The sequence below is a fragment of the Miscanthus floridulus genome, chromosome 11, assembly GCF_019320115.1.
Source record: "Miscanthus floridulus cultivar M001 chromosome 11, ASM1932011v1, whole genome shotgun sequence".
In the NCBI taxonomy this organism is placed as follows: Eukaryota; Viridiplantae; Streptophyta; class Magnoliopsida; order Poales; family Poaceae; genus Miscanthus; species Miscanthus floridulus.
The window spans coordinates 61,573,735-61,643,224 of NC_089590.1; the positions used below are offsets into that span (position 1 = coordinate 61,573,735).

Below are 69,490 nucleotides of genomic sequence, written 5' to 3' on the forward strand. Positions count from 1 at the left end.
TCTGAATTGACAATGTTCTTCATCCCTTCTGAAACCAGCTGCTCTAGTCAAATAACTGGAAGAGCTTGCCGTAAAAAAATAGCTGGAAAACCTTATATTCTGCTAATTAAATTCATGCAAAGAATCTATTTGAAGATAATCCTGCGGTATGAGTTCCCAACGTCCAGTATCCATTTGACATGTTACATCTGTTATTGAGTCCCCTAAAAAATCTGCTATTGAGGTCTCATATGTACATCAGTACATGAACTACAGGGGAACAAAATCTAAAAGGTTATCCTTGTGCTAATTATTTTGTGCTAGGAATGGGCCTACAGGAAACACTGGATTTGCAATTATATCCAATTATAACTACAGACCAGAGCTTCATGAATCATCTGTAATAGATGTCTCTGCTTTGGCATATGAATAGATGATCCGTAATGTTTTGTTTGTAACCATCCTCTCACAATTTCCAGGAGCCTTTGCCTGCCTGAAGCAGCGAAGCATACAGCAGTTCATTCCACGTATCTGGCACGCCAGGCAAGCACCAGTGACTACAGTCCTGCCTTTTCACCATTGCCATCCGTTCCTCCTCTGTATCATAACGTATCCGGTAGACTGATGGATGGCCATCTTTTCGGTAATCGGTGAGTGCGCTGATGTTGAGGTATATGACGGGAGTTTTCATCTGCCTCAAGACCTGCTCCAAGATTACCATCTTCTCAGGGTACTCAGAAAGATATGTCTGATTGAATATTGGCTCTGTCTCCATGTGGCATCTCCCTCCTGAATTCCACTGCCCTCCTCTGTTGCAAAATTTATCATTGTCAGACGAAGAAAATATGGCGCCAACAATCAACCAGCATAGTGGCGATGTCTTACCTGAAATGTGAGAGTGAATATCCTCTGAATACAACCTGAGTCCTTCTCGGATCGATGTTCTTGTCCACCCATCTAGCCCAGGTGACTAGAGCTCTCTTGTATGCATCCAAAACCTCAAGGCTGGGATACACATGGTTGCCCTCTTGGTAATAGTTCAGCCTGTGGACTAGCAAGTACTTCAGCAATGTTTGAATTATGGAAAGAAATTGATGATACTCAGTCCAGAAAGTACAATGTACCCTCTTGATGTTTTGTAGTGAGTCCACCAGTGACCGGTGTTGAAGACGACGATGTCTGCAGTCCGGTATGCTGGAGTCGTCGCATCTAGCTCATCCAGTTTCAGCTTTGCATCTTCAGTACCGTTTCTGCCCTCGCAAATCATCTGCTTGACGAGGAATATTGATCTTATGAAATCAACCGAGCAATTGTACTCCTGCAATGATTTAACAACACTGAGAAGAACAAAATTGATGAAATTCAAGAGTTCTCATCTCATGTAGTGGGCAAACGTCTGTACCCTGAATTTGAAGGAGTAGTATCCTCTGGTCTTGAACTGGTTCTTCCCCGATGCCTCATACACGTTCCTCTTGTTCCTGACACCACGGCGAAGGATGCAGACCAGCGATTCCCACATGTTCCGGTTCAGCGAGTCACCGACGAATATGATCCTCTGCCCTCTCAGCCTCTCCAGGAACTCAGCCGCGTTCAGCCTGGAGCGACGTGAGCCTCGTCGTAAGATTGTGAGGATATCGCATGAAGTTCAGTTTCAGAAATGTCACAGGAGGGAGTACCTGGGAATGTCACAGCCGTGCGGCTGCCACCGCCACCTGAGGAAGTCACTGTCCGGCCGGCCGTTCTTGTGGCAGTTGAAGTCGTCGTCGATGAGTGCGCACGACTTGGGCGGGTAGAACCCGTAGCTCTCGTCCCTCACCCACCTCCCGCTGAACACGTCGCACTTGGCGAAGGAAACCAGGTCTTGCACGCCGGACGTCCACACGACACGGTTGTTGCCGGCCCCGACCATGCCCGGCCTGGCGTTCACGCCTGCGGCCAGGTCGTTTCCTGGCCCGACGGCGATGCTGGTGTTCACGCCAACCACGTCATTGCCTGGCCCGACGGCGAAGCTGGTTTTGACGCCAGCCATCTCCTCGTGGCTCCGCTCGGCAGCGACAGCGAGAACTTGCGCCGAGAGCATGATCTCCTTCCGTCGCCTCGGGTGCCTGTGCCTCACGGCTCTCCTGCGCCTGTGTCTTTCCACCTTCCGCTCCGGTCGTGATGGCAGAGCCGCTCGCCGTGCCACGTTCTGGACGTAGCCAGCGGCGGCGTTCTTGGCTGTTTCTTCTCTGCTCGATGTCCCTGTGTATCTGGAGTTGCCGGTGGCAACGTCAGCGTTCGTCGTCGCTTGCTGACCGGCAGCACCAGCGACGACGGCGTCGTGGGAAGGACGACCGTCTCCGCCTGTCCTTCCCCACTGCAGCATCGGCGTCGTGGTTTCCACTTGCGGTTCATCTTCTCTGGTGCGGTTACTGTTACTGGTGGGTTCGGCGTCGGAACCCACGGTGGCGTTCCCGGCGTCCTGCAGCGGGAGACCCTGCGCGCTGCCCGTCTGACGGGGCGCCGACGTCGCTTGCCCCAAGCCGACCTCCGAACCCGACGAGTCCCCCACCGCGCCGGTCTGCACGCGACGCGACACCACGGTTGCGTTGCGGTTGCCCGAGTCGGTCGGGTGATCATCAGCGCCGCCCGCAGTGACGGCAGGAGGAGGAACGGGAGGAGGGTGTGTTGGAAGCGATTTCTTCGGCGACGTCGACGACGACGAGTTCCACGACAGCCACGGCAAGAGAAGCGCGGAGGAGGAAGCGGCGGCCGGGGAAGGGAAGGAGCCGTCGTCGGCGGGCCCGCTGGTGACCGAGGCGTAGAAGAAGGCGAGCGCGAGCGCGACGGCGAAGCAGGCCGCCACCGCCTTGCCGCTCACGTGGCCGTTCCCGTACTTACCGCCCCGCTTGTATTTGGCGAGGAAGGACGGGAAGTGGAGGAAGCCCTGCAGGTGCGCCTGCAGTGAGCCGGTGCTGCCGGCGGCGGCGGCCCGGTCCCGCACCGACAGCCACGCCTTTCTCCACCCGGCCATTTGCTAGGTGCGCAGCAGTGCAGCCGCTCACAGCACTGAAGAAGAGATGGATTGCGGCGGAACTATCGAAACGAGCAGTCTGTCCAAGTCCAAGCAACCGCTTGTAACTAACAGAGGAAGCGATCAACTGATCTGAGCCCGGATGGATCGGGTGTCCACTCCAGAGCACGGCGGCGTCCAGTCCAGGTGTCGAGTAGGACTAGGACGCCGGCGGGAGCTTGAAGGGACATGCGAGGTGCAGTTGCGGTCAAGGACGCGCGGATCCGGATCCAGGCCTGTTCGGCGCATGCAGAGGGCGGTTTGCAAGTACGAAATGCCTTGCAAAGTACTAGCGTAGTAGCATGTGTCATGTGTGCCAAAAACAAGTGTCATTCTTTTTTTAAAAGATCTGTGTTCGTTACCAGCGTATATTAATTCGGTGGACGTCCGGACATACGCCCGTTTCCAGATGCAGCTCTCGTCCTGTCCCGTCCCCCGCGTAACAGAAACAGAGCGTGCCCGTTGCGTCTGCGTCACCTGCGGCATCCCGCTGTGTCCCTGCGCGCGCCCGTGTCACCCTGCAACCACCTGTCTCCGCCCACTCTCATCCCCTGCATCACGCTCACGCCTATCCCTCGCCACGCCCCTTCCTCCGCCGCGCTTGGTCTCGCCGCGCCCTTCCCCGTATGCAACATATACAACACACCTATGAAATATGGTTATATAGATATTGCAACATATGCAACATTTAAGATAAACTTTTGCAACATTCAGATAAAACACTTGAAACATATGTATAAAACAGTTTAAACACTTGAAACATATATTTGCAATATACGCTTCTAATGCAGCATCATCTTGATGCTTGGGCGAGTGGAGGCTCGCCGGCATGGCGAGCTCGATGGCGGCGGCGGACAAGTGGAGGCTCGTTAGTGCGGCGGCGCCGCGTGGAGCTCCTCCCCTCGCCTGTTTGCTGAAGCATCTGTCGTGGAGGTCGGCAGCGGCAGCACGCACGTGGAGCTCACTACCGGAAATGTCAAATTTGCTGAGTGTATTCCCTCGGGCACTCGGTGAACAAGTTCTTTGCCGAGTGCTGTGCTAAAAACACTCGGCAAAGAGGAGGTTTGCCGAGTGTCAAAAAAAACACTCGGCAAAGAGGGGGTTTGCCGAGTGTTTTTTTTTTTACACTCGGCAAAGAAATAAAACATTTTTTCTGGGAAAGAAGAAGAAGAAAAAATGAAAAAAAAAACTTTGCCGAGTGCCCAGATCTAGGACACTCGGCAAACAAAAAAAACCTACTTACCTAACCGGATCCGCCCGCACCCTCTCTCCTCCTTCCTCCCGGCGGATCTCCGGCGCCGCCGCGCCCGTGCCCTCTGTCCTCCTCCCTCCCCCCACGCCCTCTCTCTCCTCCTCCCTCCCCAGATCCGCCCGCCCCCTCTCTCTCCTCCTCCCTCCCGGCGGATCTCCGGCGCCGTCGCGCCCGCGCCCTCTCTCCTCCTCCCTCCCCAGATCCGCCCGCACCCTCTCTCTCCTCCTCCCTCCCGGCGGATCTCCGGCGCCGTCGCGCCCGCGCCCTCTCTCCTCCTCCCTCCCCAGATCCGCCCGCACCCTCTCTCTCCTCCTCCCTCCCCAGATCTGCCTGCGCCCTCCCCTCCCCCTTCTTCTTCCCCGGCGGGCGCCCGTCCCCTCCCTTCTTCCCCCGCCGCCGTGGAGGGCCAAGGTGAGCTCCAGGCCAACGGATCCACGGCGGGTGGTCCTCGCGACGACGGCTACCATTGGATCCGGCGAGGAGGGCCAAGGGGAACGCCACGGCGGCGGATCCACGGCGGGTGGGCCTCGCGACGGCGGCATGCGTCGGATCCGGCTGCTGGGGCTCGGATCCGGCGACGATGGGGTTGCGCGCGGCCGGCGTGGGTCCGAGGTAGGCCAGCTCTCCCCATCTCCCTCTCTTTTCCTCTCTTCATCTCCCTCACTCTCTTCCTCACCGGTGATCAGATCCACGGCGGTGGCGGGCGGATTCGGCGGGGAGCAACAACGTGGAGGGGGAGGATCCGGTGGGGAGGTGCCCTCCGATGGCGGATCCGGCAGGGAGGAGCGCGTCGGCGGGCGGCGTGGTGGTGGCCGGCGGCTGTGTGTGGTGGTGGTGGCCGGCGACTCCCCCCCCCCCCCCGAAAAATGTTTGCCGAGTGTTTTTTTTGGGACTCGGCATAGTCTTTGCCGAGTGCTCGACGTTTGACACTCGGCAACACAGCTTTTTGCCAATAAAACATTTGTCAAGTGTCGTTTGCCAAGTGTTTTGGGGCTTTGCCGAGCTCCTGTATCCGGTAGTGGCTCACCGACAATGGTGGGAGCGGAGCTCGCCGGTGCGGCCGTCGCAACATCCGCCCCTCGGGTTCCACATCGAGCTTGTTGCAGATGGGCTACTTCTCTCTGTGTCACGGATGGGCTGTTTCTCTCTGTGTTGCAGAAGATAAGAATTTGTGTCCGGACGCTTGAGGCATATCATTATCGATATTAATAAGAAAATGAGAGTTTTGTGCAAGATGAGCCTACAACCCAATTCTACTAGACCATTAGAGATTATAGGGGGGAAATAATGTATGTACTCCTCAATAGCAACGAGAGCACCAACAATGTCAACTATCTTTGCTCCACCGGACTTCGGCATGAGGGCTTCATCGTGTATTTAAGAGAAGATGTATTTGTCGGCTTCTCTCTTTTCTAAAAAATTCTCTACTTATGCTGCTTCCAAAATCCAGACGGTCCAGATGGTTAGGATAGCGAGAGAATGTGTTGTCTTGCTGTCCTTGCTGACTGTCCAATATCTATTCTTACAGATTTGATGTTTCAGTTCAGTTATCAGGGTGCAGTCTGGGACAGTCACTCCAAACACTGATCCTTCTCCAAATACTTCTTGAGTAGGGGACAGAAGTAGTCATTTGGCCATTCTCAGCTGTCCATAAATGGTTTTGTAAGAGTAGCCAGAGATAGAATTCGCATTTTGCTAGAGCCCAACTGTTCCACACGAGTTTCCAGAGAGCAGAGCGATATTGTTGTGGCATATATTAATAATAAAGAAAAGAGAATTGATCTAGTTTATAACAAAAAAAAAAGGGACCTAAAAACCATACAACCACTAAACTACACTATGCATACCTTATAAAACTTTAGCTCGTCAACGAACTAAGTGTGGCTTCCCTCGTCTATCTACCCTACTAATGCACCATCATATTCATCGCTTGGTCTACCTCGTATAACCTACTCCGCTGAGATAGCACCCCTCCACGCACCCCAAAATATGTACCCAGAAAACCAACTCCATAAAAATCAACCATCCAGATTGATTCTAAATCTTCTCTCTCCTTACTCACTCAAATCTGACGATCAGAATTTCGTGTATGGTCCTCCTCATCCCCTTCCGTCTCCCACGCCCACGCCCACGCCCACGCCCGTGACCCCCCCCCCCCCCCACACACACACACACCAACCACGGTTCGATTCCTGGATCCTCACGTCTTTTTTATTTTTCTATATGATTCTATCTGCTCGAGCAACCGCGGAACTTGAATCCCACACGCCGACTCCTCTCCCCCACGCAGGGCTGGTTCTATGTTTTCAAAGGCCTTAGGGCGAACTTGACAATGGGCCCTTATGGCTACATATATGTTTAATTATATATGTGCTAATATGCAATTGTATATAAAGGTATATATATACATAGGAGTTAATTGACGAGCAATGACAATATCAAGATACTTGGCCCCGTTCGGCTTGCTGAATTTTGGCTGAAACTGGCTGAAAACACTGTTTTGACTGAATTGCTGTGCGAGAAAAACACTGTTCCGGTCGAAAAAAGAAGCCGAACAAGCCGGATATGGGGTAAGCCGAACGGGGCCATTAGACTAGAAGATCAAGAAAATTACACTAATTTGATTACCTCAAAATCCTGAATAAAATCAAACTCCCATTATGAAAAGAGACTTCTTCAGGCTTTTCTTGATGCAAAATTGTTAAGGGCGGTGTCGAGATCAATAATGTATAGGTATATATATACCTGGCCACCTGGGTCTGGGCGCACGCGAGCAGGTGCCATTGAGTCGCCGCCAGATCGGCGGTGAGCAGCGACGTCTCTCTGAGTTCTGTCGTTCCGAGCTCGTCTCGAGGAAGGACACGAGGACTCGAGCAGTGGTGACTCGCGAAGTCACAACGTGAAGCGGCGGCAAGCCGACAACACAGCCACGCTAGTTAACAGGCCAGTATTCCTAAATCCTAATGGGCTGGCATCTTGTGACAAGGCTGTTGTTGGGCTGGACAATGACCCCTAAGTAAGCTGGGCCCTAGGGCGTCGCTCCCGCCGCACCTCCTCTACTACGGCCCTGCCCCCACGACCAGGCCCAGAACTAGGGACAGGGAGTCGCCGCCGCCGGTTGGAGGACCTTGCCGCCGCCGCCGAACCCAACCACCACTCCACCAGCCACGGTTGGATTCCCGGGTCCTCACGTCTTTTTTATTTTTCTATATGATTCTATCTGCTCGAGTCACCCGAATTTTTTGCTTTCTGATCCTTTTTCGAAAGATTTTCAAAAATATGCCTATGATAATATCCTTTTAAAAAATAGACTGACCTCAGTGCCGTGATAATTGGCGTCGAGCTTACACGTTTCGGCGCCAAAGCGACGCCGAGGTCCAGGGTCATTTTCTGCGTGTTGTTAACGTGGCTGCCTGCGTGGCGCAGGCGTGGCATGAGCTCGGCGCCCATTGCTACAGCGCCGAGCTCCGGAAACTGACAAATTTGAATTCGAAACATGACTTGGATATTGAGAAATGTGGCTAACTTAGAGTTTTTACGGTGACTTGTTGTTTGATCACTGAAAACAATCTAGAAATACTTAAGATAAAAAATAATCTAGGGTTTATGTTCATGAACTAGCTTAAAAATGCTTGTAAGTGTTGGATCAATAGTTAACTCTTTTTTCATGACGTTGTTTTGACCAGGGTAAAACTATAGTTTCTTTTCTAGATATGAAGTTTGACCTTCAATAGAATTTGTAGTTTGAGTTGAGTACAACAAACTTTGCTTTTAGACCTAAACTTAAATCAGTCTTTAACATGGTCAAATAGTGACCACAAGTTTTAATACAGTGCTTTTTTTTTGCCCCTCCAAATCTTTCTAAGTCCTTGATCGCCAGCAGTGAATTGATATGTTTGCGATATTTTATACCTTAATACGAGTTTGAATACTCTCTGAGGAGATAACAACGAAACAAGTCTCATCAAGTTTGGACCTTGACTTATCAGCCGTATTTTTTTAGCGAAGGAACAGTGTTTTCTCTCTCATAACAAATCAGCGAACGGTACTTTCAGCCTGGCTTTTCAGCGAAGCGAATAGGGTCAGCCACGGTAAAAAACCAAACATAGCCATGGTCATAAATTCTAGACAGCCATATTTTCACGTGCTTACAAGTCATGACGTGCTTACAGGTCATAAAGTGCATTGCGTCCGTGCTTGCATGCCTGCACATGCACATCATGAGCCCCATTCGAGAGCATTGGCGATGTGCGATCAAAGCCCCATTCGAGAGTGCCTGCCTCGTTGTATTGTTTAATGAAAAAAATTGATGTCCGCATTGTATCGTCCCCCTCCTTCCGCCAGACGCGCGTCAATAAATACCATGACCATGCAGGCAACATCATGGCTCATAAATGGGGACAAGGACGAGCGAGACTTGGACGTGGCACGAGCTCGACGCCAAGATCTACGACGTCGAGCTTAGCGTCAAGATCCACGGCGTCGAGTTCGTGCCACATCCGTGCCACGCAGACGGTCACATCAACGACACGTAGAAAATAACCCTGAACCTGTGTAAGTTCGGCGCTAATTATTACAGTGCCGAGGTGGATGTCTATTTTTTAAAACAATACTGCCAAGAGCATATTTGTGGAGCAAAAAAATACGGTCGAGCGGCCGCGGAACTTGGATCCCACGTGCCGACTCCTCTCCCCCACGACCACGCCCAGAGCCAAGGACAGGGAGTCGCCGCCGCCGGCGGGAGGACCTCGCCACTTCCCCGCTGCGCCTCTCCAACCTCCTCCTCCTCGCCTCCACATCCGTTCCCGGCGCCGCTGCAATCGCGGACGCCATCTTCGAGCCCCTCCCGGAGCCCGCCGCCCGCGACCCATTTCCCTGAAACACTGTCGTCTGCCTCCACGCCGTCGCGCGCCCCTACGCCGCGTTGCTCTACTTCACGCGGATGCGCCGTTGCGGCGTGCAGCCTGACGCCTACACATTCCCCGGTGTCCTCAAGGCCTGCGGCTGCGTGCCTGGCTGCAGGGCCGAACTCGTGGTTCACTCCGAGGCCGTGAGGAGGGGGTTAGGACTTCGCTTGACGCGGTGATGGCGTGCTGTCGCGGCCTGCGGGTGTTCCGGCGTTCCCCGTGATAGTATCTGGCCGCTAGCCAGCGGGCGGCAGCGAGCAGCTAACGCAACGGATTGAAACCTGAAGGTTGAGGACGGTAACTCAGTAAGTGATTTCAGTTCAGTTAGGGCCTGGCGTCTTGCAACAGTCTGTTTGATCTGATAACTTCAATTTGTAGGTAATTTGTTCTAATTTTTTTTATTCATCAAGCCACATAGGGACAAGAACCGAGAGGCCTGTAGGCCGTAGGTTGCATGTAATTTGTTCTAAAATTAGTCATTCCACATTACCTAGAGGCCTGTAGGCCGTAGGTTGATATTTGAAAGCATGGCTGAGAGGAGTGAGGTCACTTGGAATGTGATGATTGTGGGACTTGGAACTCATGGTTATGGTCTGGATGCTATCATGTTGTTCCATCGAATGGATGCAGAAAGGGTCGCAGTGGACGATCTTCAGCTTGATCTTCTTCGCTTGCTCGTAAACGATCGTAAATTTCCAGCAAGGAACAGTGTTTTTCTATCACACCAAACCAGCCAGCAGTAAATAATCCACGATCGTTTACGGCCTCCCGAACAGGTTCCTTAGTGTACTTATGCTGACTGCTTGCAGACATGCTGGGTTGGTCTCAGAGGGTTTAGAGATATTTCACAGAATGAAAAAGGATTTCGGGATAGATCCCAAAATAGAACATTTTGATGCATTGGTTCGTCTACTTGTACTATAAGACAAAAGAAGCACCAAACTTAGCAAATAACAAGATTGAGGTGGAAAGCATGAAACAAGTGAAGCAAAGGAAACTAAAACAACCACTCTAACTAGGCTTGCGTCCCACAGTCAACGGTGCTTTGATACCAATCTGTCACACCCCATTTTAAGAACAAAAGAGGATGTATAAAGTCTTATGTGCACCCCAGGAACGGTCGCACACATAAGTGGACAAATTGTGAATTGTACCAACGCAGTGTTTATTACATAGCGAATAAATATTCCAACACATAGTCTCAAACATAGATATAATAGCTGCTAAAATAACTCTCTTGCGGAAGCTCCAACAGGGACGTCAACTGGTGAACACCAAGCCTAATACTCATCACGATAATCTTCAATCCAATCTTGATCTGTTACCCATCCGGGATTTTTCCAACACAAAAGATAAAGCAAGGCATAAGTACATGTCATACTTAACAAGATAACTAAGGGTTCATGAGGCTCAAATAGCTGACACTGGTTTACTGCGGTTAGCATTTAAGTCATCATCAAGTTTAGCATTTATTAACATCAAGGTAGCAATAATCCCATAACACATGATCAATGAACATGAATAATCAATATCTTAAACAATTAACATAAATGACAATCTTAACAAGTAAAAGTCATTATCCCTTAAGGTAAGTGTTCTAAGGTCGCTCGTATCCGTGAGCACGGCTATTATAATAGTTTTACACTCTGCAGAGGTTGTACACTTTCACTGTGAGTCATAATTTCCAAATGTATGGGTTTGCAAGGTCCAAAACACCGAAAACCATATAAAGCCATCCAAGAGCTCGTCTAACCGGCCCGGGCCGCATGGTCATTAGATATAGGAACCCCCCTTCCAAAAATAAAGTAAAAGGTCGCTTCCAAAGCTAGGCTCAACAGGACAGAGGCTGTTCTATACCCAACTCGCAGACCTCTAACCAGCTAGAAAATGGTTTCTCAAATAACTAGAGCCAGAGCCATATAGCCCTCATAGCTGTACGTTAATCCCGGATAATCAGTTACAAGACAAGTCCTTCTGTTGCTAAAATGTCATCTTGTTTATGCTTATAGCATATTCATTAATCAAGTTTCAAGATCATGATTGTTGCACTAGCAATAGAACTACCCAATGCAAACCTCCCAAGGTAACAAGGTAATTGAGTATTCAAAACCTAGGAAATCCTACCATAGGTAGCAAGGAAAACACATGCATATGTATTTTAGTGAGCATCATGAATAGGACAACAAGGAAGGTCCTTAGCTATACTTGCCTTGATCAAAGTTCTCCTGAAAGTCTTGCTGGTATTGCTGGTCATAGAAGTTCTCTTGATCACCAACGTAAATCTCACCGTCTGAACTCGATCAACATCACCAAGCAGCAACATACAATCATCCAAGCAATCATACACGAGGCAAATAAATAAATTTAATTAGAACAGTACACCAATAGAGACAAATAGTTTTGAAAAGTTCATAAAACTATTCTACACGTTGCTACGATCACAAGGACGCGAAGATCACGAAAAACGGAGTTACAACAAGAAAGTTAGGATTAAAACAAGTTTCCCTATTAAAGAAATAGATTAAATCTAAACTCGAAATTTAAAGTTCAAAAACATGGTGACAAATTATATGAACAGATAGATCTCGAAAAGACGAATCTAACGCAAGTTGAATGGTCCAATTTGGAGTTAAAACAAATAAGTTATGAGCAATTAAAGGTAGTGGCAAAACTGTAATTAGATGGAACTTGATTTTGAATCTGTTAAATGAAAAATACGTTTTCCAAAAGAGAAAATGTATTCTCTGGAATCCGCTTTGGACTGCGGGTTCAACATCTAAAGTCTTCCAGGGTATCTTTAACAAAATTACCCCGCAAAGGGGTATCGGCCGATCAGGGCCGTTAGATCTAAAATGGATGACCTAGATCAGATGGGAGCATCGGCTGGCCAGAGAAGAAGCCCCCAGCGGCGGCGCCATGGCCGGAAAAGACGGGATCTCGCCGGCGTTACGGGTCCGGGCGACTCCGGCCATCATTTGGCTCGGAACCGGGACCAAACGGAAGCGGAGCTCGACGCGAGCTTACCTAGGTAGAAGATGGAGGCGGTGGCGGTTCGTGGACGGCGGGAGGCACGCGACGGCGGATGGCGGCGGCTGCGCACGCTAAAACCAAGAAATAAGCAAAATTAAACCTAAGTAAAGGTTGCGGGAGGTGCGCAGGGTCACAGGGAACTCGTTTGCAAACCTTCCGGGGCGTAGAGGAGGTCGGCTAGGGCGAATTGAAGCTCGGGGCGGCAAGTTAGGGTTGCGGCTCGCGAGGTGCTCGAGCGAGGGCGGCGCGAGCGGCGGGGCTTCAGAAAATGGATCATGGGCGCGGCGACTCGGCCTTTATAGGGGCAGGACGTGGCGTGGATGCCCAGGCGCGAGGACCGTGTGGTTCGGTCGGTGGAGTCTGGCTCGGTTCCGGTTCAAGGAGGAAGAAGGCGACTGACGGGTGGGGTCGGCCTGCTGCTTGTTGGGCCAGCTTGAGAAGGCCAGTGGCCAAGCGGGCCAGAGAGAAGGAATGGGCCTTTCGGCCAGAAACAGAGAAGAAGAGTTTTTTCCCCTTATCCTTTATTTCCAGAATTTTTTCGAATGAGTTTTCAAAAGGGGTTTGAATTCCTTTTCACTTGCAACAAAAACCAGATAATACAAATAAAATATGCTCCAGCATGAATGCATCAACATGTTCGTAAACTTATAATTAATTTTAATTCCTCAAAATTTATTTATTTTATTATATTGGCATGCTCACACAACAAACTAAAAGTCAATTTTACTTATTTCAAAATGATGCAAATTTTGGGTGTTACAATTCTAACCCCCTTAAGAGAATCTCATCCTCGAGATTAGGCTGTGCTTACTCAAACAAATGCGGGTATGTCTTTCTCAATTCATCCTCTCTTTCCCAAGTTGCCTTTGCTTCCGAATACCGATTCCACTGAACCTTGCATATCCTAATTGTTCTGCTTCTTGTAACTTTCTCAGCTATATCCATAATCTTAATTGGAAACTCCTCATATGTCAGATCATCCTTAACAGCAAGTTCCTCTAATGGTATGTGCTCCTTAGGCACACGCAAACACTTCTTAAGTTGAGACACATGGAACACATCATGGACACCAGACAGGTTCTCAGGCAATTCTAATTGATAAGCCACTTCTCCACATCTCTTTAAAACTTTAAATGGACCAACATACCTTGGTGCTAGTTTACCCTTCATGTTGAACCTTTTTACACTTCTCATAGGTGATACTTTTAAATAGACATAATCTCCTTCTTCAAATACCAAGTCTCTTCTTCGATTATCTGCATAGCTCTTCTGTCAGGTTTGTGCCACTCTCAGGTTCTCTCTAATCTTTCTCACCTGCTCTTCAGCGTTTCTAAGCACATCTGGTCCAAACACTTGACTTTCACCTGTTTGATTCCAAAACAAGGGTGTTCTACACTTACGCCCATACAAAGCTTCAAACAGTGACATCTTGAGACTCTGTTGATAGCTATTGTTGTATGAGAACTCTGCATAACACAAACTCTTATCCCAACTAGTACCATGCTGCAACGCACATGCTCTCAACATGTCTTCTAAAATCTGATTAAGTCTCTCTGTCTGTCCATCAGTCTGAGGATGGTAGGCTGTGCTAAAATACAACTTTGTGCCCAGCGAAGTGTGTACCTGTTTCCAAAAATGAGAAGTGAACTGTGATCCTCTATCAGACACAATCTTCTTTGGAACACCATGCAAACTCACTATTCTTTTCATGTATAGTTCCGCTAACTTTGGTCCTCTATAAGTGGTCTTGAGAGGTAAGAAGTGAGCAACTTTAGTTAAACGATCCACAATCACCCATATTGAATTATAACCTTTCTGAGTACGTGGTAACCCCACTATGAAGTCCATCCCAACTTCTTCCCACTTCCACTCAGGTATCTTCATAGGTTGCAACAATCCTGCAGGTCGCTGATGCTCAGCTTTTACTCTCTGACAAGTATCACATATGGCAACATACTCATCTACATCTTTCTTCAGACCATACCACCAATACTTCTCTTTAAGATCCAGATACATCTTAGTACTGCCAGGATGGATAGAATAAGTTGAATCATGTGCTTCACGTAGAATTGCATCACGAATGGCTTTCACTTCAGCAAACATATTCTTTTTCCAAACCATAGGGTCCTATTCTCATCTATGCTAAAACCTGGAGCTTTCCCAAGCGCTACATTACCTGCTATCTCCCTTAGTTTCTCATCCTCCAACTGACCCTTACGTATCTCAAGCTCTAGTGTAGGTGTCACTTCTATCTCCATAGCATTATAAACAATACCAAGGTTCCAGTGCTGAAGCTCTTCCCATAACTCCTTGGGCACAGGTGCCATCTCAAGCTCATAGGCATACCTCTTCCTACTAAGTGCATCAGCCACAACATTCGCTTTACTAGGGTGATAGTGCACCTCTAGATCATAATCCTTGATCAGTTCCAACCAACGACGTTGTCTCAAATTTAGATCCGTCTGAGTGAATATGTACTTCAAACTCTTATGATCGGTAAAGATATCACTCTTATGCCCAATCAAATAGTGTCTCTAGATTTTTAATGCATGAACCATAGCTGCTAACTCTAAATTATGAGTAGGATAATTCAACTCATGTTTCCTCAGTTGTCTAGATGCATAAGCAACAACCCTACCCTCTTGCATAAGAACACATCCCAAACCTTGACGAGACGTATCACAATAGATAGAGAACTTCTTATTTAGATCAGGCAAAATCAGCACTGGCGCTGTTGTCAACCGCTTCTTTAATTCTTCAAAACTAGCTTGACACTGATTAGACCACTCAAACTTAGCATTCTTCTCTAACAGGGTTGTCATGGGTTTAGCAAGCTTGGAGAAACCTTTAATGAACCTTCGATAATAACCAGCTAAACCAAGAAAGCTACGAATCTCACTTACATCAGTAGGTGGCTTCCAATTCAGTACATCCTTCACCTTGCCTGGATCCACTGCTATGCCACCATTAGAAACCACATGTCCAAGAAAAGAGACTTCTCTTAACCAGAATTCACACTTACTACGCTTAGCATGCAGCCTATGCTCTCTAAGCTTCTGTAGCACCAATCTCAGATGTTCAGCATGATCATCTTTAGTCTTAGAGAATACCAATATATCATCAATGAATACTACCACAAACTTATCAAGATACTCCATAAACACCTTATTCATCATATACATAAAGTAGGCAGGTGCATTGGTCAAACCAAATGACATAACTGTATACTCATATAACCCATACCTTGTAGTAAAAGCTGTTTTTGATATATCAGTACTCCGAATCTTCAACTGATGATAACCAGAACGTAGATCAATTTTAGAAAACACACAAGCACCTCTCAACTGATCAAACAAGTCATCGATTCTAGGCAACGGGTACTTGTTCTTGATAGTTACCTCATTAAGAGATCGATAATCCACACACATATGATGTGTTCCATCCTTCTTGTCAACAAAGATCACATGCGCTCCCGAAGGTGATGCACTAGGACGTATGAACCCTTTATCTGACAACTCTTTCAACTGTTTCTTAAGTTCCTCTAATTCATTAACCCCCATTCTATATGGTCTCTTAGCTATAGGTGCAGTACCAGGTAATAATTCAATTATAAACTCAATGTCACGGTTAGGTGGCATACCTGGCAAATCATCGGGGAAGACATCTGAAAACTCCTCCACAACACGGTCCTGGGGATTAGCATCATCATCTAATTGATTTACTATAGCTGTTGGTGGTGGTTGCACTGTCACGCCAACACTGATTCGATCCCCCTTTGGTGTTGTCACTGCTACAACTCTCTCCTGACACTAAATCACAGCTCGGTGTTCTTTCATCCAATCCATACCTAGAATCACATCGATTCCAAAAGTTCTCAACACAATAGGACTGACTGTGAAGTCTACCCCCCTTAAGGTAAGACTTGCTGAAGGGCAACAATGTGCAGCAGGTATTGATCCCCTCGGTGAATTTACTAGCATTTGGGTCTTCATTGCAATTAAAGGTATGCTATGTGTTCTAACAAATGCTTGTGAAATAAAGGAATGCGAAGCTCCAGAGTCAAAAAGAACATTAGCGGGGATAGAGTTGATGTTGAACGTACCCATCATAACTTCTGGTGCTCCAGCCACGGTCTCGGGCGCCACATGGTTCACTCTTCCAGTGTTGTACGCGGGCTTCTGGTTGCTATTCTGCTTCTGAGGTGTCTGTTGATTCGGCTTCTGAGGGCAATGGTTAGCATAGTGTCCCACATCTCCACACCGGAAACACCTATTGGGAGTACTAGGTGCACTGCTCTTCATCGGGGTACTGTTGGGCGTTCCCTGGCGTGGAGTCTGATTGCCCATTTGTTGCGGGGTACGCTGGTTCCAATTCTGCTGTTGGTTCTGAGAGCGTTGTGGAAACTGACCATGGTTCCACTGACTGACTGGACCTTGATACCTTTGCTGATTATTATAGCGCGAGCGTGTGTTGCTTCCAGAGACCTATCCCTTCATCTTTCTCTTCCTGTCCCTCTCCAATCGCATATTGTCAAGCACAATAGCGCGATTCACCAACTGCTGGAAATTAGCATATGTGTTACTAGCCAACTGCAACCTGAGATCATAGTAAATTCCCTTGAGGAAGAGACGTTGTTTGTCTGCATCCTCCCTCACGTCATTAGGAGCATAGCGAGCCAACTGAGCAAACTTGCCGTGATACTCACTGACAGACATAGAACCCACCCTGAGAGATCTGAATTCCTCCTGCTTAAGCTCTATCAAACCATCTGGGATATGGTGTGCCTTGAAATCCCTCACAAATTCTAGCCAAGTGATAGTAGGAGCATTGTTGGGACGAGCAGACTGATATGACTCCCACCAAGTCTGAGCTACTCCCTGCAGCTGTCCTGATGCATACAACACCTTTTGTTGATCATCACACTGAGCGATGTTGAGTTGTTTCCCCACTGCACGTAGCCAATCATCTGCCTCCAAGGGGTCAGCGGCATGAGAGAAAACTGGAGGATGTCCTTGCATGAATTCCCTCTGCTTGTCTCTTGGTGGTGGAGGTGCTGGTGCTCCAATAGGTTGGTTCTAAAAGAACTGCATCATGGACTGCATGAACTGTCCTTGCATCGCCAACACCTCTGCTGTGGTCATGGGTGGTGGTGGGGGTGGTGGAGCACCTCTCCAATGTCCTCTACCTCTTCCATGGCCAGACATCTATAATCCAACATGAAACATCACCAATATGTAAGAGATAAGCAATTCAGAAAATTTCTGGACGTGATGCAGAATCAGCAGGTCAGAAAAACTGTCATAACTCGAGTTCCAGACATCCAAATAAGATAATCTTTATACGGTTGGAAAGCTTAAGAAATTATCTACAACTTTCATTTAGACCACATTTTCTGATTCTGACGTTACATTAATTAAAAACAGACCACAACAGAAACTATCCCCAGATTCCAGACAGCACAAAAGTTCATAATGTGACAGTCATAACTCTCAGATACGAACAGATAAAAAGGTGATTCTTGTGCCATTGGAAAGACACAGAAGTCTATATACTCCCAGTAAAATTTCATGACCATTGCTCGAATAGGTGAAAAGTTATAACCAAAACATCACTGACTGCTCTAGAAAACAGCAAGCAAAGAGACAGGATAGACCAACCCAACTATTTATTATAGCACTTTTAACCTTAATATTTTAGCTAAGGAACTCATGGACATGCCCACAAAGTTTTAGCACTCATCACAAAGATCCAAATCACACATAAATCACAATAATAATCCAGCAAGAACACCAATAGTTCACAAACACTTAAAAGACTTGACTCGACTCACGATACTAAAAACGTGCCTATTACAATGGTTTCATAAACTTAAGGGGCGGCGTTCTTCTTGGTGGAGGGCTCATCTAACTTCTCAAACAGCTTGGGACGGCCTAACTCGGCGTTAAGGCCATCGATCTCTTTCTGGTATTCTTTGATCATGTCTTGTGCCTTCTTCAGCTCTCCTTTTAACGCTCCCACCTTATTTGTGAGATCATGGTTTAACTCAACGGTGGCCTCAAGAGTCTTCGATCCTTTTACCATGACCTCTATGGTCCAACTATTTTCCTTCGGAAGATAGCATGTGTAATACAAGAGTCCATCGTCCTTCTTATCATCAGAGAGTCGGCCTCGGTAGTAGGCCAGTGCAATGGAAGCAGCATCCTCCATGCTTCTTTTCACGGTAGCTTGACTTACATGGTGGGTGACAACTGCATCTATCTTGCGAGTATTTAGGGTCTTGATCAGCAACCGAGTATCCCAAGATGAACCAATCAGAGGATGACTGTGCTCCATAGTATGATACTCCAGAGTGGCTTGCAGGTCTGGATAATAGCACTCCAACATCATTGTCAGCAAGTCATGGTAGAAGGCATTGCCATCAGGCTTCTTGATACTTAACTTGTCAGTCCAACCCATACGAGGCAGTGGCTGGAGTACTTCATCTTCATCATCATTGGTCAAGTCAATGGCCTCCACATGTGCTGGGGATTGAGCTATCGGAATTGGCGAAGAATGGACCTCTTCTCCAACCTCATTCTTCCAGTTCTTCCTCTAGACGTCCTCTCTAGGCTCCATTGGCTCATACACAACACGTTGTGGTTGAAAGCATCCAACGTACAAGCGGGCAGACTTGCGGTCACGTGTCATCTACAGAAGTTTCAAATTAATTAGAATAGAATCAATTGATTTTATAATAGAATAAGACAAAAGAAGCACCAAACTTAGCAAATAACAAGATTGAGGTGAAAAGCATGAAACAAGTGAAGCAAAGGAAACTAAAAACGACCACTCTAACTAGGCTTGCATCCTACAGTCAATAGTGCTTTGATACCAATCTGTCACACCCCATTTTAAGAACAAAAGAGGATGTATAAAGTCTTATGTGCACCCCAGGAACGGTCGCACACATAAGTGGACAAATTGTGAATTGTACCAACACAGTGTTTATTACATAGCGAATAAATATTCAACACATAGTCTCAAACATAGATATAATAGCTGCTAAGATAACTCTCTTGCGGAAGCTCCAACAGGGACGTCAACTGGTGAACACCAAGCCTAATACTCATCACGATAATCTTCAATTCAATCTTGATCTGTTACCCATCCGGGATTTTTCCAACATAAAAGATAAAGCAAGGCATAAGTACATGTCGTACTTAACAAGATAACTAAGGGTTCATGAGGCTCAAATAGCTGACACTGGTTTACTGCGGTTAGCATTTAAGTCATCATCAAGTTTAGCATTTATTAACATCAAGGTAGCAATAATCCCATAACACATGATCAATGAACATGAATAATCAATATCTTAAACAATTAACATAAATGATAATCTTAACAAGTAAAAGTCATTATCCCTTAAGGTAAGTCATTACCCCCCTTCCAAAAATAAAGTAAAAGGCCGCTTCCAAAGCTAGGCTCAACAGGACAGAGGATGTCCTATACCCAACTCACAGACCTCTAACCAGCTAGAAAAGGGTTTCTCAAATAACTAGAGCCAGAGCCATATAGCCCTCATAGCTGTACGTTAATCCCGGATAATCAGTTACAAGACAAGTTCTTCTGTTGCTAAAAAGTCATCTTGTTTATGTTTATAGCATATTCATTAATCAAGTTTCAAGATCATGATTGTTGCACTAGCAATAGAACTACCCAATGCAAACCTCCCAAGGTGACAAGGTAATTGAGTATTCAAAACCTAGGAAATCCTACCATAGGTAGCAAGGAAAACACATGCATATGTATTTTAGTGAGCATCATGAATAGGACAACAAGGAAGGTCCTTAGCTATACTTGCCTTGATCAAAGTTCTCCTGAAAGTCTTGCTGGTCTTGCTGGTCGTAGAAGTTCTCTTGATCACCAACGTAAATCTCACCGTCTGAACTCGATCAACATCACCAAGCAGCAACATACAATCATCCAAGCAATCATACACGAGGCAAACAAATAAATTTAATTAGAACAGTACACCAATAGAGACAAATAGTTTTAAAAAGTTCATAAAACTATTCTACACGTTGCTACGATCACAAGGACGCGAAGATCACGAAAAACGGAGTTACAACAAGAAAGTTAGGATTAAAACAAGTTTCTCTATTAAAGAAATAGATTAAATCTAAACTCGAAATTTAAAGTTCAAAAACATGGTGACAAATTATATGAACAGATAGATCTCGAAAAGACGAATCTAACGCAAGTTGAACGGTCCAATTTGGAGTTAAAACGAATAAGTTATGAGCAATTAAAGGTAGTGGCAAAACTGTAATTAGATGGAACTTGATTTTGAATCTGTTAAATGAAAAATACGTTTTCCAAAAGAGAAAACGTATTCTCTAGAATCCGCTTTGGACTGCGGGTTCAACATCTAAAGTCTTCCAGGGTATCTTTAACAAAATTACCCCGTGAAGGGGTATCGGCCGATCAGGGCCGTTAGATCTAAAATAGATGGCCTAGATCAGATGGGAGCGTCGGTTGGCCAGAGAAGAAGCCCCCGGCGGCGGCGCCATGGCCGAAAAAGACGGGATCTCACCGGCGTTACGGGTCCGAGCGACTCCGGCCATCATTTGGCTCGGAACCGTGACCAAATGGAAGCGGAGCTCGACGCGAGCTTACCTAGGTAGAAGATGGAGGCGGTGGCGGTTCGTGGACGGCGGGAGGCACGCGACGGCGGATGGCGGCGGCTGCGCACGCTAAAACCAAGAAATAAGCAAAATTAAACCTAAGTAAAGGTTGCGGGAGGTGCGCGGGGTCACGGGGAACTCGTTTGCAAACCTTCCAGGGCGTAGAGGAGGTCGGCTAGGGCGAATTAAAGCTCGGGGCGGCAAGTTAGGGTTGCGACTCGTGAGGTGCTCGAGCGAGGGCGGCACGAGCGGCTAGGGCTTCGGAAAATGGATCATGGGCGTGGCGACTCGGCCTTTATAGGGGCAGGACGTGGCGTGGACGCCCAGGCGCGAGGACCGCGTGGTTCGGTCGGTGGTGGAGTCCGGCTCGGTTCCGGTTCAAGGAGGAAGAAGGCGACTGACGGGTGGGGTCGGCCTGCTGCTTGCTGGGCCAGCTTGAGAAGGCCAGTGGCCAAGCGGGCCAGAGAGAAGGAATGGGCCTTTCGGCCAGAAACAGAGAAGAAGAGTTTTTTTTCGTTATCCTTTATTTCCAGAATTTTTTCGAATGGGTTTTCAAAAGGGGTTTGAATTCCTTTTCACTTGCAACAAAAACCAGACAATACAAATAAAATATGCTCCAGTATGAATGCATCAACATGTTCCTAAACTTATAATTAATTTTGATTCCTCAAAACTTATTTATTTTATTATATTGGCATGCTCACACAACAAACTAAAAGTCAATTTTACTTATTTCAAAATGATGCAAATTTTGGGTGTTACGATGAGAAGTTCCAATGTTTTTTATGTTCCTGATTGCATTATTGTTAATTCCAGTATGAGATGTTAAAGAACACCTCCCTTTTTTATTGCATTGCATTGGTATTTGTCTTTGTCCAGTAAGATTTTTGTTCGCTTGCCTTTGCAATAGCTTCCTTGGTTCGTTGTTCCATTCGTCTACTAGATCAATACTCTTCCCCGATCTACTATATGGTTCTGGATGCTTCGTCTCAGGTTGGGATGCGATTCGTTGCTTTTTCTTTGTCACTTGAATTGTTGCTTCGTTTCCTGCAACAAGTTGGTAAGGATTTGCCGCCTTCTTCTTTAACTTTTTGCAACTATTGCGGCTTCAGAGCTGCACATTGGATTGGACAGAGGAGCAGAACAATGACGATGCCTCACCGCGGGTGGACGGGTGGAAAACCAGGAAGCTGCCAAGTGGACTGCCACTGGTTCCTCAGTCCTCACGTCGCCGAGCGTACTGCTGGTCAGTTCATGTACCCTTCTGTCTCTGCCTCGCTCCCATGGCTTTGGTGGAATCTGCATATTTAGCCATGACGATGTGCCGCTTGAGCTGCTCTGTACTAACAATATTTTTCTTTCCAAAATTGTGTTGATGGATTTGTGAATTGAAAAAGTTTTGGAAATATTGCAATTTTTTCTATGTTGTCTTCCTAGCAAACTGTAGTGCAGACTATAGAGTGGTAATTTTAGTTTTGACCGTTTGTATAATCTGAAAATTATTAATATGGAGAGGAATGGTTATTGCCCTTGTGATGCATAGGAATTATATGCTTTATTAAATATATGTACCATGCTCAAGTCATGGTTTATTCTATATATTTCTCTGAAAATAAACCGTTTCTTTCCATTTTATTTTTCTAATATATGACGGTTGTTTTTATGTATATCCCTGAAATGAAGCCGTGACGTTAGCACGGGCACTATACTAGTATGACCGTAATGTTGCATAGCTTTTCACACGAATTTGATATTTTCAACTCGAATAACATAGTACGGAAAGATGGCGACTAGTCGAAGAAACTTCACGAGTGACGGAGTGAGTAATGCTAGCATTAAAACGCCCGGAAGACCGGACGTTCTCGCTCGCCTAATAAAAAAACAAAATCAACTCTCACACGCCTCGCTTCACTCTTGCACGCGGCGCTCGGCTCCGCTCCCGCATGCGACGCTCGACTGCCAACCTACAGATGTGACGCGCGGCTGCCCGCTCCTAGTTTCAGCGCATGGATGCCTGCGTGCGCGCCGACCCTGCCAGGCGCGCAGCTGCCCACGAGTCGCGGCACGAGGCTATTGCCTCCCTGCCTCGGCGCGAGGCTATTGCCTCCCTGTCCTGCCGCGCGGCCACCGCCGAGCCGTTGCCTCCGGCGAACTCCACATGCCGACGAGCCTCCATTCTCCAAGCAGCAAGGAGATGTTTGCGCTAAAACTGCATGTTGCAAGCGTCTGTTTTAAGTGTTTCAAATGTTTCAGAGGTATATTGCAAGTGTTTTATACGGATGTTGCAAAAGTAGATCGAGATGTTGCACATGTTCCAATGGTTATACACGTATGCTGCAAGCTCTTGTTCTCAATGTTTCATCTGTTTTTTCCTGACGTATATTGCAAGTATGTTTATCTGGATGTTGCATATGTTTTCACACATATAAACGCAAGTGTTTTGTCTGGATGTTTGTGTATGTTTACAATGATTTTAAATGTTTTGTATGTGTTTTTGCTAGTGTTTCAGACGCATGTTTTAAATGTTTCATTTTGTTTTCAGATGTATGTTGCAATTGTTGCATCTGGATGTTTCAAAACTAGATCGACTGTTGCATCTTCCTCCTTGTCTTTCTGCTGTCTCGCCTCGGTGTCAGGCGCAGAAAAGCGGAGGCGGTCCCCACTGGCACGGGCGGGCGCAGCCGGCGAGACGTTGGCGGGTAAGCATGGGATGCGAGACTGGGGGCAGCGGCGCGGGCATCTAGACGAGGCTAGCTCCGAACGTCCGGGCGCTGGCCATGCCCGAGTCTAATGATCTAGAATTCCAAGCCAACATTTTAAATGCAAGCTGAAAAAACATTATTTAAATGCAAGCTGAAAAAAAACTTATAGCTTTAAAAATGTTCGTTTTTTAAACTAAATGTTTAAAATTTGTTTTCAGTGAAAGAACATTATTTTGAAAGCCATCTACGCGATCTCGGCCATTGGTAAAGGCCCACTCATGAAACCGACGTAAATTTTCTGCCCTTCAGCCCAATGGCGCATTAAGATGCCGCGTCTCCTCACCAGAAGCCCAAATCCAGCTCTGGCCGACGCACTCAAAAAAATCTCTCTCTAGGGTTCCGACCATTCTTCTATATATAAGTCTTGGCCCATACCCGCCGCCTCTAGCCCTCTACGCCCCTTCCCTTCTCCGGAAGCTTCTTCCTCCTCGCCTCCGACCTCCGTCATGGCCGGCGGCAACCTGTTCGGGCGGGCGTTGAGCTACGTTGTCAACGAGTTCCTCGTCGAGGGCCTCGCCAACAAGTAAGCACACCTCCTCTCAGCCCTCCCCTTTTCCTACCCTATCCCTAGATCCGTTTACCCGCGCCTCGCGACCTCGCGCGATTAATTACGATCGATATTGGTTTGATTGGATTTGATGCGATTCGTTGCCGCTTCGTCATCTGGTCGTTGGGAGGATTGGTTTTTCCGATCGGTTCCCAATGGACTCGTTCCCTTGAAGCTACAGAATCCCGTTGTATCTTGGGCCGGCTCTATCGTGTGCCTTAGGATATTCCCCATGAACAGAGGCACCGCACGGCTCTTACATACATGGTTTTGTTAGAAAAGTTGTCTTTCATGGATTGCTTTCGAGTTGTGTCCACCACGGTGATGAGCCCTAACACATCTGCAATGATTCTTGGGGTCATGATGGCTTGATACGGAAAAGCAACTAAGCCACTGAGTTGCAGTTTTGTTACTGAACAGCTTATTCATTCATTTGCCTTTAGTTTATCAACTGTAATAGAATGGAGTTTGGGCCTGATGCCACAGGTGGCCACAAGCATTGACTGATGATCTGGTTGAAACGTTGTTTTTTTCAGCTTTTCACATGTTAGGAGCTTGGGGACTGCTTCTTTATGTTCAGAGAGCTGTCTATACTTGAAATGATGTTTATGATAACATTGATGAGTCCTTACACAGTTACAGACTTGTGATGATTGTTGCGGTAATGATCGCATCATTCAAAGAACATCTAAGGGGCTGAGTTGTCATGATTTCATCGTTCCAGATATTTTTTTTTTCTGACAGGTTTACTGGCTTGTGACATTCTCTTGTTTCTAATGCTTAGATTTGAAGTGATGCGTCTTTGGTAACAGTGATGAGTCCTTGCACAGTTACAGACCTGTGATGATTATTGCGGAAATGATCGCATGATTCAAAGAACATCTAAGGGACTGAGTTGTCAATTGTCATGAACCTTATGCTCTAAATTTTTGTATGATAGGTTTATTTGCTGGTACCACTTTTGGTTGAGTTTCCATAGTATGGTTTTAGTTTGTGCTGCTTCTCTTGGTTCATGCCCATGAGCTGTTTTTGGTTCATGAGCTTTGGAAAGGTGAAGCAAAAGTCTCAGTGGTTCCTCTCGCTATCCAGCTCAGATTTTTGTTTGATGCTGCTGGACGTCGAGGAACTATATTCAATTAGCTTATATATCCTAATAAATGAACTTGCTGTGCTAGTCAAATTTTTGGGTTGGAGCTTGCTTTGGTGAAGTGATTGTTTGGTTACTGATTGTGGCATGATATTTTGCAGCCGTGCATTCCAGAGGTTTGCTGTGAAGACCAACAGGACTCTTGAGAACCTATCGTCTAAAGGTAGGGTTCTGATCAAATTGCTGCAAATTCTACCATTTGTGTTTTACTGAGACATAAGTACTGCTGAACATCAATAGAGTATTTGCGTACCTATTTTATTACTATGCTAGTGTTGGCTGCTTGTGTCAGTTGTGTAATATTCATCTAATCTAATAACGATCGACTTTCATTTTCAGCTAAGGAAGTGAGGGAGGAGTTATCAGAGCAATTGAAGGAAGCTCGTGGTGAGAAAGATGTAAGTTATAGAAATAATTTTGCATTGTTGCTTATTCTTTTGTAGCATACTTCCATGACTATTTGGTTGGTTGGTAGTTTTCAGTGCTATATATGATATCTGATCAGAGATCTGTTTGCAGCACTTCAAGCAGTGAAGCTCGTTCACACATCGATTCAACAAGATGATACTGACAATCTTGCAACGAGTTTTTCTAGTCCTCGTCTCGGTCCCTATTTATGAATATGACATTTGAAGGAATTTCTATGAATATGACATTTGAGGGAATTTCTGGATATCGTTCAATTGATGGAACCGTTGTATAGTCTTCAGTTTCTCTGCACTTAGTTGACGCGGAGCACTTGATCTCCTGTCCCATGTATAAGTGTATTTTTAATAATATATGTACCTATGTTCATCTTTTTTTTGTTAAAGTGTGAAATGTAGAAGTGAACAACAATTAGTAGAACTATCTTAATGCGTGCGTTGATCTCTTGAATATATATGCAAATGAAGTGCATCCAACAATGCGTCCGTTCTATTGAGGGCCTGTTTACTTCCCAAAAAATTTTGCGCATATCCGTCACATCGAATCTTGCGGTACATGCATGGAGTATTAAATGTAGACAAAAAAAAAGCTAATTGCACAATTGGGTGAGAAATAGCGAGACGAAACTTTCAAACCTAATTAGTCTATAATTAGACACTAATTGTTAAATACAAACGAAAGTGCTGCAGTGACCAAAATCCAAAAAAATTTTGATCCCTGAATATATATGCAAGTGAAGTGCATCCAACAGGCATTCTTTCAGAAGGCAACTGTTGGTAGTTAGTAATCTCAATGGACATGTCCCATCAGTGCCGTAGGGCATACTAAGAGATGTCACATTGGATGTAGTTTAAGAGATGTCACATCGGATGTTATACGGGTGTTGTATGAGATTTTCGTATACTAATAAAAAAATAAATTACAGAATATTTTTGTAACCTACGAGATGAATTTATTAAGTTTAATTAATCCGTAATTAGCACATTTACGGTGGCACCACATTGGTAAATCATGGACTAATTAGACTTAATAAATTCGTCTTGTAAAATAGTCTCAATCTGTGCATTTAGTTTCATAATTAGTCTATATTTAATACTTCATGCACGTGTTTAAACATCCAATGGAACAACGACTAAAGTTTAGGAGGAGGAACCAAACACCCTGAGAAATAATGATATACTAGTGATTTGCGCGCGCCCATGCGCGCGTAGAGCCGCTTCACTTCATTCGTTTTGGTTTTCTACAAAGCATGAGAATGTAAACGATATGCATCAAATGTTGTGACCAGGTTTATAGAGAAGCTGGCAATAAGAGTAGGACCATTTTCCAGCACAAACAATAAAAGCACGGGGCAAACCATTAGCCACCACAACATCGTTGATGAAGTTTATATGTCAATTGGTTCACAGTTATTCATATGCTATCAAGCTCATCTATTGCATGGATAAATATGGATATTACAATGATTGTTTGGCAAGTTCATATCCTAGCAAGTACAGATTTTTCATCACATAGAGGAAGCTTCTGTCTGGAATTGAGGAAGCTTCGAGTCAGGGTTCTCTGTGCCTCAGCCTGCAACACCTATGTAAACTTTAACTGGACAGCCATTGCCTGGCCACTTCTCTGACCTACAGACTACAACACTACCTCATCTAGTTGCTCACCAAGCTGCCTAGCTCCACACCTGAATCGGAGATTAGGATCACGAAACTTGCTTGATCATCAGAGAACCATTGGATTAATATCACAATTCACTCGAACCAGATAAATTTTGGTATAAGTAACATAGGTGAGCTCACCATCTCATCTATTCATTTATACAAATAGGATTATTGTCCAAAAACCATCAAAGCTAGCATGAATTTAACATTTATAAAATGGTAGTCTAGAGGTGTAACATGACACAGCTAGCATGAATTTAACAATGTAAATTTAGCATTTTTATCCAACTATTGACAGTTTCTTCAGAACACCTTTTTAGCATAACTAAAACATGCCTTTTCAGAACATTTACTCTCTGATAGCATTCCAAATGCTTCATAATTCAGGAAATGTTAACTTTGAGCTAGAAACCTGATGTACAGAAAGCAAAATAAAAAATGGATTAGAGCAAAAGCTGAAAGATCATATACAGATGATGCATACCTAGTAGCAGCTTTTCAATTACTCTACAATTCTATATGGACACCTTGAGCTAATTAAGTAAAAGCAGAAGCAACATCAAAATACAATTAATACATAGAAGCACACAACTTTTATTTCAGGATTTTCACTTTGCTACTAGGAAACCCTCCACCAACAACCTGTTTTCAAAAGGTGGACCTGATTTTGCTTTAGCCCCAGACTACAAAGGACAGCAAGTAATTGTTTTTTTCATCTAGAATGAGAGGCTTTTTAGTAATCTTCACATTCTATTGTGAAGCCTCATCATAGTCTATTCTTATCAATGCACATGGCACAAGGCGCCTTTCACAGTCTATTCTTGAGCTAATTAAGTATACTAACCAAGATACACAAGCCAAACTTACCAATGCAATAATTGGATATTTAGGATTTTTTTCTCCACCACTAGAAAACCCTCCACTATCATCTTGGTTTTCAAAAGACAACCTGAATTTGTTTTAGCTTCCAAAGAACAAAAATAAGTGATAGATCAACAAATTAATTTCAACACAGTAATAGAAAGAATGCAGTGTAGCTACAAAATCTGTCCCTTACATGTATTGGCAGCATCTTGTACAGATAGATGAAACAATCTGTCGGATTCATAAACCTGGAGTCCTTCGCGGATCGGTTTCCCAACAAAGGCTCGCCCCAAGCAGACAGCGAGCAACTCATGGGCCAGCCCAAGTATTCGGACAACAGGCCAGAAGGGCGATCCAATCACCGACCGGAAAGTCTGGCCGAGGAGGAGCGGCACCCGTTTTCCGACTCCAGCCCACCTCTTCGACTAGAGCGCTCGCTCCGACTCCAGCCGCCTCCGGATAGCCTCTCCGACCGGAGGGCCTGGCCAAAGCACTACTTCTGACTTTGACCCTGCGTCTTCGATCGGGGTACGCAAATGCCCTGCTCGTCACTCTTCTCTGACTGGCGCAACTAGAGCCGACTGGGACCAACCGACCGGGGACGCCAGCCCGGAAAGGACCAGGGAACGAACGGAGAAAGCAAGGATGGGCGCTCAAGTGAAACCACGATACCAGGGACCGTACCCTGCACATCTGCAGGAACAGTACTCTGCAACTGCCCTGACATGAACAGTGTTGTAAGCGCCGACATTTTACCTACAGTGTTGTGGGCGCCATTAACTCCCATACGGTAAGGCCCCCCACATGCCTCTGGGCATCGATAGTGTTGTGGGCGCCAGAAATTACCATACCAAGTGAACATGGCAAAACCCCTCACATACCTCTGGGCATCAATAGTATATACAGGTACCAACATCTGCCATACCCGAAACAAGACGATGTAACCTCCCACGTGCATCTGACATCCAACAGTATTATGGGTGTCTACCATCATCCTGTACCCACCGGTGTGGGCAACAAGACTTGGAAGCATACGAAACTCTCTCCCTCTCACTTGTAAGGCCATCCCCTTCATCTATAAAAGGGGATGTGCTCTCTCCCAACATTCAAGTAATTCTAGATTCATTAGATCGACCAAGTTCACTAGTTCACAACCACAGAACCATCAGGTTTGGACCTCAAGCACACGCTTGAACACTTAGCTCATAGCGGAGCTCCTGTCCCTCTCGTCTCTTCCGACCGGAGCCGACCGGACCTCTTGTACACCACATATTTCTTCTTCTCATTTGTAACCCCACTACAAACTTCGAGCACCTAGGCTCAGGAATAAAGTCACCGACCAACTCAAACTGGACGTAGGGCATGTTGCCTGAACTAGTATAAACCATGTGTCATTGAGTGCTAGGCCACCTCCGATCACAACGTATGACAAAACTACAAATATATACTTGTTGGTCACTTTCTGCACCGATAGTGGGCGCCGTCTGTGGGGAAGACGTTGTACGTTCAACATTTTTTGGTCATCGGATGGCCCACTTTTCCACCACCCTCGCTGTGGCGGGCTCAGGTGATACGATTCGCTTTGGCTCACTCGAGTTTCTTGCTCTCCCACCGCTTGGGATGTGGGTTCTACCCGTCCTCGAGCCATCCCAGGCCTTCCTATTCGGAAGCCTAGACTTCGTCGCCGACCGGCTCGGCGTACTACACCTCCGCAAGGAGGCTCTCGTTCCGGCACTCATCGGAGGGGCGCCCTCCATCGGCTCTGGGACGCACGACAACTTCAACGACGTGACATCTGTGCTTCATCTCGAGCAAACGCTCTGCTCAAACCCCGCTGTGAGTAATGTACATGCTGTTATTTACTCACTATTCTCTATCTTCCGCCAATTATCCAAAGGGATCCCGTTGTCTTCGTCGCGAAGGATGCCGGCGCCGCCCCTCTCATGTCCGAATTCATGGGGATGGCGAGCTATGCTCCCACCTGTTTCCTCGATCTCATGGATGACGATATTGAGAGTGATGGCTCCAGCATCGACGATGTGGCGCCTAGCCATCGACCATCCTAGGAGTGCGCTATGGCGGACGCTCCGGGACAGCCACCGGCGGTAACGCGATCCTTGCAGACTCACGTCCCTCCGGATCCTCATGCGAAGACCCCCAAGCTCACACGGCGAGGAACCATGACAACAGTGGTGCACCAGCCACCAACTGCGCCAGCGCGCTCGGCGCATCGCACTGTGCCCTGTGCGCATAGACCGGCGAGCAGCGCCCGGGGTCATGCCCGTTGGGTCTAACGCAACACCATGGATAGGGGAAACGATCCCCCACAGTTCGCTCGAGCTAATCAGAATATCGCCGCTGCGGTAATGCTTCTACGCGGCCTGTCCGAGCTGAACGACCCTCATGAACAGACGATCCACTAGAACCTCTAGGCACTAGTGAAGACCGCCGCCGTGCAACAAGCGGAGAGCTCCATATTGTGACATCGACTCGTGGCCTCACACTCCACCAGGGGAAAGGGGACGCAGCAGATGGGTCGCTCCACCCGATCACCGCTACAACCGCCGAGCACGGCACAGGAGACCACATTGGCACCTCGTCTTGACTTGACGACTGCTCCGCACTAACCGCCTGTATATGCGTGGCTCGGGCCGAACCGAGACACACGCAGCAGCGACCGGAGTCCCAGCCCTGATGGCCCAGGACCACAGACATTTGTCCAACACCTCCAGTAAGCGCCGCTCCCACCGCGCTCCAACGGAGGCCGGGGCAAAGGCAAGGCCAAATGCCAGGATCAGGACGAGGGCCCTCTACGCAGAGGGGAAAAAAGAACAAAAAAGATCACCGCCAACCGGCTAGCTCTGCGTTGGTCGCCATGGCGGATCACGCAGGCACACAACCCCAGTAGGACCCTCCGGGTCACTTCCATGAGCTCATGGATTGCCCGTGCACCAGCCACGACTACCCTGTCAAACACCTATACAAGGACTGCCTGCTCCTCAAGCGCCTTCTGCGACAGACCGGTGGGCCAAAGGAAGAAAAAGGCGAAGAAGCAGCGACCGAGAAAGGGCATAGCGGGCAAGGATCCGGACGACTGAAGGACAACGACGACGACATTCTCACCGAACGCTTCGAACAGCTATGTCATTTTTCTTCCCCTAAAATTCAGTCTTAACAATATTTACTTAGCATTTGCTCCGATAAGAGCACCCCAACCCGAACACTTTTGGGCCCGGGTCGCTCGAGGGGCTTCACGAGTATGCACTACTACCCCTCTATTTTGTTTACTATCATATGGTGAAATTCCTTCCTACCCGATCAAAAGGGTAGTTCATTCATTTAATTTGTCTTACGTAGCTTTGCTTTAAAACATTCCAACCGATCGCACCCCACCTTCACCTACGGTTACGAGCAACTAAGCCTTGCGAGCCACGCCCCAGGCTCCTAAGGTTGCAGCCTATAGGATAAATGGGAAAGTACGAGAAAGAAAGAACAAAAAACAAAATTATGCTAAGAAAAAACTAAGGAGCGAAAGGGACAAGCTTCCCCGAACAGAGTGACTCCATCACAAAAATAAAACCGATTGTAGTCATTAAGTATACAAGAATGTTTACACGGGGGCTCCCCCACAAACTTAAACTCTTTACGTTTACTAAACTACTTATATTTTACAAGCTATTGGGCCGGCTCGGCAGCATCTGCTGTCGGTGCGACCGGCGAAGGCGCGGGCTGCTCACTCCCCGACGGCATGACATTCGGCTCAGTCGAAGTCGGGGCGATGTCCGCCTCTGACCTAGGCTCCGTGCCATCCGCAGGCTAGGCAACGTCCTCCCGACACACGCTTCTAGCCATGTCTTCACGGTGGACGTCCATCACCCACTGAGCAGAGACTTGCTCCAGCCACCGACCTCCCCGATCGATTGGATGTCCTCCGTGCTCAAGCCGTCAGCATACCCACTGCAGATAGTTGCAAAGTCTAGGTTTGGATGGTGCGTCGCCATCGAAGTCAACACCCCCGACGCTCCGTAGAATAGCCCACTTGTGATAAGGTCCCGGACCACATCCGCGACCTCCGCTAGTTGGACGGTGGGCGCGCTAGTGCTTGGCGCCGACCCGAAGATCTACAAGACGACGAGCTAGGCAACGTTGCGGATCTGGTCAAGCCCCCCCTCAAAAGCACGTCGCTCTTCACGGGACTTGGCCAGCTCCTCTGCATTCTGGCTGAAAGTAGCCTTGATCGTCTCTAGGTCCCACTCCATCGTCTTCACCCTTCCGCCCAGCTCTGAGAGAAGGGCGACAAGCTCAGAAACAAGCTAAAAAGGAAGAAACTAGCACAACGAAAAACAACAAAGGTACGTACCGAGGTGAAAGTTCTCAAGGACGGAGAATTCCTCCGCCTGTCAAGCCGCCTGCGCACGTAGCCGGGCGTTCACCTCCTCCATCCCCATCACCCGGCCCCGAAGCGCGAGCACTTCTCGGTCTGCCTCCGACCAGGCCTTCCGCTCCGACTCCAGGGCTTTTCGCGCCAACTCCAGGGAGTTTCGCTTCGACACCAAGGCGCTCCGCTCTGACTCAAAGGTCTCCAGGGATTTCTGGAGTGGCACCTCGGTGTCCGCTAGGGATGTCCGCAACCCCGCCTCAATCTCTGCTTGGTGGGCCTTCGCCGCCTCGAGCCCTCTCTCGACGGCAGTCGCCCGGTCTGCTGCACGCTGCCCCTCTGCCCACGCCACGGTCGCCTCAGCCGCCTGGTCCTAGGACTCACGGTGAGCAGACTCTAGCTGACGCTCAAGCTCAGCCACCCGGGCGTGCTCCATTCGAAGGAAGTGGGACTTGCGGGACGACATCCCCTCCAGACTCTACGAAAAACAAGCATGCTAAGGCAACCAACAAAAGATTCAGAGGTCAAGGACAAGTACGGAAAACTCACCTCCACGACAAGCTGCAGGTCGACCTCGACTAACTTCTTGGCGGACTTAACCCGCTCCTAGGTGTCTCCGAGCTTCGTGGACAGGTTGGCGAGTTCGGACACCGCGGCAAGTCCTTGTTCCCCAAGGATGTCCCAGAGCTGACGCTCCAGCGAATCTCGAAGGACGAACCACACCTTTGTCGGGTCCTCAGAGCAGGGCCACTCTAGGTCACCCTCCAGTAGTCCACCAAAGGGCCTAGCCTCTGACTGAACCACCGCCAGCTCCCGCGATGACACTGGCAGCTCCACCCTATCATCCACCTCGTCGTTGGATGGGATCTCCACCACCTCGGTTGCGCGGGCTGCCACCGGGCATTCCGACTCTGTCCTAGCCGTGTCTCCCCCGGCGCCTTCGGCTTTGACCGCAAGGGTGAGCCTTGTAGCCCTCCACCCGACGAGACAGGGAGCTTGGTTTCCCTCTCTTCTTTTGCCGCAGCTAATGGAGGAGGGTCCATCCCTTCATCTATAAAAGGGGATGTGCTCTCTCCCAACATTCAAGTAATTCCAGATTTATTAGATCGATCAAGTTCACTAGTTCACAACCACAGAACTGCTAGGTTCGGACCTCAAGCACACGCTTGAACACTTAGCTCATAGCGGAGCTCCTGTCGCTCTCGGCCCTTCCGACCGGAGCCGACCAGACCTCTTGTACACCCCATCTTTCTCCTTCTCATTTGTAACCCCACTGCAAACTTCGAGCACCTGGGCTCAGAAATAAAGTCACCGACCGACTCAAACTGGACGTAGGGCACGTTGCCTGAACCAGTATAAACCCTGTGTCATTGAGTGCTAGGCCACCTCCGATCATAACGTATGACAAAACTACAAATATTTACTTATTGGTCACTTTCTGCACCGACACAATCAATTTGAGTTTTCTGAATAATGGTTCACTGGTAAGAAAACATTACACAAAGGTTAACTATACTCTGTACACATCATGAAGAAGAAATAATATAGATATGCTGATGGAGAATATAAGAGATTACTCACCTAAGAGAGTAGGAGAAGAAATCTCAGGCTAGAAATGCCAATATTTCTGCTAGTTCTACTATTTCTTCTGGTTCTCATGCAATGTACCAAAATAGGGTGGACACATTTAATAAGATCCTTAAAATATCCAACCACACAAACTTAACTGTAACAGGAAACTATCACATTGCAGGCCTAGAAGAGAACACAAGCAATAATTAGACTCGACTTTGCAATTCACAAAAAAAACAAGAACTGGGGCATGGAACTTACCAAGATAGTAGTATGCTGGAAGCATATTAACTGGGTACCATGGGTGCATCCGACAAACTAATTTGACACTGCTTCTGCATCTGTAGAATCTTGTCGAGTTGTAATTTCAGGCACTGCGTCTGTTGCCATTTGAAATCCTGAATCACTGAGTAAAAGCACTGAATCACCAATACCAATTATAAATCTAAAAAGGCATGAGGCGATGCATTAACATTACTATATTAGTTAATTGTCTACTCTAAAATAAGGTAAGTCAGAAATACTATTGAGCAACACTGTTTTAGTTTGCTGCCATACAAGCATAGATGCATGTACCTTTTTTCCACATAATTATTAGGAGAAATGTATCTTATCAGGAACTACCAAAGCAAAACTAACACATGTATCTCAATCTCATCTGATTAGGAATTAGCAAAGCTCACCCCATTCAGTAAACAGATGGAAGTAGAAGTGATCGCGTCAAAAGTATTCTTAAAATTCACTACAACGATGTACATAGGTGTAACCGTACTGAATGACAATTCTGAGATGCAACGCAACTAATTTTTCAGATAGATAAAGCAGGGGAGTTCAAATATGAATGATCATATTATCCTATATGTACATATATTAATCTGGACATAAAAGATTTTTTATATAGTAGGTAGTACTATGTTAATATATAAGAATCCATTGTAGTGAGCCAAATATAATTGGAAGTATAGAACAAAGAATAGAGAGAGAAAGAACACTGCTCTGTCTGCTCAGCTAACTGAAGAGACAACCAGTATAATTTCCCCTCTTAGCCTTGGAAAAAACACTTGCTATCACAATTCTAAATCAGGAAAGAACAACATTCCATTTTATGCAGACTTACCAAGGGTTCTTGTTTTTTGAGATGCAAACCATCTTTATTTCTCGAGTGTGTGGATCACTGAACTCTATACCTGAATAGTTACATACAAACCTAGTTAAGGTTCTTGTTTTTTTTCCTATGCTGCAGATCGACACAATGTAAAATCAAACGCTTTTCTGTCCGGACACACAAATCACCAAACGAATTACCTAGATGCATAAACCGCAATCTGTAATTTCAGAGGAATCCAAGCTAGATGAAGCAAGAAGCATCCGTGCATCTATGCTGGTACAAAAGAAAGTTCCTAAAAAATATGAACACCAAATCAACCAAACAAGAGACAATTCATCACTAATCCCAGCGGAAGTGTGGAACCTCGACCTGCAACACGCCCAAACCCCTGATCACGAAACCAGGGGAATCCTATGGCAAATCATGATGGGGGAAACATCGTTGCACTAGCCGAGGCAATGTGAAAAGCATGGAAGGGCAGCATGTTTTCAGGGGTGGCGAGATGGGGGTGGAGATGGAGGTGGAGCAGCGTCGGAACAGGAACCACGACATCATCGAGGTCAACAGGATAAGACAACAAGAGAATTTTTTTTTGAGAAGCAAAAAAAAACCTTTGGATAGATCAGACCAACCGGAGGCGGAAGCGAGGGTACCTGTCAAGATCGAAAGATGGCCGAGCTCGCCGGAGCCGCCTCCTCCGTCTTGGTGCTTCACAGCACCGTTGCCGTCATTGTCGTGGCCCCGCACGCTGGATCTATTAGGCACTGCTTCTGGGAGGGGCGGGTCGACACGCATCCACCGCGTCCTTGGCCGGAGCGCCGCCTCTGCTCCCGTTATGCCTGCCGTCGAGCCTAAGGGGGCCCTCCTGGCAGGCGGCGACATCGACTCCTCCTGGCAAGCAGTGGCGACGGCGATGACCCAGAGCCGGCGAGCCACCGCTGCCGGGTTCTACACAGGCGACCTTCCTCTTCTGCCGCCACCGCTGTTTGTGCTGAGTGATCTTAGCTTCACCAGTGTTAAAAAGTGTGAGGGCGAGAGAGATAGGAGAGGAGATATGGCAGTCTACCTCGCCGGGCCGCTGCGCCGCCGCGCTGCGCCGTCCGCCCGCACCACCCAGGCGGGAAAATGAATGGAAAATCGAGGACGGGGAGAGGCCGGGCGGCTCACCTATCGTAGTCGGCAGGACGACAGGGGATTGCCGAGATGGAACCGAGGGGCGCGCGGCGTCTTTACTCCACGCCGCTTCTGGTTTGCATCACGGCGAAGGAGCACCCCGGCGCCAAGTGACACTGAGCAGCGGACTCTCCGCTGCCTGCTACCTGTGGGACTGCACTGGCAGTGGCGTGAGGCTGGTCCGCATCGCACACTACCGCACCATGTGCACGTGCCCAACAGGCCTGACAAAAGGCATATTTTCCAAGCACCACTGCTGCTGGGACCGGAGCCGTCAACCAATCCCTGATAGACAACGAGCTGGGCTGGTCAATCTCCGAGCGACAACGGCAAAGGTGCGCAGGCCCTCTGACCACCACCGCAGAGACTCCTGTAGCGCTGGTGTCCAGGCCCATTGCGCCACTGCTGGATCCAAATCCAACCGCCGGCATTCGTTTCGATGACGCGGCCACACTGAGGCCGGGCCAGCTCATGCTGTTCTCTTGTTTTAAAATAACATATATTGTTATTGTCTCGTTATAAGTTCATATGAGCAAACTTGATGAGGAAAATTTCATAAATACGTTTAGAGAGAAAAATAGTATGAACCATAAATCGTAGTGACCTCTCCTTAAAATCTAATGGAGAAAATATATGCGGTTGGCACTCGATCCATCCATCACAGAATCCTCCAAAACCAATATACTCCCTCTAGACGTTTTAATTTTTTTAATATACAATTTTAAAGAAAAGCTAAAATGACTTATAATTTGAAAATGGGATCTTTCTTCGTTCCAACAGGCTCTGAGTGCTAAAAAAAAATCCAAAATAACTGCTCGTCGAGCCGTCGGAACTCAGAAGAAGGTGACCTCGAGCCGAACTGCTCGAGCAGAACTGCAGTCGCTCCCGCACCAGGTTTTAGCTAACGCGACGCTCGACGCCTGCCTGAACTGTAGGGTCGGGCACGTTTTCTCCCTTCCGGTTCCGGCTCAACCAGCGCTGCCAGTCCCCACGCCACGCCCACGCTCCTCTCGCCCGCGCCGGCCCCCGCCTGGCCTCCTCGCCCCCCTCCCCTTCACCGGCGCGCACACGCGCGCTTGCTCCTTCACGCGCTCGGCACGTGGGATGCGCAATCTGCTGCTGCCCCGCCGCCTCCTCTCCGCTCCCACCATGGCTCGCGCTACCGTCTCCGCCGCGGCGGCCAAAGCACTGGTGCCCTTAAACCCCACCCGCGGCGGCCGCCTCCCTTCCCTGCTTCCAGCGCTCCTCCCTGTGCCCGGGAGCGGCCGCGTGTTCCGCGGTGCCTCGCTCCGCTGCTACGCCGCCGCCGCCGCGGTGACTGAGCATAGCCGCATTAGGGTGCAGAATCCCATCGTCGAGATGGACGGTACGTCGGCCTCCCGCCCCTCTTCCCTTTCGTTCGCGTAGGCGTGTGGATGAGATTATGACTTGACTGCTTTGATTGTTTTGTTTTCATTTCAGGGGATGAGATGACGCGGGTCATCTGGAAGATGATTAAGGATAAGGTATGTGGAATTCCTATATTGTTTTGTGCTGTTCTTGATAGATAGTAACCTATAGTTTGATCACTTGATGGTTCGCTGATGTGAGTGGGGTGGGATGGGGTTGAACTGTGTAGCTCATCTTCCCGTACCTGGAGCTGGATGTGAAGTACTATGATCTTGGAATTCTCAATCGCGATGCTACCAATGATGAGGTCACTGTCGAGAGTGCCGAGGCTACATTGAAGTAAGTGTTAATTCTGTTTTATCCCCTCGGGGTCCTGATTAGGCTGATGTTAAGCCAATTATTGTTCTTGTCGGTAACTTTGTCGCCAAAGCATCTAGGAACAAGGTTCGAGGGCTTTTCATGGGGCATAATCATCTAACTGACTTGACAATCGTTATTACTTATTTCTTCATGCTTAATCATGAATAGTTGTTCAGAGCATGTAAATACCGTGCACGCATGGCAATTACCCTCACTTATTAGAAGGTTATAAGCACTAGCACTAAGGTGTTGGGTTTAAAGTTCCTGGATACCTTTTTCCTGAAAGGTTTCCATGAAGAGTCAATCAAATATCTACAGTGGTGTGCATTTTCTCAATCGCAGGATAAGTCCTTGCTTTTTGGCAATACTAAAGAGACTTAAATGTTTGCAGTTCCCAGTTTATTCTATAATAACATAGGATTTCTGTAGCTGTACGCATTTCTAGTAATACATTCTGGTGTAATGGTGCTATCCAGCACCCAATCACTAGAAATTTTGGTTGGCTCTCTAAATATTAAACTGTCCGCTCTTCTACTATTGTTCTGGTGAACATGATTTACAATCTTAGTGTCCTGAGGTTAATTATTAATTATAGTTCGTCTCAGAATCATGCTGCACCTTCTGTGAACTTTATTTGCTTTGAAGTACCACGACACAATTTTATGTGTAAAATCATTTTGTACATTCTTTTCGCATTGATAAAATCCCGTTTTGTGCCTCAACAGGTATAATGTTGCTGTTAAGTGTGCAACAATTACGCCTGGTAAGTCCCTTCAACTTTGGTTTCCCATATTTGATTATGTTATATATTTGGGAATTAAGGTGCATTTATTTATATGCAGATGAGAGTAGAGTAAAAGAGTTTAAACTCAAGTCTATGTGGCGGAGTCCAAATGGCACAATAAGGAATATTCTAAATGGTTCACTCTCTGCTCTTTCTTATTTCTTGAAATATAAGGTTTAACATACTGGAAAATTATATGAATTGTCCTAGATCTTTGATAGCTAAATTTTAGCATCCATCCCTTGGCAGGGACTGTTTTTCGTGAGCCCATCTTGTGTAAAAACATCCCAAGAATTCTTTCTGGTAAGTAAATTGTACAGTATAGTGTGCTCAATGCAACAAATAATAAAGTTGCCAGATTAATGAAATTTCATTCTTTAGGTTGGAAGAAACCTATTTGCATAGGAAGGCACGCTTTTGGTGACCAGTATCGAGCTACTGATATGATTATTAATGGTCCAGGAAAGCTCAAGATGGTATTTGGTGAGCTCCAGTTGACAACTATGTCTTGTCCAGTTGACAACTATGTCTTGTCCTGTTAAAGGTCTGCTATGGTAATTTTCTAATATGTTCTTTGTTGCTACTGAAAAAATCAGTGCCTGATGGAGCTGACCCCATGGAGCTGGATGTTTATGATTTTAAAGGACCTGGTGTAGCATTATCAATGTACAATGTCGATGAGGTATGGTAGAACATCAATAGGACTTGTTGCTAACTGCTATCTTCTCTTGACTGGTATTCTAACTTCCTATCTCTTTTTAGTCTATTAGGGCTTTCGCTGAGTCCTCCATGGCTATGGCTCTTTCAAAAAAGTGGCCACTCTATCTCAGCACCAAGAATACAATCCTCAAAAAGTATGACGGCAGGTAGGAATCATCATCCTTTGATCTTTAAACATTCTTTTGTCGGCTCAAAGACTACAAAGGACCCTTCTCTATGATGGTTCTGTGATACATACTTACATAGTTTCATCTTGCTCCCTGAAATCTGAAGCATTTTGTCTGACATAACTGACAAGTTACTGTGTGTCTTCACTGTTATGATACCACGAAGGATTATTTGTAGGAAAACCTATACCTTTGTGAATTTTCTTCAGTTTACAGTTACTATTGCATTTTTTATCATTATGATCGTCCCCTTAAATTGTTCTTTAGTAGATTCTTTGCAATCTAAAAAACTACCAAGTCTCAGTGGGGAGGGTTCAGATGGGGGCTAGAGTGTCTTTCCATGATCCCCGTTCGATGGCACTTTCCAAAAATGGTGATGTGCACATGTTGCTGCTGAAAGTTTAATGTCAATGACACTTTTTAAATAGTTCCCCTTTAACCCTTTATCTCAGTACGAAGAATACTATATTAGAAAAATATGATGCAAGGTTCTGATTGCCATCCTTCTCTCATTGTAGTATGTTTTTCCCCTCATATTGCTGTTATAGTGTTATATCATGCTTTGTTACTGCCTCAAGGACCCTTCCCTCTATTGTTTGTGGAAATGTATACAGAGTTTGATCTTATTCTCTGAAGTCTGGACTGTAAATGAGCTTACTGTCTGACGTAGCTGACCAGCTATTTCCCTCAGTGTCAAGTTACTACTGAATATTTATCATTACAAATCTATCAGTGAACTTGGTCTTTCTCTGTTTTTATACTAAACCAGTCCAATCTTGACATATGCAAATTTGAAATGAATTATATAGGTTCAAAGACATCTTCCAGGAGGTATATGAAGAGCAATGGAAGGACAAGTTTGAAGAAAACTCAATATGGTTTGTGCTAATTTATCCAGATTTTGATTATGATAGCTTTTCTCAAAGGACAAACAATCTTTACATGTCATATGCAGGTATGAGCACAGGTTGATTGATGACATGGTGGCCTATGCTGTGAAAAGTGATGGCGGGTATGTTTGGGCTTGCAAAAACTATGATGGAGACGTACAGAGCGATTTTCTTGCCCAAGGTTTGCTCAAGTTCCCTTCCTGTTATTGCAAATTTGAATGCAAAACAATTTTTGTGCCCTCCTATCTGGACCGTCGTTCTGTCGTCCAGATCAACCTCAGATGGAGACAAACGGCAACTGACGATCCAATCGTTCAGTAAAAAGTTCCACCCAGGGGAGACCCTCACAGGCTCCTGCGCTGCCTGCGTCTGACCCTCTGTGAGCGTCTCGCCAGGCTTGAGGCCAGCGTTGCTGTGGCCGCCGCTCCAGGCCGCAAGTCCACCTCTACTAGCTGCTTGCTCGTCTCCCAGCCGTTCGCTGCTGACGCTGGTGGGGGCCACTCAAGTTCCGGCGCCACCACGCTGCCAGACCTCTGCTGCTGCAAATCCTTCTCCTGCAGTGCAGGCACGGGGTGACGCACTGGCCGCCATCGTTGTGGGCGCCGCCGGGGTGTATGAGCCACACCGGCGGTCTTGTGACGTGCGCAGAGCACTCATCTACTCATCATCAAAAGCAAAATAAGTGGAGAGAGGGACATCACAGGTGTGGTGTGGTGTGGTGTGGAAGAAGTGAGGAGAGAGAAGTGACGGTCTCCGTGATTCCCTGCAACTTTCGCATTCCCCTCTTCTCTCCCTGGGTACTGTTCCACTAGCACTCTGTGCGGTAGAAAATTTTCACCATACCGGCATGAAAATAACTTCCGTTAAAACAAATCATAGCAATCACAGGCAACTGGATAAGGAGGATGCCATACAATTATTGGTTTGAATATACTTCCCTTTATTGAGATAACACGATTTACCTTTCATGAAACTGCATGGTGATAATAGGCAGCATCCTTGGTTACAATATGGTTATTTTTCCATTTTTCCTTTTTCCTAATAATTTGCTTTTCTTAATGAATGCTTGTTTCAGGTTTTGGTTCTCTGGGTTTGATGACGTCTGTGCTGGTACGTTGTGTTATGTTTTGCACCAATGCAGTGCCCATAGCATAAAAAACAAAGGCACACGCTAGGATAAGATGTGCATTTTTTATTAAAGAAATGGGAATTTGGACTCGAACTCATGGCCTCAAATGGCACATCCTTGTTATCTAGACCACTAGGCTGCATAGATGTCTCTAATCTTCTTTTATTATATTATTAGATTGTTCACTACCAGTTTCTTTCTATAGTTGTCTTCTGATGGGAAAACATTAGAGGCTGAGGCTGCTCATGGGACTGTCACTAGACACTTCAGGCTACATCAGAAAGGACAGGAGACAAGTACCAACAGTATTGCTTCCATATTCGCTTGGACCCGTGGACTTGAGCACAGGTGATTACTCTTGTTGGAGTAAACGATGAGCTTTCCACACGACCTGTGAAACCGTGGACATGAACAAACAGAATCATGCTATGTTTATGTTTGTTCATCTACTTGTGTACCTGCTAATGCAATAATGCTATCTTTGTCTGTTTAGGGCAAAGCTGGACAAAAATGATAGTCTGCTGGATTTCACACACACACTTGAATCTGCATGTGTTGAAACGGTGGAATCTGGGAAAATGACTAAGGACCTTGCACTTCTTATCCATGGCCCCAAGTAAGCTGATTTATGTATATGTCTTCAGTATTTTTCTTGTTATTCAGAAACTTAATGTTCAATTGCTGATGCCATTTTGAATGGAAGCTTATTGATATGGCAGCAAAACGATAGTATCACATTAAGGAACATGCATCACCTTCGATGCTGAAAAGCAAGACAGATAGAATATAGCATTGCATGGATTTTAATAATATTAGTGTTAACATAAGGCAAACATCAAGTTTGTGTTATTGCAATTGCATCAAGGACCAAACAGTTACATTAGAAAGGATCCGTATTTTTACTGTTCCTCAGCATGATTATAGACCAACAAAATCTTCTGCATAATTGCGTTTTTTACTAGCTTGTGATATTTCTTAACATGGTAATTTCCGTGCTTACAGATGCCTCTTTCTGAATTTGTAAGCAATGGACACAAGCTTAATGAATTTTAAGCTATTATATAAATAGCCAATAGCTAACCATGTGGTGATTAAGTCACTGGATTAAGATCCTGCTATTTTCCCTGGCTCGAGACACAAGAATCTTATTTGTTTAAAGCAGTGTGTTATGTGGCTTGTTTCCTCTGCGGTGCTATTTTTTTACATCACCAGCTATTTACATGAACCTGAATTTTTTGCTGTTGCTAGGGTAACAAGGGAGTTCTACCTGAGCACCGAGGAGTTCATCGATGCAGTCGCACAGCAACTGCGAGGAAAGATTCAACTACCAGCTACTGTGTAATCTTGAACCTGAATCTTGAAACAGAATGAACTGGTTCATTGTGCATTCGGCACACTTTTTGATAGGGATGGTGAGATGGATCGGATCTCAAAACATTTGTTTTTTTGTTTCAGCCAAGCATTTCATGGTTGGGTATGATAATGGCCCGTTGATCAACGGATTCAGAGCGATACTGAGTTAATACATTACTAGTCAGACTAACGTCGCGTTATTTTTCATTTTCCATAACTTTATCTGAAGACTGATATACATATAATCATATATAACTTCATGCCTGAGCTTGGTGAGTCTGTGTCAATGTCGCTCTTCGGGAATTTTCCTACTTGCCTACTTACTACTACATCTGTGTGGGCCGACATTACCAGCATAGCTCCGGGGCTCGAGATGCTGCCAGGGGCACACCCAAGGAGGTGCATGGCTGCATGCTGAGACGGCTGTAATCAATGGCAGTTAAGCTGTCGGTTAGGGGTTAAAACTCAGGAAGGTGCATGAGCAGCCAGCTACAATCAATGGGAATTAGTGTGTTGGTTGAGGGATTAGAGTTAATGAGAGAGAGAGAAACGAGGAGTCTAAGAGCTAAGAGGTTGGGCGCCTCTACTTATATCCTGTAACCAGTCATGAATGAGTGAAGCAAAAAATATCAAACCTATTTCTAATCTCCCTCTGCTTCTCTCAATCTCAACCCCTTCACAATTGGGCGTCCCCTTCATAATTGGGCGTCCAGGGGACCCCGCGCCGTTATCTCCTTAGGCTACGAACTACGCAGCCGAGGTCCTCCTGTCCTGGGCACCAACGCCCTTCACAACCTGGTATCGGTTTCCGGCGATCCTCATCCACTCCTGCGCCTCCTCCAGCAGCCACCTCTATGCCAGCCATCGTGCCACCATCTTCACCCTCCTCCTTTGCCTCTGTCTCCTTGCCCATGGCTAACCCACCACAGCCGATTTGGCCAAGCTCATCCAAACCCTCACGGCCTCCGTCACTGCCTTTCAACAGCAGGTTGCCACCCTACAGCAGGAGCAGCCTGCGGCAGCCTCCTTCTCTAGTTACAGGGGATCGGGCAAGGGCGAACAACATGGCGATCACCCTCCCCGCTTTCAGAAGCTTGACTTCCCCAAGTTCAATGGCAAATCGGATCCGCCGACGTTCCTCAATCGCTGCGATTCCTATTTTCATCAAGCGCATCGCCACGGAGGAACAAGTGTGGATGGCCTCCTACAATCTGGAAGGTGGCACCCAGATGTGGTTCATCCAAGTTCAGCAGGACGAAGGCACACCTTCATGGCGCCGCTTCTCCGAGCTCTTGAACCTCAGGTTTGGGCCACTAATCCGCTCGGGGAACCGATGGCCTGCAAGTGAACCGGCACTTTGCTGAATACCAGGACCGATTCGAGGCTCTGCTCCCATGCATGGGCACACTCTCGGAGGCGCAGCGCGTCCAAGCCTTGAAGGCCGGACTGCAGCCGCCTCTTAGTCTCGACGTCGAGCTCCACAATCCCCAGTCCCTCATCGTCGCCATGAGCCTTGTTCGCAAGTTGGAGCTCCGCAAGCAGTATGCAGCTGTGGCTGTTTCGCCTCCCACACCACCAGGCACCAAGCGATCAGCAGCAGGGCATCCTTCCGGCGCCTCCACCACGTCTCGCTCTTTCGGCTCCGCCATCTGCCGCAGCCGCCACCATCACGGTGGAGGGTCACCCCGTCAGGCGCCTGTATGCCTGAGCAAAGTGAGCCCGACCCGACCCAGCCTGCGGGCCCGACCCGAGCTCGATGGGTTTTAGCCCGCCCACGAACCTTACTGGACAGGGCCTGGACAGAGATCTCGCTGCCTAGAAAAAATTTTCTTGGCCCGAGCCCGGGTCGAAATACTATTTTTTGCTATTTTACACTATGAAATGTGCGGGCGGCCAGCCAGGCCCGACCTATCCAGTGGGACGGTCATGGGCGGGACTTTTTTGGCCCGAAACACCCAAACTTTTTTTTACCCGACCCGCAAAATGCTCAGGTCTAGGTGACTATCAATGTCCGAGATGGAAGAACGCCGTCGGCTCGGGCTTTGCTTCAATTGCAACGAAAAGTTCAGGCGTGGTCACAACCAAGTGTGCCAGCGCCTGTTCTTGTTGGACTTGGCAGCAACGGATGATGACAATGACGTCGCCCCGGACGACCCCGACACTATGGCACCGCAGCTATTGCTCCACGCGATCAACGGCGTCCACACCAGCAACACCATGCAGGTGTGCCTCCGGCCGTCCACGCCCTCATCGACTCGGGCTCGATGCACAACCTCATCGTCGAGGGGGTGGCCAGCCACACTGGACTCCCCATGGTCTGCTGCAGCTCTGCGTACGTCACGATGGCCAATGGCGAGCACATGGCGTGCCCGGGCATGTATCGGCGAGCGTTGTTCTCCATCGATGGCGAGGTCTTCACTACCAACTTTTTTGCGCTGCCACTAGCCGGCTACGACGTCGTCCTCGGCACCCAGTGGCTGGCTTCCCTAGGACCGGTTCTCTGGGACTTTGCGGCCTTCATCATGTCCTTTTGGCACAAAGACCATCCGGTCTGCTGACTTTTGAAGAAGTTGGTTGGCACCCCTCCGGCTGCACCACCGGTGCCGCCGCCGACCCACCATGATGATACGGTATTCAAACCATGCTGCCCCCACGCGCCTCGTCCAGGGTCTTCGCCAGGTTCTCGTGCACTGGAAAGACAAACCAGCTGCACTGACCACCTGGGAAGACGTCGACGGCTTCCTCGACCGCTAACCATCCTTCCAGCTCGAGGGCGAGCTGCTCGTCGAGGGAGGGAGAGATGTTATGTGGGGCCGACATTACTGGCATAGCTCCAGGGGTTGAGATGCTGCCAGGGGAACACCCAAGGAGGTGCATGGCTGCATTGTGAGACAACTATAATCAATGGTAGTTAAGCTACCGGTTAGGGGTCAAAACCTAGGGAGGTGCATGCGTAGCTAGCTGCAATCAATGGGAAATAGTGTGTTGGTTGAGGGATTAGAGTTAATGAGAGGGAGAGAAACGAGGAGTCGAGGAGCTAAGAGGCTGGGCGCCTCTACTTATACCATATAACCAGTTATGAATGAGTGAAGCAAGAAATATCAAACATATTCCTAATCTCCCTCTGCTTCTCTCAATCTCACCGCCTTCACAATTGGGCATCCAGGGGATCAACCCTACGCCGTTATCTCCTCAGGCTACGAACTAGGCAGTCGAGGCCCCTCTGTCCTGGGCACCAACGCCCTTAACAACGTCAATTTAAAATTATAAGATGTTTTGACCTTTCTAGCATATATCTTTTACTCCGTATTATATATTTTGATATATAATATATCTAGATATACAGTCAAAACGTTTTATAATTTGGAGTATGAGTAATTGTGAACACTTTGTAATTTAAGCTCAAATCGATACTTTATATTCTGTTAATGCGATATTAGGATACGATTCGAAAGTGGTTTGGTGCTCTGAGGGGTGATTATTACTAGTAGCCGGTATCGATTCGTAAAGATGATTTGGACGTTTGGTGCTCTGGACGAGTATCTCTGTTTTGACAACAGTTAGCTGTTAAAAATTAGCTATGATCATATTTGAATTCTTAACTAATAAACCAGTTAATGTTTTAACTACTATTCAACTACAATGGCCCTGTTTGGATACTCTAGCACAGCTAGAGGTTAGAGTTAGTTTCTAGCTCAGGACTAGCCCTGAACTAACTCTAGCCTAAGAGATGTTCGGATACAAGGGTTAAAATGATAATAAATGTACTTTTCAAATCATTGGTGCGGGTGAAAGTAGAGAGAAAATAGTGGACCCCACCTCAAATAGCCCCAACTAGCCCAAATAATCACCTCTTTAGGGGGATAGTTTTTTAAGGTGGGCTAGTTGCAAATAACCCACTCTAGCCCTCATGTTTGGCTACTTTAGGGCTAGTTGAGCTCCAACTAGCCCAAACTAACTCTAACCCATGGATCTAAACAGGGTCAATTAGTTACCAAGCAACTAATGGGCGTGTTTGATACATATGAGTAGTTACTATTTGGGGCGCTAGCTAGCTAGCTAGCTCTCATGTTTGAATACACTAGGATTTGAGTTAAAAATTAGCTAGCTAACGATTAACCCATGATATCCAACATGTCCAATAATTAGTTACCAACCAACTAATAGTTGGTTACCAACCAGCTAACGAGAATTCTTTGCTAACATAGGTAATAGTCAATTCAACTTTCTTAGAGATTCAAAGCATCTCAAGTTTGATCAAAATTATAAAAAAAATTATAAAGATTTATGACATTAAATAAATATACTATAAAATTATAATTAATAAAGAATCTAATGATACTTATTTAATATCATAAATATTATTATTTTATTATATAAATTTAGCTAAACTTAAGATGTTTTTGACTCTATAAGAAAATTGGAATGTCTTAAAATTCAGGATGGAAGGAGTACCTATTAGTCGGTTTCATCTAACATAGGGCGTGTTTTGTTCCTACCGCCGAATGCCATGTCTCAGCTGCGGCAGCGCCACAACTGTGGCACCAAATTTGTCCGCTGCAACTACAACACGTTTTGGTATCGAAAATGAACTACCGTGCGATGGCGTGACCATGGCATGCCGCAATTGCAGGAGCGAACCAAACACATGCTCAAACTACGGCGTGAAATGTGCGGCGCGGTTTGGTAACGAACCAAACACGCCTTCTTCCCTTCTTCCATCCAATGCCGTTAGCTAAGTGGACCTAAGGGCTCCTTTGAAACGCAGGATTTGAGAAACGTAGGAATAGGAGAAACACATAAATAGGACAGGACTGCAGGTGGAAAACAGAGGATAGGAATAGAAATGCCTGTTTGGAACATAGGAAAGGAAGAATATATGTTTGTAACAGTAATATAATTTCTTAGCTATCTAGTCACCGGTATTATACCTTTTTTTATTCTTGCTACTGACTATTGCACGTCTTTGACGAGTAATGAGGAGAGTTTGTCTCGGTGTTCGCATAAAAAAGAGGTCCGATTAGATGTTAAGTTTCCTCCGTTTCCAGGGGTCAGCACAGTATTCCTATGAATTTGATCTGCTTTATTCCCGTAAACGAAAGACATCAATAATAACCATTCCACGCGAATCCTCGATCCTAGGAAATTCCTACGCTTCACCCGTGAACAAAGGCGGCCTAAACGATGACCGGTGCACACCGTGGGGATGCGTGCCAAGGCGGTCATCGGATGTAGACTCGGCGACTCGCATCGTCGGCTGTCGCATACGCATACGGGCATACGGATACGGCACACATCGGCCTCGCCCGCGTAGTTGACTCCCTACTCCCTGCTACCTAGTCGGCTAGTCCCTACCCAGCGACCACCACCGCCCCGCCGCCGCCCTTCTTCGCCCCCTACCTACCTTATAAATACGAGACAGGGGCGGGAAGCGGCAGAGATGGGAATCGCCTCCTCCTCCTCCTCCTCCAACCCGGAATCGAGAGCTGTGGCGCTCGCGAAGGCCAAGGAGATCGTCGCCTCCGCTCCCGTCGTCGTCTTCAGGTCTTTCTCTCCCTTCCTACCTCTCCCTCTCACGCGCACCATGAACCAGTGCTTCGGCGTGTTCGGCTGGTAAAGTTTCAGCTTATTCTCTCTCACTCATCCGAAATCATCGAAATCTACTGTGCACTTTACCAGCCGAGAGGTGAAGCTGGGGGAATTTTTTCAGTCGTCCTTTCCCTTCCATATGAGTTAAAGCGCATTCTTCTGTTCCCCTTCCGCGAGAATATTCTTTGTTCATCTCTTAGATTAATTCGACTATTCGAGTCTTAGAGACTTGGAGTGATGCGAGAAAGTTACACGAAGGAATTTATAATGATTTTTTAGAGATGTCAATTTCATTACAGATGTTCTAACCCGCGATTCCTGGCAGATTTGCTCCAACCAATGTGGAAAATGCAGAGTTAGGGTCGTACCCGTCTTATTTGGATAGATAGAATAATTCACGTTTGTAACTCTGAAATATTCTTCTGCTAAGGGATTAGAAAAATGTTACAGGAGGACCCTTTTCTAGGTTAACTGGCACTAAGGCACTAAGGGCTTGTTTGGATATGTATGAACCCATTCCCCACGTGGATTGTAGTGGATTGGGAGGGGATTTAGAGGGAAATTAGTTCATTCCCTCTTCAGTCCACATGTATTGGGAGGGAATGGGTTTATCCAAAGCCCTAATGGTGTCCAAATCTCAATGGGCTGCAGATTTGCTTGATGAAGTCGTCTAGCTATGCTGTTTCTTTTTATAGTTTGTTTGTAGCCAGAGTAACTTTCTGGTGGAACCCTTTATGTATTGCTAGCATGGCTACCTTGTCACTCCTTATCTCCTTCCTATCAATGATAAATCTCAGGCAGATCTATCACTATGGGAGTATGGGTTGTAAAAGATATCAGAGGCGCAGATGGTGGAAGCACCAAGCCCGATCTTGGGTCCTTGGTGAATGCGTGTTTCTCATTAGATGGAAAAGCCCCATCTGTGGCACTTTACATAAATAGCCAGCTAACAACCTTTTGGAGATCACGTAGTATTCTTTACATGGACAATAATCAATCGTACTCCTGTTCATGCATGATCTCTTCTAACACATGATCTAGTCTACTGCATGATCTGGTCATAACACACATGCACACACACATGATCTAGTCTACCGCATGATCTGGTCATAACACACATGCACACGCATGATCCAGTCTACCATGGTTGTTGCCGAATGTTAAGGTTATCCTTTAACACTCCCCCTCAATCACAACTTTACCAGGTTGAGATTGTATTTAAAGTTCTCCAGGAGTCGACTTGACAGTGGCTTTGTAAAGCCATCTGCTACTTGATCACCTGAAGAGATAAATTCAATATCCAATAATTTTCGTGATACTCTTTCTCTGACGAAGTGATAATCAACTTCTATATGTTTAGTTCTAGCCTGAAACACTGGATTTGCTGACAAATACTTTGCTCCAATATTATCACACCATAACTTAGCTGCCCTCGGGCTGTTGATATGCAATTCTCGAAGAAGAGTTTGAATCCACATCACCTCAGCAGTTGCATCAGCTACAACTTTGTACTCAGACTCAATGCTGGATCTTGACACTGTGTGTTGCTTGCGAGCACTCCAGGATACAAAATTAGAACCCAGAAAAACTGCAAAGCCTCCTGTAGACCTGTCATCTGTGCTACCTGCCCAGTCTGCATCTGAAAAAGCACTCACCAGCGTGGAAGAAGAATTGTGAATCTTGAGACCCAGCTTGGTACATTGTTTCAGGTATCTCAAAATTCTTTTCACAGCTGCCCAATGCACAGTAGTTGGAGCATGAAGAAACTGACACACTTTATTTACTGAATAGGCTATGTCAGGTCTAGTGAGCGTTAGATATTGTAATGCTCCAACAATACTTCTATAATGAGTAGCATCATTCGGGCCTAACAAGGACCCTTCATGCAGCGACAATTTTTCACTTGTGCTTAGTGGAGCAGCTACAGGTTTGCAATCAGACATGCCTACTTTCTTAAGGAGATCAGATGCATACTTATCTTGCATTAGGACAATACCATCACGTACCTTAGACACCTCAATGCCTAAGAAATAGTGAAGCTGTCCAAGATCTTTCAGTGCAAACTCTTTTTGAAGATCCTGAAGCAGGGCATCAGTAGCCTTTCCTATGGAGCTAGCTACTATGATGTCATCAACATACACAAGAACAAACATGGTTACATCTCCTTTGTTGTAAAAGAACAGTGAAGTATCTGCTTTTGATGCATGAAAACCAAGTGAAAGGAGTTTTCTACTTAGCCGAGAGTACCAAGCTCTAGGTGCTTGCTTTAGTCCATATAATGCTTTATCGAGTTTGCAAACATAGCCCAGTTTGGAGGTGTCTTCAAAACCTGGTGGTTGTTGCATGTAAACTTCTTCTTCAAGATGACCATGAAGAAATGCATTTTGTACATCAAGTTGGCGAAGGCGATGAGAATGTTCACGGTGCGTGCACGCGTTTGAGACGCGTACATCTGCTCGATGGCCTTCCAGACCACCGCCGCAGTCTCACATGTGGAGACTTGGATCTTCACCTCCTCGGCGAGTGATGACAGAAGAAAGTTCAGGACCTGTTGGTCCTTGGCTTCCCATTCCTCAAAGGCCGGGTTCAACCTCTTCTCTTGTTTTCCATCAACGGTGGCGACGAGCTCCTCTTCGGGTGCCTTGGTGTCGCCGGTAATGTGCGCTTGGAGACGAGCGCCGCGTATGGCTGAACGAACTTCGGCTTTCCATAGCGCATGATTCAGCTTTCCCAATTTCTCCGAGACAGCTTGGCAAGAGAGAAAATTGGTTGATGAATTGGAGCTAGACATGGCGCTGGATTTGGTGGATTGGATTTTGTGGAGATTTGGCTCTGATTACCATGTAAAAGATATCAGAGGCGCAGATGGTGGAAGCACACCAGGCCCTATCTTGGGTCCTTGGTGAATGCATGTTTCTCATTAGATGGAAAAGCCCCATCTGTGGCACTTTACATAAATAGCCAGCTAACAACCTTTTGGAGATCACGCAGTATTCTTTACATGGACAATAATCAATCGTACTCCTATTCATGCATGATCTCTTCTAACACATGATCTAGTCTACCGCATGATCTGGTCATAACACACATGCACACACACATGATCTAGTCTACCGCATGATCTGGTCATAACACACATGCACACGCATGATCCAGTCCTCCATGGTTGTTGCCGAATGTTAAGGTTATCCTTTAACATGGGTATCACTATGGGGAAGGGATATGGAGATCTATCACTATGGGGGAAGGGATAGGGAGTTCCTGGATTCTTGTCTCCGTCTCTGTTCTAGTTTCTGGTAAACTTGGTACCCATTAAACTTGGTACCTGTTGAATTTATGTTACGTGTTAATGGAAATGGGGATAGCCTCGACTCGAAAAAATCACAATAGGCAATTTGAAAAGGGGGAGATGTGACCCAAATCATCCTTAGGATTTGGTTCAGTTTGGATTCTACCATAAAAGTTCCTGAGGTGTACCACTTGGTGGACTGGTGGCTCATAAGCAGAATGTGCATCCCGGGTGATCTGCGCAAGGGCTTTGACTCCATGGTGCTCCTGATTACCTGGATGATTTGGAAGGAACACAACCATCGTGTCTTCGACAACAGTTGCACGCTCCCACCAGGTTTGGTCACTGTGGTGGTAGAGAAACAGCTGGATTGAGGCAGGTTTTGTCGACCTGGCGAGGTGATAGCGCTGGTGGTTGGATAGGCGCTTAGTGTCATTTTAAAACGTTCCTATGTAATATATAGAACTTCTTGTGCCTTTGCTGGGTTAGCTGCAGCCTATGCATGTCTCTCGCATGCTTGGCTGACTCGCTAACTCCTTGTAATCTGCTCACCCCTCTTAACGAAATGCATGCTAAGCATGTTCGAGGGAAAAAGGTGATTACCACTTCCAAATTTGCCTAAGTTGGTGGCCCTGCTATCCTAAAAGTTTGCTATCTGTGTACTGTTCTAGCGTTCGACATCCTGCAATCAAAGAATTGATTTTTGTTTTACCGCTTCTCAAGTTAATGTAGCACTATGTTTGGTGCTTGACTCTCATTATTTAATCAGTTATTCTACCATTTCTTTTTGGTTTTGATCCACTTTCCCATGCTCTGTGTCTGATTTGTATTTTGGGTAACCTGCAGCAAAACTTCCTGCCCTTTCTGCGTCCGTGTGAAGCAGTTGTTCGAGAAGCTGGGAGCTAGCTACAAGGCCATTGAGTTGGATGTGGAAAGTGAGTGCACTTAAATTTGTTTGTTCTTTTCAGTTGTGCAATTCATAGTTTTGACTATACACATCATAGGTATTACCATTATAGCTGAAAACTTGGGATGTTTCTGTTGTACTGTTTTGCTGAAATATGGTTATATTTGCTTATAGGTGACGTATTTAGTACAGCAGTACCGTTATGGACTGTGGCACGATTGAATTTCTATGCAAGTTCATGATTTGGTTGCTCCTTATGACATGAGATTAAATCACTTGGTTAGGTGCTGGAGAAACACTTATTGTGGCACAAGTAACAAGAACAAATCATTGGTTTCTTTCTTTCTTGCTTCTTCTTTGTACAGTCCTTTGCAAATAATTTTGTACAGCTTTGCTCTCTATATAAATAAATTTCCACTCCTGTTTTGTCCATAGAAAAAAAAAACTAAGAACAAATGACCTGACAAATAAAGTGCCAAATGCTAAGGGGTATGTCGCTAACCTGCAGTGTCTTATATGTTTCATATTGTTTCACTTACTGGATCATATCATATTCTTTTAAGCTGAAATATTGTGGTTCCAATCACAAATTACTACGCCTGCTGAGTGCTGAGTGTACACTCATGGCAAACATTTAGCGGGTGTCTCTGTGCTTCATATCTTAGGACTTCGCATAGTGATTAGCATCATGGGATTTCAGGGAAACTCTTATTGAACCAACCTGTTCTGTTTAGGTGATGGGCCTGAGCTCCAGAATGCCCTCAAGGAGTGGACTGGACAGAGGACTGTCCCAAATGTCTTCATCAATGGGAAGCATATTGGTGGCTGCGATGGTGAGCCTCCTTCTACAGTTGTACACCAATGCATATAATCTACGCTTTTGTGAATCCCTGTCTACGATTACCAAATTACTGACAATGCATAAATTGATATGTGCAAGACTTTGCAACATGTACACTTGCTAGGTCATCTCTCTGAAGTTACCTTGACATGTTAATCTGTTCTATGGCAGATACTATGGCACTGAACAATGATGGGAAGCTGGTGCCTCTGCTGACTGAGGCTGGAGCCATCGTCGGTTCTACCTCAAAGACAACCATCACTGCTTGACATGTGCGTTGCCGTTCCCGTGCTTAAAATAAAGATGCTTTGCAAGTGCTGAACTTGCAGCTGTCAGATGCTATCTGGGAGTGTGACTGTTCGATCCCACTTCCCGTGCTAAGTTGTGAACTATATTGTCGTTGCTCTGTTTGTCTTTCTTCTAGAAATACTCCGTCCGTGCATTTCTGTCTTAGGCTCGTAGCACCCACATGACACGACGCACGCTGGTGCGCGCCAGCCCGAATGGAGTGTCTCCTACCGCCGGGCCATTCTGAGGTACACCTTGCACACCACCAGCTCCTCGTCGTTGCTGTTCTCGTCATACGGGAAGTCCGGCCCGAAGCCGTATTCCTCCATCCACCACTCCGTCCGCGCCAATCTCCGAGACGCCTCGTCGTCCTCCCGATACTGGAACACTCGCCGGTATCCCACGTCCCGGTCTTCTCCGTCCCTGACGCCCCAGTAGCGCGCCGCCGGCACGTACTGCCCCGGCCCTGCTCTTCGCGGGCGCGCAATAATGCCATCGTCGCCGCCGCCGTGCTCCGTTGTTCGCGGGCGCCGCACGGCGAAGAACCACTCGAACCTGTCGTTTGCCGCCTGGAGCACGCCCGTGAGCACCGCGGGGTGCGCCGCGCAGACGTCGGTGGCGTGGTGCACGCGGCACCGCAGCGGGTCCCCGACGCTGCGGCTGGCGAGGTACAGCTGTACGAGCACCTGCGGCCTCACGTCCGCGCCCGCCGCGCGTTTCGCTTTCGCCGCGGGCGGCGTGCTCGTGCTGTGCTGCCGGACGAGTCTCTCGTGGAGCGCCCCGCCCCGAGCCGGGTACACCTTGCATACGACCATGTCGAACGCCGCCCCGGCGCCGGAGTCGTCGCCGCCGCGGTCGCCGTATTCGTCCATGCACCACTCGGTCTCCCTGGATGCGCTGGCCCCCGCCGCGTCCTCGTGGTAGCGGAAGGAGCTGGCCTCGCCGACGAGGCGGTACGCGCCGCGCCCCGCCCGCCGCTTGCCGCCGAGGCTCCGCCCGCGGCAGACGAAGAAGAGCCACTCGAGCCGGTCGCCGTTGGCGGGCAGGTGGACCTTGGTGAGGAACGCCGGGTGGGCGCCGTAGACGTCGGCGTCGTGGATCTGCGGCGGCAGCTCGCCGCACCACAGGGCGCGGCGCGCCGGCAGGTACCGCTCGACGAGGTCGTCCGGGGCGGGGTCGAACGGCGGCTGGCCACCGCCCGCCGAAGGCCTGCTGGTGCCGCGCCTCGGCGGCCTGCCCACGCCGCCGCCGCCGAGGAGGACCCAGCCGTCGTCGGTCTCCTCCTCGCGGAGGCTGGTGGACGCGGCCGGATCAGTGGCACCCGCCGCCGGTTTCTTCGGTGGCACCCGCCGCCGGATCAGGGGCTTAACGGTGGTATCCTTCTACCCTTTCCAACTGTCCAAAGCGATGTGATCGATCGTACACTTTACACTCGGTGCGTGCATGCATTCATATGCATATGATGCGTGGCTGAAAACAATCAATCAGCCTATTCGCTTTTTGTTTCAGCCGGCCCAAATTAGCCGGCCAACAGTGTTTTCCTCTCACAACAAACTAACACCAGCTAATCTAAATCAGCCCAGAAACCAACCAGCGAACAGGCTAGCGAAAAAACTTGTATGTCACCATCATCATATCCCCAGTTTTTCAGGTACGGATTGCTAGCTAGCGGAAAATTTTGTTTGTATTCCACATGCATAAAGAAGTTCTCTGGAGCTTTAACGTGTCATCGCCTGAGGCGGCGGTAGCTGCTGATGCAGTGATGCTGCTGCAAAGTGGACGTACGGTAGCAGTTGTTCCGTTCCGTCCTTATCCACAAGCACCACACCACGCCTACACGACGACGATCAGCTGTCTCTCCCCTCAAGTAGAAAGGCATGCCGCTCGGCATGTTAGCCATGAACTCTGTTAGGTTGATCTCCTCCGAGCCTTGATCTCGCGTTCGTTGGTGGCCCCCGTCGTGCAGCGTCAAAAAAGAAGGTGGGGTCAGGGCACTAGGTACGAGGTTCACCTGAGTCGTCACAAATCTCACTTACATCCTAGCCCTAAGCCGATCTAGAGAGGGGGCGTTGTCAGCGACAGAAAGCCACCACCGCCGCGTCTTCACCGCCGCTTATGCGACCGCACCACCACTGTGACGTCCACACCGTCGCCGGACTCCACTGCTACTCTACGCCTTCACCGTGTCACCGACACCGACGCCATGGCCAGCTCGTCTACCTCCAAGGCGACCGATGGACTCAATCCTATGACATTTATCTCGCATATACCGCCTCTTGAAGGGACAACTATCGTGTATGGCGAGACAAGTATAAATTAGCACTTGCGCTGTCCGAGAATGACCTAGCGCTTACCTCTCCGTGTCCTACTGGGCCAGTGGACCCGGTGAGGGAAGAAAATAAAACTGATGTTGATTTCACTGCTCGACAGCGAGATCATACAGAAGTAAGAATGAAATATGATATCGAATGTAAGAAATGGGACATTTCGAACCGCAAGTGCTTGATGGTGGCTAAGTCCACTATTTCAGATGTAATAAGGGGTATATCCCAGATTGTGACACCACCACAGAGTATCTCAAGAAAGTGGAGAGTCAGTTTACTGGCTCTTCAAATGCTTATACCAGTACCCTGATAAAGAAATTATTCCATGAGAAATACTCTGGTGGAGGGATAAGAGAGCACACACTGAAGCCAATGGATTTGGGCTCAAGGATGAGTTCCTGATTCATTTGGTTTTTGCTTCCTTGCCTCGATAATATGAAACTTTTGTTGTAAATTACAACATGCAACCTGATAAATGGGATATTGAGAAGCTCATTGCAATGTGTGTGCAAGAAGAGGAGATGCGGAAAAGCTCACAGGGTGACTCTGCTAACCTTGTGAAGGACAACAAGAAGAACTTTAACAAGAATGTCAAACCTCAAGGGAAAGCCCCTCAAAATGACCACCATCAGAAGAACAATAATGCCCAAGTTGAAAATGATCAGTGCAAATAGTGCAAGAAGCATGGACATTACCAGAGAGACTGTTTAGATTTCCTAAAGAGCCTTTTGAAGAGAGGTGAGGACTTCATTACATTCATAGATGGGTCATTGTATTTAAGTAAAGCAAAATCTACTTGGTGGATTAATTCAGGTGCAACTATTTATGTTGTAAATTCATTATAAGGATTCCATACAAGTAGGACCTTGCAAAGAGGAGAAAGAAGAATTAAAGTTGCAAATGGAGTTGAAGCTGAAGTTGAAGCCATTGTAGATCTCTCTCTAGAATTAGATGATGATTTTATACTTCAGCTTTCAGATATTCTTTATGTACCCTCTTTGCGTAGAAACTTGATAAGTGTTTCACGACTAGACGATAATAGATATGATTGCCATTTTGGTAATGGCAAATGTCAGATTGTGTTTAATAATAAGTGTATTGGTCTTGCCCTTCGACAAGACAAGCTTTATTTATTATCATTTTCTGAGAATATGAATGCTGTGAGCACTGAGAATAAGAATGCCTCCTCGTCTATAAATGCAAGAAATAAATGGAAGAGAGATCATGATGTATCATCAAAATTATGGCACTGTCGTTTAGACCACATTTTGAGGGGGAGAATAGAGCGATTGATTAAGAAATCAATTTTTCCGCCATTAGAATTTTTAGATTTAGAACAATGCATTGATTGCATAAAAGGAAAGTATGTTAAGAAAATAAAGAAAGATGCCAAACGAAGCGCAGGAATTTTAGAAATAGTTCATACAGACATCTATGGTCCTTTTTCTGTGAAGAGTGTGGATGATTATGATTCATTTATAACATTCACAGATGATTATTCTTGTTTTGGCTATATTTATCTAATTAAAGAAATATCAGAAGCATTGGATAACTTTAAGATATTTAAGGCTGAAGTAGAAAATCAGCACAACTTAAAGATTAAAGTAGTAAGATCCGACCGTGGGGGAGAGTACTATGGTCAACACACCCCATATGGCCAAGTTCCTGGACTTTTTGCAAGGTTCTTACAGGAAAATGACATAGATGCCCAGTACTCTACACCGGGCGAGGCTTAGCAAAATAGAGTAGCTGAAAGACGCAATCATACCTTAATGGATGTGGTGAGAAGTATGATAAGTTACTCTACTCTACCGATAAGTTTATGGATGGAGGCATTAAAAACCGCCATTCATATTCTTAATCAAGTGCCAAGCAAGTCAGTGCCCAAAACACCATATGGGTTGTGAACAGGATATGAACCCTCACTTAACTATTTACGTGCGTGGGGTTGTCTAGCTGAGGCTAAAGTCTTTAATCCAAATATAGGGAAGCTAGACTACAAGACAGTCAGTTGCCATTTCATTGGCTATCTAGAAAATTCAAAAGGTTATCGCTTCTATTGTCCTGATAGACATACGAAGTTTGTAGAAATGAGACACGCTGTGTTCTTGGATGATGATATGGTGAAGGAGAGTATGGTACCGCGAGAAATTAATTTTGAAGAAAAGCGGATATACGTGCCCACTCCGATGGTTTAGGAACCATTCTTCACTCTACCTATTGTTGCTGTACCAATAGTGCAAGATACTATAGTAACAACACTTGTTGTTAGTTCTCCAGTGGCAACAATGAATGAACAAGAGGAACCTATCGTTCAGGATCCTATAGAATCCGTTGTCACACATGAAGAAAAGCAATAACAGCCTCATATAGAACAAGCGTCAACTAACGAGGCCCCTAGAAGGTCTCAAAGAGTCAGAAAACCAGCCATTCCTGATGACTACAAAGTCTATAAATGTGATGAATTTTAAATAGAGGTTGATCCCACCTCATTTGAAGAAGCCATGAGAAGCGTTTACTCATCAAAGTGGCTTGAAGCCATGTAGGGGATGAAATAAGATAAATGAATACCAACGGAGTTTGGGACTCAGAAACAATTCTTAAAGGAGCCAAGACAGTAGAAAGATTTAAAGCGCGACTTGTGGCGAAAGGCTTCACGCAAAGAGAAGGCATAGATTATAATGAGATATTTTCTCCAGTCTCATGTAAAGATTCTTTTAGAATCATAATGGCGCTTGTAGCACATTATTACAATTTAGAATTACATCAGATAAATGTAAAGACGGTGTTCCTGAACGGGGATTTGGAGAAAAAATATTTACATGGCACAACCAAAAGGTTTTGTTGTGGAAGGAAAAGAACGTATGGGATGCCGCTTGAAGAAATCCATTTACAGATTAAAACAAGCATCAAGACAGTGACATTTAAAGTTTGATAGTACAATAAGGAAGTTTGGGTTTCAAAAAAAATATAGAGAACAATTGCGTTTATGCAAAGTTCAAGAATGAGAAATATATTTTTCTAATCTTGTATGTGGATGACATATTACTCGCTAGTAGTGATGTTGATCTACTACTACAAATGAAGAAGTTCTTGTCCTCGAACTTTAATATGAAGGATCTCGGTGAAGCTTCGTTCGTTCTAGGAATAGAGATTCACCGAGATAGAAGAAAGGTGGTTTTAGGATTATCACAAAAGGTCTCATGCTAACATATAGAAGATCTGATTCCCTACACATAGAGGGGTATTCAGATTTAGATTATGCGGGAGATGATAGAAAGTCCACGTCAAGATATATATTTACTCTCGCAGGAGGAGCTATATCGTGGAAAAGCTCTAAGCAAACTGTCACTACATCATCTACGATGTATATTGAGTTTGTAGTGTGTTATGAGGCCACAAGGCAAGTGAATTGGCTGAAGAAGTTTATGCCTGGGTTGAAAGTTATAGACGACATACATAAGCCACTCAAGTTATACTGTGATAATAATCCAACAGTATATTATGCTCATAACAATAAGTCAAGTGTGCTGCTAAACACATTGACGTAAAGTATTATGTTGTGAAAGACAAAGTCCAGGATCTTATAATTAGTCTTGAGCACATAAATACAGAAAAGATGCTCGCGGATCCGCTCACAAAAAGCTTACCACCCAATGTATTCAGAGAACATTTAGCCGACATGGGATTAAGGGAAAGCCTATGATTCCTGAACAGTAAGGGCCTAGATGAGAATATGTTTTAAAACAGAGAGGTGCGTTGTATCTGTTAATCTAATGACAACTGACCGTGATGATGAGGCACGCTCTATGCACTGATCTGTGATGGAATGAGAACAAGATAAAGTTAAGTGTAAGTTATAAGTTGAGATTAAAGGGGAGAATGTTAGGTTGATCTCCTCCGACTCGGTCCAACAACCGAGTCGGGCCTCGATCCCGGGCCCTGATCGGGGGCGTCCAACCGAATCAATGGTTGGTGGGCCCCCGTCGCGCAACGCCATAAAAAGGAGGTGGGGGCTGGGGCACCAGGTACGAGGTTCACCTGAGCTGGCACAAACCCCACCTGCATCCTAACCCTGAGCCGATCTGGAGAGAGGGTGCTGCCAGCGACGGAAAGCCGCCACCGCCACGTCTTCACCGCCGCCTCTGCGACCGTGCCTCCACTGCGACGTCCACACCGTCGACGGACTCCACTGCTACTCTACGCCTTCACCGTGTCACCGACACCGATGCCATGGCCAGCTCGTCTACCTCTAAGGCGATCGATGGTTTGCTAACCCCGTATTCCTCTCTCTCTTTCCTAGCACTAGTTTATATTCTAGAGTTTACCATATCCTAAATTCAAAGTTCATACACGCTAGATCTACTGCTAGTCGATCCCAATAATCTATCAAGCTCTACCACAGCGTGCACACCTCCCCAGCGCCGTCGAGGTTCCACAGGCTGCCCCACGTGGCGCCGCCGTCCTCCTCGTTGGACCCGTACTCGTCGCTGGCCGTGGAGCCGCAGCAGCTGCCGGTGCCGCCGCCCTGCCCGCCGGCGGCGCCGTGGAGGACGAGGAGGTCGTCGCAGGACATCGGGCACATGAAGCAGTCCACCATGGCGTCGTCGTGCATGATCAGGTCCGCCCCGGCTTCGGTGGCTACTGTCGTCGTAGGCGCCGCGCACGCGTCACCGGTTGCGCTGCCACGGTCGTCGTCGTCGGCCGTGGCGCCGGTGCACGTGCCGCGGGGCTGGTCCCCGTCCTCGTCAAGCTGCCCAAGAGACTGCTGCTGCTGCTGCATCATTTCCTGCCGCTGCTTGAGGAACCGGGCTCTGGTGCGCTCGATGTTCTTGGACGGCTTGCCCTTCTTGAAGTGCGTCCTCCAGTAGTTCTTGATCTCGTTGTCCGTCCTGCCAGGGAGGCTGCGAGCGATCGTCGACCACCTGCTTATAACATTATAATACAGATGCCAAAGAATTTTAGTGCATCAGGTACAACTTTGTTTATTTCATGTTCAGTACGACAGAAAAACACAATAAAAGTTCGCATGATCGGTGCGCTAATTTACTATACCTGTTTCCCCACAAAGCATGGAGCTGGACTATGATGCTCTCCTCTTGGGGTGTGATCTTACCCCGTTTCAGATCTGGTCTCAGGTAGTTGACCCACCGCAGCCTGCAGCTCTTGCCACTCCTCTTGAGCCCTGAATTAAGCACAAAAGGCCAAAATGAGAATGGATGATCTTATTAGATGAATAGCTCAATCTATATATCACCCATGTGCGCCAACAAGTGATGGTTAATCACTAACTTTATTAAGTGGTAAGCAAGGGATAGATGGTTGTCATGATCTAACCAACTAACTAAAAGGATATATAACAAAAAGCTTTTTTGATAAAAAGACAGGCAACTCTAGCTCTATTCTTTTCTTGAAAATTTACTGATAGGTACACCTGTATCAGCATGGAGATGGGCATCCAATGATACTATACTCACTCTCACACCATGATTCACTCTGGACCTGTTTGTGCGAGTGCATGGATTCTGGCTTCTGCTCAGCTAGTCAACTCCATAGTACAAGCACACGCATCAATAGGAGGCGACTGTGGGAGAAGTTTGCTTTTGAGAAGTTCATTTCAAAAGCCATCTGCTTGTGATTTGTAAAAGTGATGGCTTTTGAAACGGGTTTATCTTCAAAAGTAGGCTTCTTCATTTAATTTGCCTCTGGTTGCATGCTTGCATTATAATTTGAGGAACGAATGGGATCTAGTACACCCATGAGACGACGATCCTAGCTAATCTGAAGATGGATATCCTGTTGTCTCGCTGTATCCACCAGTGTGTGCAGTGTCACACACTCAGGCTGTGTTTGGTGCGGCTCAGGGAGGGTTCGGATCTGCAACTGTAGCGCGAAGCGCAGCCTGGAGGAGCCTCCAAACTGCAGCTCCTCTGGCTCTCCGGCACAGTGATCTACAGTGACACACTCACGTACAATGCACAACAGTGCACTGGGAGCCGGAGCCGGAGCTTCTCCTGCACCAAACGATGCCTCACACTGCATATAGAATCATGTCTATATATGGTACTCACGGCAACAACGGTAGCAGCAGCAAGTTGGCAAGCAAAGGGAAGGGATCGGAGTCGTGCATGGTAGAATCCTGGGACACACGAAGATCCTCTGCAAGTTGCGCCACCTGAAGATATATATCCTGGCAAATCACAAGCCTAAAGTAGGTGCACACCGTACACCACCGTCAGGTTGACGGCCGTGCAACTTGCAGACTCAATAATTTGCAAGTTGTGCAGCAAACCTGCTGTTTGGTGAAAAGAGCTCGATCGTACTTGGCGAGGTAAAAATAAAAAATAAAGATAACAATTATTAAGAGCAAGCAGTATTGGACAGATACAGCACCTGCAAGCTTGGAGACGGAGTTCCACCTCCCTTCGCCGTGCTGCCTGACATGGTCGACGAGCAGCTTGTCCTCCTGGCTGGTCCAGGGGCCCTTCCTCCACCCGTCCACCTCCTCCTGCCGTCCCCAGACGAGCGGCCCCTCCATTGCCTCCGTCCAACGGCCGGCTGCTGGTTTCCTGGAGATTTTTGTGCGTGCTGCCCTTTGGCAGCTAGTAGCAGCTAGCTCGTATCTACACTACAGCCGGCCGGCCGGCGCGGGGGAGCACACTGGAGAGCAAGCTGCTAGCCTTTCTTTGCCGTGATATGATGCTGCCTGTCCCGCAATGAGTGAGGCCGGGCATGGAGGAGTGAGTGAGCCGCTGCCGCGTATATATCAGCACCGGCGGCATGGCGGGGGCTCTATTCGTTATGTCGCTCGCCAAAGGCCATCGCCAAAGGCCGCGTCGCTGTCGGTGGAATTCCATCCTCCACTAGCTACCTCTACTGTCGAGTTGGATTTCCCGAAATGCCCCCACGCACGGTAATGTAAATCTTCCCTCGCCTGGTGCGCCAAGTTACCGGGTGTTTGTCGCCGCGAAAGTGCCATATGGAGCCTGACGCCGAAATAAAATCGACAACACGCGCTTCAATTTTTCCCGTAAATCTCTCGTACATGCTGCAACAGTATAGGGCAGAAGTTTCATAGAATGAAATATGGATTAAACACCCATTCCACAGTTTTATTCTATAATTTTATAGATATTTAATTTCATGATTCATAGATAGTTGGTAATCATGCTAAAAAAATTTCATATCTTGATGAAACTCACCTCTTCTCTCTCTTCCTAAAAATGTTCACATCATAAAAAGTATTTATGTGGCAACTTATTAAATGCAAATCAAATTATAATGAAAATATCACTGAGACACGGGCCTAATATTGTGGGCGGGGCTAGCGTCTGGACGACTAGACGCTAGCCCCCGACGTAGCTACGACACCTACACCCACGGCGCATCGGACGCCTCCGCGCTCGCACAGATCCTGCGCCAGCGATCACGTCTGGCAGCCCGCAACCCATCTCGTGGTAGTGACTTCGGCCGGCCACACGCGACCCATCCCGCGCCTAAAACCCATCCCTGGCTGTGCCCCCACTCAAGCCCGCCGCGCTCCATCCCTGCCACGCCGCACTCCTCCCCTCACCGTGGTGCCATCCCCCCGCTGCCCACGTCCTCCGCCACGCCCCTTCCCCATCCTAATGTCTCATCTCTTGTGCAACATCCATCCGACTATTACAACATATGCAGTATACTCTTGAAACGTATCTGTATAGTCATTGCAACATCCAGATAAAAATACTTGCAATATGCGTCTGAAACAGTTGAAACATTTGGAATATATATTTGCAACATACATCTGAAACAACCGAAACATGTGGAACATACACTTGAAACATACACGTGTAGCTATTGCAACATATGCAACACCGGATCCTTTTGTAACATCCAGACGAAACACATGAATATACAGATGAAACACATGAAACATACATCTGAAACGCGTGAAACATACGTTTGCAAAAGGCTCGACGACACGGAGCTCGATGCCAGAGCGGAGTTCGATGCCACGGAGTGATGCAGAAGGCGGGCGCTAGTCGGACGTGAGGCACGGGCCTCGGCAGTGGCTGCAACAGGCGGATGCCGCGCGTGGCCGCCGAGGGCGGTGCTAGTCCGGGGGGAGGAGCGATTCCGAGCACGAGGCGCGGTGGAGGCGACAAATCCACGTCGATGGGGCTCACGACGAGCGGGACGGACGAGCGCCGCGAGCGGGAGCCGCGAGGCGGACTAGGCCGTGCGGCGTCAGGATGGCCAGACGCCCGCGTTCAAGCATTACTGTAATATTGTCCTTCACTCCTTCAACTCCTTCTAGTTATAATAATTATTAAACTACTTTACTTCCGTTAGGAGTGTTATATCATCACCTTGCATTGCTCGATAAACTACTCCCAGCAAGCGAGGAGTGTTTGCCCGGCCGGAATGGCTGTACCAGGTGTAATTATTATTCTGTGTGATGTGGGATAATTATTTTGGCTTGTTTAATCCTTGGTGTCTCCAATACACTGCATGGAAGGCATTATTTTGTTGATCGGATTCTAGAAAGCCGACGCGTGGATACACAACATTTGCAACAGGTGGTCGTAGCTCGATCACCTGGTGGTGCAATGCAACAAAGCCAACAACGCGTAAAGATGGCAATTGTACTTTGCAGCGATCGCGATCGAGATCACTTTCCGACGCACAAACGAACTAAACTAATCCCCTACTTAAGCGATCGCGATGAACACGACATCACGCATGCCCCGTACCTAGCTGATGATCTTGATCTCTCGGCCGGTTCATCAGCATGTTGTGAGCTGGCACGCGGTAACAAATTAAAAGGTAATGTATGATGTGTTATCATGGCCCCTTACTTTGGAACAAAGAAAAAGGAAATGTTACTCCGATCCGATCACCTGATCGATCTCTGTCACCATCAGGTAATAAAGGACAGTACACACGAACCTAGAGTAGCTTCGTCCAGATATATGCGCGCGCATATAGTACACCTTTCGTATACTATTATGGAATAGAGGCGGTATTAACTAGCTAACTATAGTACGTTGACTACCTATTAGCCGGATGTTATTTGGATCAATGAGCTATAAAAGATAGATATATTGATGGTTTTGTCTATAAAATGTCCTTATATTAACTAGATAACTATCTATATTAGCTGACTACCTATTAGCCGGATGTTATTTGTATCAATGCGCTAAAAGATAGATATATTGATGGTTGTGTCTATAAAAAGCCTTTAATCTTGTAGAGGCTACTATATTTGTATAGCTCTTGTGTGTAGAAGTATATATATAGGAGGGCAAAGATATTTTTTCGCAATTCATTATTAGTTGCTTAGCTGGGTTGGGACAACTATATACAGGACTACTTGTTAGCTAGGTGTTTAATTAACAATATTGCCTATTAATACACACTTAATATCTGCTATTAGCTGGGTTGGGACAATGTGAAAATAAAATTAAAGTTACGATATATTTAGGAGCAAATATTTCTATACTTTGTCACGGGAGAAAAAAAATGTCAGTGCCGTATTTTAATTTACTGCAGACTTAACAGGACATTCTCATATTATTATATATCAATATTGGCTCAGATTATTGATGTTAAAGTCATCTTAAAATAAATTAAAGGTCTTAAATTTCATAGAAAGAAAAAACATAAATAGATATGTCACTACTACAGAATTGTACATCACTGCCGGCCTCATCACTACCGGATTTTAAGAAACCGACAGTGATAGCCCATCACTGCCGGTTTTTGGCTAAAATCGACAGTGATAGGACTAACCGACACTGATATTCAGGTCTTCAATGTCGGTTCATATCACAGTCGGTTTTAGCTCAGAACCGGCAGTGATATTAGGTCATCACTGTCAGTTTTAATCAAGAACCGACACTAATACTATCACTATTGGTTCGTGGCTTTGAAAGGTCCTAATAGCTAGAGGGGGGTGAATAGACTATTAAAAATTTCTACAACAACACTTAACAAACCGGTTAGACAATTATGAGGCGAAGCGAGTGTTGCGTTAGCCTACTAAAAATACAAGCCACCTACCACAATTCTAGTTTATATAGATTCTATCCACACAATAGCTATGACAGTACACTAAGTTAGTGTGCTCTCAAAAGCTAACTAAAGAGCCACACTAACTAAACTAACAAGCTCTCACAACTAGCTACACTAAAGAGCTTAACAACTAGTTTGCGATAATGTAGAGAGTGAGCAAGATAGTTATACCGCCGTGTCGAGGAGTGAACCAATTAATCACAAGGATGAATACCAATGAAAACCAATCACTTCGGAATCAAATGATGAACACAATGATTTTTTTATCGAGGTTCAGTTGCTTGCCGGCAAGCTACTCCTCATTGTGGCGATTCGCTCACTTGGAGGTTCACGAGCTAATTGGCATCACATGCCAAACCCTCAATAGGGTGCCACACAACCAACACAAGATGAGGATCACACAAGCCACGAGGAATCCACTAGAGTACCTTTTGGCTCTCCGCCGGGGAAAGGTCAAGAACCCCTCACAATCACCACGATTGGAGCCAGAGACAATCACCAACCTCTGCTCGATGATCCTCGCTGCTCCAAGCCATCTAGGTGGCAGCAACCACCAATACTAACAAGCGAATTCCACAGCGAAACACGAACACCAAGTGCCTCTAGATGCAAACACTCAAGCAATGCACTTGGATTCTCACCCAATCTCACAAAGATGATGAATCAATGATGGAGATGAGCAGGAGGGTTTTGGCTAAGCTCACAAGGTTGCTATGTCAATGCAAATGTCCAAGAGAGTGAGCTTGAGCTGGCCATGGGGCTTAAATAGAAGCCTCCACGAAATAGAGCCGTTGTACCCCTTCACTGGGCACAACGCGGGGTGACCGGACGCTCCAGTCATATTGACCGGACGCTGGACCTCAGCGTCCGGTCACGCGATGCGTGCCACGTGTCCCCTCTCTTCAAATGTTGATCGCCCGATCTCAACGATCAAGTGACGACCGGATGCAGCAACTCAAAGTGACTGGACGCTGAACCCCAGCGTCCGGTCGTTTCCAGTAAGCATCCAGAGACGACTTTTCACGACCGGACGTGTCCGGTCATGCTCGACCGGACACACCTAGAGTCCGGTCACTCGGCGACTCCTCTATGTGCGACCATGTTAGTGTGATCGGACGTAGCCAGCCATCGTCCGGTTGTTTCAGCGCCAGCGTCCGGTCGATGACTGACGCTGTGCTTTTTCTGCTGCTACTAACCGGATATGCCGGTCCTTTAGAGACCAGCATCCGGTCACTTACAGTGACCTCCATCTTTTCTGTCTAGGGCGCTGGTGGCACCGTTGGACTGTCCGCACTCTATGGGCGGACACTCCATCGGTGAAGTTCCTAACCCTTGCTCAAATGTGCAAACCACCAAGTGTATCACCTTCTGCACATGTGTTAGCATATTTTCACAAACATTTTCAAGGGTGTTAGCACTCCACTAGATCCTAAATGCATATGCAATGAGTTAGAGCATCTAGTGGCACTTTGATAACCGCATTTCGGTACGAGTTTCACCCCTCTTAATAGTACGGCTAACAAACCTAAATGTGATCACACTCTCTAAGTGTCTTGATCACCAAAACAAAATAGCTCCTACCATTTATACCTTTGCCTTGAGCCTCTTGTTTTTCTCTTTCTTCTTTTCAAGTCCAAGCACTTGATCATCACCATGGCATCACCATCATCATGGCATAATCTTCATTTGCTTCACCACTTGGAATGTGCTACCTATCTCATGATCACTTAATAAACTAGGTTAGCACTTAGGGTTTCATCAATTCACCAAAACTAAACTAGAGCTTTCAATCTCCCCTTTTTGGTAATTGATGACAACCCTTTCACAAAAATATGAATTGAAATTCAATTGAATCCATGTTGCTTGCCCAAGCATATTTACCATGTGTAAAAGGATATGGATAAGTTTCATGAACCCCAAATGGTAGCAATTGCTACCCCTACATATGTGCTAAGAGTTTGGATTGTAGCTTGCACATATGCTTGGATAGGAAATATAGGAGACAATGTCTACCAAATGATGCTAAGGTATAAAAGATGGACCTTTGAAGCGTGATACCAATCGGAGTATACCATTATACCATCCTTAGCACCATGGTTAGCTTGATACCACTTAAAAACACTTGAAAATGAAATCACTAGATAACCTATGCATGCTAGATTTTCATTTCATCATTCAAACCTATAACTAGCATACACCACACAAGCATGAATATTGACATTTAAAACTTGTGCCATGCAAGCAAACATATGAAGTGCACATTCAAATGCACCATACTAGTTCATGAGCTTGCTCCCCCTACTTGTGTGCTCAAAATTTTAATTGATCCCTTTCCTTTGTCATATTTCTCGCCTTATGTCAAGTTCTCCCCCTATCACTAGTGTCTTTATTTCTCTCCCCTTTGTGTTGTCTTTTCACTATCTTTGTGCACTATTTCTCTCCCTTTGTCATCAATGACCACAAAGGCTTAAATTATAGATAGGTTGAGATTATCAATGTCAATCAATAGGGTGAGAATCATTTTCCCAAATTTGGTCCAATCTAGATCATTTACCAAAGATATTTAACTCGGTTTGATCCAAGGACAAGCTTCTTCACACCTCCAAATAAGGGTTATCTTGTACCATGTTGAGTTAAACACTTAGAGCTCATTTTCTAGATCAAACACTAGGTTTACAAGCCCACAAACATGTCATATGCTACAACTAGATCAAAATAAGCATAGAAGCAATAGTGGTACCATACAATCATCAAATTCATTTGATTTTCATGAATGAGCCTATTAAATATGAAAGATGTCTAGATGCACTAAACAAGTCCTTAGCAAGGATGTATGCCATGCCAATCAACTTTTACCTTGGATTGCTCGAATGAGAGGCATGT

General features: G+C 46.7%; 6 protein-coding genes, 3 non-coding genes and 1 pseudogene across 9 annotated transcripts; 6 read left to right on the plus strand and 4 right to left on the minus strand.

Annotated features, from left to right (window-relative positions):
• Positions 1-304: 304 nt before the first annotated feature.
• Positions 305-3,380, minus strand: LOC136493224 (protein trichome birefringence-like 2). The gene is made up of 5 exons (XM_066489289.1): positions 1,656-3,380; positions 1,382-1,574; positions 1,104-1,297; positions 865-1,023; positions 305-788 (listed from the first exon to the last, which is right to left on the minus strand). Exons 1-5 carry the CDS (start codon positions 2,990-2,992, stop codon positions 446-448), a joined length of 2,226 nt encoding a protein of 741 aa, XP_066345386.1. The 5' UTR covers positions 2,993-3,380; the 3' UTR covers positions 305-445.
• A 164-nt stretch (positions 3,381-3,544) lies between these two features.
• Positions 3,545-4,825, minus strand: LOC136492052 (uncharacterized). Its single transcript, XM_066488203.1, has 3 exons — positions 4,275-4,825; positions 3,810-3,995; positions 3,545-3,677 (listed from the first exon to the last, which is right to left on the minus strand). The coding sequence occupies exons 1-3, from the start codon at positions 4,823-4,825 to the stop codon at positions 3,545-3,547; spliced, it is 870 nt and encodes a 289-aa protein (XP_066344300.1).
• Positions 4,826-24,506: 19,681 nt separating this feature from the next.
• On the plus strand, positions 24,507-24,595 carry LOC136495090 (small nucleolar RNA SNORD25; annotated as a pseudogene).
• Positions 24,596-24,802: 207 nt separating this feature from the next.
• On the plus strand, positions 24,803-24,898 carry LOC136495089 (small nucleolar RNA SNORD25). The gene has a single exon (XR_010768873.1). It is a non-coding gene; the product is annotated as a small nucleolar RNA SNORD25 (small nucleolar RNA).
• A 98-nt stretch (positions 24,899-24,996) lies between these two features.
• Positions 24,997-25,092, plus strand: LOC136495068 (small nucleolar RNA SNORD25). Its single transcript, XR_010768856.1, has one exon. It is a non-coding gene; the product is annotated as a small nucleolar RNA SNORD25 (small nucleolar RNA).
• Positions 25,093-25,182: 90 nt separating this feature from the next.
• Positions 25,183-25,326, plus strand: LOC136495086 (small nucleolar RNA snoR136). The gene has a single exon (XR_010768870.1). It is a non-coding gene; the product is annotated as a small nucleolar RNA snoR136 (small nucleolar RNA).
• Positions 25,327-37,458: 12,132 nt separating this feature from the next.
• Positions 37,459-43,472, plus strand: LOC136493225 (isocitrate dehydrogenase [NADP]-like). The gene is made up of 15 exons (XM_066489290.1): positions 37,459-37,887; positions 37,983-38,026; positions 38,140-38,249; positions 38,996-39,033; positions 39,113-39,190; positions 39,304-39,357; positions 39,436-39,537; positions 39,651-39,736; positions 39,817-39,920; positions 40,751-40,819; positions 40,897-41,012; positions 41,907-41,941; positions 42,166-42,308; positions 42,454-42,576; positions 43,209-43,472. The coding sequence occupies exons 1-15, from the start codon at positions 37,626-37,628 to the stop codon at positions 43,300-43,302; spliced, it is 1,458 nt and encodes a 485-aa protein (XP_066345387.1). The 5' UTR covers positions 37,459-37,625; the 3' UTR covers positions 43,303-43,472.
• Positions 43,473-48,604: 5,132 nt separating this feature from the next.
• Positions 48,605-54,381, plus strand: LOC136493268 (glutaredoxin-C6-like). The gene is made up of 4 exons (XM_066489334.1): positions 48,605-48,857; positions 53,038-53,126; positions 53,833-53,931; positions 54,111-54,381. The coding sequence occupies exons 1-4, from the start codon at positions 48,754-48,756 to the stop codon at positions 54,206-54,208; spliced, it is 390 nt and encodes a 129-aa protein (XP_066345431.1). The 5' UTR covers positions 48,605-48,753; the 3' UTR covers positions 54,209-54,381.
• Positions 54,382-54,426: 45 nt separating this feature from the next.
• LOC136492053 (uncharacterized) lies at positions 54,427-57,243 on the minus strand. The gene is made up of 2 exons (XM_066488204.1): positions 57,106-57,243; positions 54,427-55,609 (listed from the first exon to the last, which is right to left on the minus strand). Exons 1-2 carry the CDS (start codon positions 57,241-57,243, stop codon positions 54,455-54,457), a joined length of 1,293 nt encoding a protein of 430 aa, XP_066344301.1. The 3' UTR covers positions 54,427-54,454.
• A 3,631-nt stretch (positions 57,244-60,874) lies between these two features.
• LOC136493628 (MYB-like transcription factor EOBII) lies at positions 60,875-63,275 on the minus strand. Its single transcript, XM_066489725.1, has 3 exons — positions 62,945-63,275; positions 61,607-61,736; positions 60,875-61,476 (listed from the first exon to the last, which is right to left on the minus strand). Exons 1-3 carry the CDS (start codon positions 63,087-63,089, stop codon positions 60,948-60,950), a joined length of 804 nt encoding a protein of 267 aa, XP_066345822.1. The 5' UTR covers positions 63,090-63,275; the 3' UTR covers positions 60,875-60,947.
• Positions 63,276-69,490: the final 6,215 nt, after the last annotated feature.

What these genes read in the sequence shown, in the direction of transcription:
- LOC136493268 (XM_066489334.1), top strand. Translation starts at nt 48,754, where the DNA reads ATGGGAATCGCCTCCTCCTCCTCCTCCTCCAACCCGGAATCGAGAGCT. An exon ending in GCTCCCGTCGTCGTCTTCAG is followed by an intron (nt 48,858 to 53,037) that starts GTCTTTCTCTCC and finishes GGTAACCTGCAG; the next exon opens with CAAAACTTCCTGCCCTTTCT. An exon ending in CATTGAGTTGGATGTGGAAA is followed by an intron (nt 53,127 to 53,832) that starts GTGAGTGCACTT and finishes TGTTCTGTTTAG; the next exon opens with GTGATGGGCCTGAGCTCCAG.
- LOC136493628 (XM_066489725.1), bottom strand. Translation starts at nt 63,089, where the DNA reads ATGGAGGGGCCGCTCGTCTGGGGACGGCAGGAGGAGGTGGACGGGTGG. An exon ending in CTCCGTCTCCAAGCTTGCAG is followed by an intron (nt 61,737 to 62,944) that starts GTGCTGTATCTG and finishes TGCTTAATTCAG; the next exon opens with GGCTCAAGAGGAGTGGCAAG. An exon ending in CATGCTTTGTGGGGAAACAG is followed by an intron (nt 61,477 to 61,606) that starts GTATAGTAAATT and finishes TGTTATAAGCAG; the next exon opens with GTGGTCGACGATCGCTCGCA.
- LOC136492053 (XM_066488204.1), bottom strand. Translation starts at nt 57,243, where the DNA reads ATGTCCATGCTTCTTGCACTATTTGCACTGATCATTTTCAACTTGGGC. An exon ending in TTCTTGTTGTCCTTCACAAG is followed by an intron (nt 55,610 to 57,105) that starts GTTAGCAGAGTC and finishes TGGAAAGGGTAG; the next exon opens with AAGGATACCACCGTTAAGCC.
- LOC136492052 (XM_066488203.1), bottom strand. Translation starts at nt 4,825, where the DNA reads ATGCCGCCGTCGCGAGGCCCACCCGCCGTGGATCCGCCGCCGTGGCGT. An exon ending in GTGCGGGCGGATCCGGTTAG is followed by an intron (nt 3,996 to 4,274) that starts GTAAGTAGGTTT and finishes CATTTCCGGTAG; the next exon opens with TGAGCTCCACGTGCGTGCTG. An exon ending in GATGATGCTGCATTAGAAGC is followed by an intron (nt 3,678 to 3,809) that starts GTATATTGCAAA and finishes CATATTTCATAG; the next exon opens with GTGTGTTGTATATGTTGCAT.
- LOC136493224 (XM_066489289.1), bottom strand. Translation starts at nt 2,992, where the DNA reads ATGGCCGGGTGGAGAAAGGCGTGGCTGTCGGTGCGGGACCGGGCCGCC. An exon ending in CACGGCTGTGACATTCCCAG is followed by an intron (nt 1,575 to 1,655) that starts GTACTCCCTCCT and finishes ACGTCGCTCCAG; the next exon opens with GCTGAACGCGGCTGAGTTCC. An exon ending in CACTACAAAACATCAAGAGG is followed by an intron (nt 1,024 to 1,103) that starts GTACATTGTACT and finishes GCTAGTCCACAG; the next exon opens with GCTGAACTATTACCAAGAGG.
- LOC136493225 (XM_066489290.1), top strand. Translation starts at nt 37,626, where the DNA reads ATGCGCAATCTGCTGCTGCCCCGCCGCCTCCTCTCCGCTCCCACCATG. An exon ending in GGAAGATGATTAAGGATAAG is followed by an intron (nt 38,027 to 38,139) that starts GTATGTGGAATT and finishes TGAACTGTGTAG; the next exon opens with CTCATCTTCCCGTACCTGGA. An exon ending in TTTGAAGAAAACTCAATATG is followed by an intron (nt 40,820 to 40,896) that starts GTTTGTGCTAAT and finishes TGTCATATGCAG; the next exon opens with GTATGAGCACAGGTTGATTG.